This window comes from Triticum aestivum, chromosome 1A (genome assembly GCF_018294505.1).
Source record: "Triticum aestivum cultivar Chinese Spring chromosome 1A, IWGSC CS RefSeq v2.1, whole genome shotgun sequence".
NCBI lineage: Eukaryota > Viridiplantae > Streptophyta > Magnoliopsida > Poales > Poaceae > Triticum > Triticum aestivum.
Window position 1 is genome coordinate 377,246,949 of NC_057794.1, and position 72,089 is coordinate 377,319,037.

A 72,089-nucleotide genomic window follows, 5' to 3' on the forward strand; every position below is an offset into this window, starting at 1 on the left:
AGGGTCTTCAGAACAACAAGTAAGATCATGTAGTTCACATAAATTCCAAGCATAGCAATGCAAAATATTAATATGATGCCATAAGAGTTTCTCTTTTTGAGATAAGCGGTGTCGCACAAAATAAGCATGATCATCTAATGATTTTCCCTCAACTAAGCTAGTTGGGCTTTCAGCATGAGCACAAAGGGATCGAATATGATCCTAGTAGAAAGCTTCAATTGTATGATAGATTTTGGGTGGTTCTTCAACCATTGGTTTAGCAGGTACATCAAATTTTTTGGTATTTTTCGTTCCTACCCATAACTAAAGATAGAAAACAAGAGCACAAAATAAAAAATAATTAGTGATAAAGCAAACAAGCGCTCACGAGAATATTCACCCCATGGTATTGCTCCCGGGCAATGGCGCCAGAAAAAGGTCTTGATAACCCACAACTACAGGGAATCAATTGTAGCCTTTTCAATAAATAAGAGTGTTGAATCCAACGAGGAGCTAAAGGTAGGATCTATATTCCCATCAAGTTCTAGAGCACCGATACAACTCTATGCACACTTAACGTCCGCTTTACCTAGAATAAGTGTGAAATTATTTTGTAGTTGATAGGATAAGTTTGCAAGAATAAAACTATAGGTACTTAGCGAGAATAAAACTATGAGTAATTTGCAAGATAATAAAGTTAGGACTGTCTAATTCACATACGGCTGAAAACGATTTCGTTTTCAATCATATTTTCAGCCAACCGAAGGAGGACAACTGTCTTGGCCTATCCCCATGTACCCTGTCCACCAAGTCCCTTTACCCCAAATTCGCTTTTAAACAGGTTAACACCCAGTGCTTCAAAATGGATCCATGCCTGAAACTTTTGAAGCACTAACACAGAACTTCAAATGAGTCCACACCCGAAACTTCTAATGCACACACAGATATCATCTACAGTAAGCAATTACAAATGAATAATACACTAACAATACCACTAAGAAAATGCTCTGCAATGCCACAAAAATGCCACTAAGAAAATGCAGATTAAAATCCAGTAAATTTACACTGCAAATGCCACTAAGATTAACACTGCAGAAATCGCTAAAATGACAAAAATGCATTGAAAAAACTCGATTACAAATACAGTAAAATCCAGTAAGAATGTACTGAAATTACAGTGTAAACTACTGTGTCAATTACTATGTCAAATCGCTAAAATTTACTATGTAAAACCAATTAGCATACAGTGGAATTCCACTAGGCAGTACATAGCAAAATCAAGAAATAACTACACTGTAAACTATCATCAGTTGCGCAGGACGTCGTGGCAGAGGCCAAGGGAGACCAAGCGTACGTCGGTGTCCAGGGCATGCGATCCCGCGTTGGTGCTGACGACGAGATGGGTGATGTAGCCCGCCGTACAGCCCCACTCGGCGATGGTGTTCACCACAGCTGACGCGGCGAGCTCTGGGGCGGTAGCCATGACTTCCAGGGTGGCGTCGAGGGACAAGTCCGGGTGCGTGGCGTGTAGTTCGTCGATGTGCTGGAAGAAACGCATGCTGATGCCCGTCATCCCGCATAGCTTGGTGAAGGTTTGCTTGAGGTCAGTGAGTTGGTCACTGTTGGTGACGCAGAAGTAGTAATCGGGGTAGTTGCCCTGTGGCAGGCAGTGGGACGGGTTCTCCGTGCCGATGGCCAGCATTGCCGCTAGCCCGTCCGCACACTGGGCAACACGGATCTCGCCCAAGGTGATGGCTGGAATGCTGCTGCTGCTAGTAATGCTCGCCTTCATGCATGCAAATATTAAAGAGAGTCAGTTTCCTTGAAATCTTAGGTTCCAAAAACCCTTACCTTCTACTCCTATCATACTCGATAGCTGAACCCGAGAGCCTAAATTGGATAAAGTGGAGAACAACCTGCCAGAGTATCTAGTGAATGTATTTGCTATAGAAAAATCAGAAGACCTCTTGCGCTTCTACAACACAAGAAGAAACACAAACAAAAGAAGAATTGTGATAAATTACACTAAAGTAAACAAAAGAAAAGGACATCTAGCAACAAGAACTAGAACTAGATGGAACTAGGTTCTTGTACATCAATAACCATTCCACAAAAAATAGATATGAGGAAGATTACAAAAGGAGTTATCTACAACTTATTTCTATATCTATCATAGAGAGGTTGCATGCAAAAAAGGAAATACAAACAACAAATATTAAAATACCACATTGTGAGCTCCAACATTTGTAATCCTCTGTTTTAAGCTATTCACTTTCTGCAAAAACATAAAAGTGGGATTATCCATTTACTACAAACGCGCATTAACTGATAAAAAAATGAAACTAGTACATAAAGCATTAACTATAACATCACACTTACATGAGACATGTAGAACTCATACAAAGCTTTCTCTAAATCAGGATCATCCATTTGACCTTCCTGCAATTAACAGATGAAACAATGAATGAACTAAAAACGGAACAAATAAGCTACCAAACGACAATAAAACAAAAAAATCAAATAAAAAATCAAATTAGAAATACAACCTTTGAAGCTTGAAAAGGATCATCCTCAGCAAAATCATTGGGGACAAAGGGATCCCCATCTGAATCATCAGAATCTTCAACACAAGCAGCAGAAGTGTCCTTACCAAAAGCCTTCATGAGTTTACCCATATTTTAAACTATAACCTAAATATATACAAACACAAATAAAAGGCAAAAAGTCTGAGATGAAATGGATTTACACTATAACCTAAATATATACATAACAAAAATATAAAGAAGATATGCGTTGATAGCATTTACAGTCTACATCTCTTTTATTTTCAATACATAACCACTATAGAACCCACTACCCATCTAAGAAGATTTCAATGCTTACAATGCACATCCACTATTTATCCCAAATCTACTAAATGGGGGAGAATCTAACTAAAAGGATTTCCACTGAGAAACGAGGGAGAATCTACTGAATCTATACACTCAAGCATGCGAAAACTAGGATACAAAAAGGGAAAGCGCATGGGCTATAAATAGGAAAAACATTGCAAGAATCCAATTCAATTACACTAAAAAATCCACTTGCAAAAAACACTGTAAAGCAACTACCAATTATAGTGTAAATCCACTCGCAAATACACTGTAAATCCAAGGCAATTACACTGGAAATCCACTCACAAATACACTGTAAATCCAAAAAGAAATTACAATGTAAGTCCCAAAAAAGGAATTACACCGCAAAACCAAAAGGATTTACACTGCATCCAACTAAGAATTACAAAGATATTCCGGATTTTTCTTATTTGATATCTTCAAGGCAAATCAACCCAGTGAAAAACAACTACGGATTTCGCTGTATACCTATCCACTAGAAAATTACACTAAAGATACACTTAGTTACACTAAAAAAACCACTCGAACAACAGAGTAAATTGCTGAAATTCCAAGGCAATTACACTGTAAGTCCAAAAGGAATTACACTGTAAATACAAAAGGAATTACACTATAAATCAAAAAAGGAATTATACTGCAATCAACTGGGAATACAGCGAAAAGCAACCATGAAAAGCCACAAAATTAATACTAAAGGATACAACAACATAAGTTTCCATGAATTATGAATCAGGACAATCTATGTTACTATATCGCAAAAGGAAGAAATTGGTACTTACAGTGAAAATCTGAAAAAAAAATTACACAACTACATAACAGAAATTACATTGTAAAAAAGACTAGGAAATGATGTTCACTAGCACTGTTACTTGCTTGAAATTACTGCATTGAACAGTACAATTACTTTCTAGAATTGCACTGGAAATTAGAGTGGACTCACAATACTATGTAAATTATAGTAGATGTATAGTGTAATTTACAATAGAAATATAGTAAATTGACAGTATAATTTACAATAGATTTACAGTCAAAACAGAGTCGATTTACAGTGTAATTTAGAGTGTAAATTTCTGCAGTTATACTACAGCACAAAATTTATAGTTTTACAGTTTGAATTACACTGTCAACTTAGTGTAAAAAATACAATAGAACTACAGTGTAAATAGTGTAGTATACACTGTAATTTTAGCAGATTTATGTTGTAATCTATAGTAGATTTACAGTGTAACTTACAAAAGAATTACAGTGTAAAAGATACAGTAGAATTACAGTATAATTGCAGTAGATTGAGCATGTGATTTGTCGTGTAATTTCTAGTAGAATTATACAGTAGAAATGCGGTGAGTCTTACAGTGTAATATATAGTACAATTACACTGTAAATATGATATAATATACAGTATAACTAATCCAATTCCCAGTGACACTTCACATTAGATTTAGAGTGTAAGAATAGTAGTATTATAGTGCAAATGACAGATGAATTACAGTGAGTTCTACAGTATAATTGAAGTTGAATTACAGTGTAATACAATAGATTTAGAGTGAACCGACACGTAAAACTACTGGAATTCCTCCATGAATGTTAGTGAGAATTTCAAAAACTCCCTCTTCCTAACAACATAACATACACTAGTTGAACCACTAACTGAAACAACACAATACTAAAAAACATAGACAAGCTTGCAAAAATATAGAATGTAAAGGGATGGTTGTTGTCGGTTCAATATCCGACGTATCTCGTAGTAGGGGTCCTAAGCTAGGCGTCTTGGAGCGATGGTAACATGGACACGGGATTTTACCCAGGTTCGGGCCCTCTTGATGGAGGTAAAACCCTACGTCCTGCTTTTGATTGTATTCATATGGGGTGTAGTACAGAGTACATGTATCTACTATGAGATTGATCTAATGAATATAAGATTGTCTATTGACTAGCCTGGCATCGGTTTATATGTGCACCGTAGGCCTAGGGTTTTAGGAGAGTCCTTGTGTTGGGCGCCAAGTCTCGTGGAGTCTTCCTTGTATGCGGCAGGCAATGTCCGAACTGGCCCATGAATGAGCCGCCACGGGGATCCTCGGCCCGATCTAGCTGGTCGGGGGACGACATGGTGGGTACACACAAGTCCAAGACACCGTCAGTAGCCCCCTGAACCGGCCTTCAAGTTGGGGTGCTCCTCGATTCTTCCGAACTATTGTTCATCTTCGGTCGTTGGTCTTGAAAACTGGTTCAAGAAATCTTCTCATCTTTAATCTTGAGGATCGCCAAAGTGAATCTGAAGAGTTTACACGTCGGGTATCCGAGGAGCCCCTTTAAGTCTTCGGCCTTTAACAATGGCTTATCATTTTTACTCCACACCTCGGGTTTGAAGTTGTTTCCATGCGGCGGCGTCCTCTTGCGTCCGAGCTCCAACCTCGGACTGCATTCGAGGTGTCTTTTGCAGCCGAGCACCAACGCCAGACCGCTTCCGAGCTCCAATGTCGGAATGTATCCGAAGAGTATTGTTACAGCCGAGCTCCAACGCTGAACTGTATCCGAGCTCCAACGCTGGACTATGTGTAACGCCCCAAGACCAGAGCTTCAGATGCCTTCCAGGGTTTCTGGGTTTCGTCGTGTGATTTGTTTGGTTCTTTGCATTCATCATTGCATCATGTGCATTGCACCATGTGATCATGCCATCATGTCATTTCTTTTCTTAACTCAACTAAATAAATGGCATGGACCTTTGATCCATTTAAACCGAGGGAATTCACCTGGTGACTTATCTTTATAACATACCCTCCCGACAGTAGGGAGCTATATTAAATATTCCATTTGTTGGAATTCACTGGAACACACTTGCAAAATAAATCTCAATGCTTTTGTTATCACAACTCTTGGCCTCTAACTTTGCTATTTATTCTTTCATCATATTCCGAGGTTCCTCCAAAAATCCGAACATTTCTGGATACTCCTAAAACCTCGTCCTAGTTCAAATCTTTTGTATTAAATTTCAATGAGTTTGTTTTAAACTCTTCTTTTTCGCGTGAAACTTCTTTTCTTGGGCTAAGTATAATTCTTAGGCTCAGTAGGAGTAGTTTCAGCATTTTCTAAAACCCCTAGCCTTTTTTTCCTTCCTTTTTCCTCCTGTCTACTTCTCTGTAAATGGGAAATAGCAAAAGGTTGTTTTTTTTATCCAAAGCAGCAACTGGCCGGCCCATCTGCAGGTCCAGCCGACCCCCCTCCTAATCCCTCTCTAGGCCCATTTCCTTCCCCGCAGCCCACCTGGATCCAGCCGGCCTCTAAGCCCAAGGCCCAACCAAGGCCATCTCTAATCCTAACCCTAGCCCGCTCGATCCCTCGCTCTCCTCTAGATTTCCCTCTCCCTCGTCTCCCTCCGCCACACAGACGCAACGCCAGCGAGAGGAGTTTCTCTCGCTCGTCCTCCTCCAGACAACGTCGCCTCTCTCCTCACCCTTCCTCTCCCCCGCACCGCGAGCCCTCCTCCCGTGCTAGATCCCTCTCCCTTCCATCCTCCTCGCACGCCGTGCATAAGAGAGGGATCTCGATCTCATCTCCTCCCCACGCGCGCTGCTTTCCTGCCTGTTGTCTGGTCCGCCCCCGCACCGAACCTTCTCCTTGACGCCGGCCCGGCCGCCGAGCATCGCCTCTCTGCACGGCTCCTTCCCCGTGACCCCGAGCTCCATGGCACCGGCCTCCTTTGCAAGCCATCGTCAGCAGCCCCGCTGCTGCAGTTCAGAGGCAAGCCCCTCCGACCGCGCCAACTCCGGCGCCCCTGCAGCCTCTCCTCCGACGCCGGCGAGTAGAGGTCGCCGCCGCGCCATCTTGCTGCTGCTCTTATGGTTCTCGGTGACCTCCATGTCCTGCTGGACCACTCCTTGCCCCGTTGCCGCTTGGTACCATTGCCTGAGCGCATGTCACCTGGACCACCGCCTCGCTACCCTCGTGTGCCTCCGCCTCTGTTGCCTCCGATGGTGGCTGTTTCGTTTTGGGCTTCGTGGAAAAATCCTCTCCGACAAGTGTACGAGTACACAGTGTCGCGTCCAGTATCTCTACCGACGTCCCCTGAATCGACAAGTACTAGCTTCACCACCGAACCAGGACGCCAAGTTCCGCTCCGTACGTGTACGACTACACCCGGTGATGCGACAAGCCCAGACGTGTACATCTACTCCATCAAGACCGGACCGACAAGTACCCCAACGTCTTGTGTACAACACCGTCGCCGAAGACCCGGGTAGCAAAACGTCAAGTACCTATGACCGAAGAACGCCATGTACCTCTCTGAAGAAAACCGAACATGTACCACTACGTCCGGAGGCATCGGATCCGTCAAGTTCCACTACCGCCGTGAACAAATACCGTCCCCGAGATCGCGAGAACCTCTACTTCCTCCTCAAAACGTGAACGACTACCGTCGACCCCAAGTGACTCGGATTCGTCAAGTCCTTCTACGAAAATGTGTACCACTACCGTCGCGAGTACCTCTACCGTCGTCGTGTACCCCCTACTTTCACCACGTCCCGAGAACGTTTACTTCCTCTACTTGGCACCGAACGAGAACCGGCCCGTTTGCACGCTTTGAAGGTATAACGTCGAGACGACCACCATGGACGAATGTTGTGTGATACAAGATGAACCCCGTGTTAGCAGCATGCCCGTTTGTTCTATGCACGACCCTCGGTTTCCATGCCACCAACACATGGGACACCCGGTATCCGGGAGCTTCCCACCTTTCTTTTGCTCGCTCCCGTCACACTTTCTTTTGCACCGACGTCTCAATGAGTTGTCAGAACCAAAATGTTGCCGTGGCACCCCTTTTGTTTCCGCCACGATGACAAATGCTTCATAATATGCTCATGTCAACATTTTCTTAAAACTTGCATAAAACTAGCACATGTCATCCGCATCATGATAACAACATTAAAAATGCTTTAAATTGTTGTTTGCATTAATTTGCTAAATGCATATGGGGTTTACCGGATGCGTTGTTTGTTATATCCGGCCCCATTTAAATTGCTTAAATGGTATAGTTTTGTTATGCTTCACATCTTGCCATGTTAACCAATATTTAATATTGTTGAGTACCTAAATGAGAGAGAACCTTCCAAGGGCAGCCGGTACTGTGTGTACCACGACCTCCACACCCACAACACCAACGAATGTCAAGAGCTCCGAGCCGTGCGAGAAGGAAGGATCGGCCGTCGCCCTGACCGCAGTGACCGGGGCTACGGGCGAGGGGGAGGAAGGAACACAGGACGCTGAGAAGACCATGGCCCGCGCCAAGGGTGGCGCGACCAACCTCGCGAGGATCGCTGGCAAGACCCGCCTCGCAAGAGAGACTGGAGGGATCAGCCTCACGAGGATCGCCCGCAAGGCAATGCAGGCCTCCCCCCGCTGCCGCCGCAGCCAAGGAGAAACGAGGACCACCACCAAGACGAGGGGGCTGGGGGCTTCCAGGAGCCGCACGCAATCGCCTGCATCCTGGGCAGGGCTCAGGCCCCAGCCTCTCAACGCATCTTCAAGCAGTTCGCCCGCGAAGTGAATGCAGTCCTCCCCAGGCTTGAAGCCACGCGCCCTCTCAGGTGGTCGGCATGCGCCATCACGTTTAGCTCAGCAGATCAGCTCAAGTGTGCGGCTACAGCCGGAGTCCTGCCGATGCTTTGTTCCCCAATCATCAGCAACGTGATGGTCACCTGGACCCTCATCGATGGCGGGGCAGGGCTCAACGTCCTGCCCGTGGAAACATTCAACAATCTCCAAGTGCCCTACAGCCAGCTTCAGCCAACCAAGCCCTTCTCCGGAATCACTGACGGCTCCACGGTCCCGATTGGGCAGGTCCGCCTCCCTGTCACCTTCGGGGCACGTGACAACTACCGCACCGAGCTCATCGACTTCGACATCGCTCACATTCGCCTGCCGTACAACGCCATCCTTGGGTACCCAGCGCTGGCCAAGTTCATGGCCGTAACTCACCACGGCTACAACATCCTCAAGATGCCAGGAAGTGGCGGAGTCATCACGGTGCCCTGTGAAGAGAAGGACGCGGTGTGTTCCCTGGAACGAGCCTTTCAGGCCGCGTCACTGGAAGACCCGGATCGCGGAAGCAGGAGGCTTCCCGAGACTGCCCCCAAGAAGAAGAAGACGTTGTCCGGCCCGGCCCCTCAGGAGGCAGGCCGCTCTGGGCCCGTGCCTGCCCGGGGGAAACCTCCTTCCGTCGCATAGGAAAGCGCGCCCGGCGCCCTCCTCAGGCAGGGCTAGGGGGCTCTCCCTTGGAGGGCCACCGACCTGGCTAGGGTCACGAGGGAGGCGCTTGGGCACCACATGGAGGCGTGTTTCGAAGCACGTTTCCCTCAAGAAGGAGCAAGGCAAGGAGAGCCAGACCCTTAGGAGCTCATCAGCAAGGCCATTCGGGAGCTACAGGAGTCAAGAGTCATGAAAGGCGGCCGCTGTCTACCAGCAGTGGCTCCCCATCCAGGCGAGGATGGTGGGCTGCGCGTCTGCATCGACATACCAGGACTCAACCGAGTCGCCTCTCTGGAGTGCCTCTGGCCCTCGCGAGTGGGGCGCTGCGGAGGTCCACCCCACAGTTACGTTCGCATGCCTTACGGCTTGCTGAACGCGGCTGTCACGTACCAGCGCCTCATGAGGGGCATCATGGAGGCACAAGAGGCCAGGCGTTCCGCAGCCCTGGCGGAGATGGAGATGGTCCGCAGGGAGCTACCAGCGCCTCCGGAGCCTCCCGAGGCCCCTGGGCCTGGGGGCTCATGAGGATCGGCTTCGCAGCCCACCGAGTCTGCTACACCAACACCCCTTCGTCCTCAACGTCATCAGGTGACATCTTTCAAGTTTCACTTCCAGCTGGGAGCGCCCTCCCAGGGCTGCATTATTCCCAGGCCACGTGGGTCCGTCCCTGCGGCATGTATCCCTTTTATTTCATATTGTTAGCTTACCTTGTTGGGGGCGCCCCTCGGGCTGCATGATCCCCAAGTCGCTCGGGCCAGACCCAGTGATGTCCACCTTCCCAGCATCTATTTGAATGAATCCACTCCTTCGCGGCTAATGTGTTTGACCTAGCTGCCCGCTCAACTGACGCCAACTGACGGAACTGCTCTCAAACGGCACGACGCTTGCGCATGGGTCCATCCCTGCAACACCGACAAACCTGAATGGCTGAGCTCTGGCCGCGGCAGCCCCGCATGGCACCACCTCATCAAGCCTTCAGTGCCTCGTACCCCTCGGAAGCAACCAACGGTTGACTGTCAATTGTCACGGCAACCCCTCGTTTTTTCTATGATGGGTCTACAGGATCTCCTGAAGGAGCTGCGCCAGGCGAGGACCTTGCGGTGTCTCCTTCGCTCTCATCCGCGCGAACCGCTTGCACATTAAAGGGGGGGTGCCTGAGCATCGCGACTCAGGGCTCCTACTGGCTCTCCAGCCCTCACCCTCTAGCCTTGTCCACGGCATCGCGACCTGGCATACCAGCGACGGCTGAGACTCGCTCGAGGGCCGGGACCCGAGGACGTAGAGCAGAAAGGGGAGCAAAGGCGAGAGGGGAGGGACACGCGAGGACCTCGCCGAGCAACCTCGCGCCTGCCGATGCACGGACCGGCGACACACCTGAGAGAGACACCTGATTCTCGAGATAAGTCACCACCTGGAAGCACCAGCTACCGTGGCACCACCCCCGCACCTAATGCAATCCCGTGTTAACGACGCCGCTCTCCTTTCTCACCGAACGATGGCTGCTTGAGCACAAAAGGGGACCTCCTGAGCATCGCGACTCAGGGGCTCTTACTGGACTCCGGGTCGCTCACCTCCTGGCCTTGACCACGGCATCGCGACCTGGCATACCAGCGACGGCTGAAGCCGCCTTGGGACTGGGACCTGTCAGTGCAGAGCACCAAGCCCTCGTGAGGTTCAAAAGGGAGGACAGAGCTAAGACGGAATGAGCAACTCGCACAGTTCTACGACAAGGGTTGTATTAACAAAACAGGATCACAGGCACCTTACAAGCCCCCACGGGACGCGTCTTTGATTCCTCGCAGGGAACAGATCCTAAAGGGACACTAACTACGCGCGCCCCTGCAAAAGACGCCATCATCAACAGTGGGCCGTCAAGCACCGGCGCCAACCCCATCCAGATCAGAGTCGGCGGCGGCCTGACGAGCCCGCCCTGCTCCAGGAGCGGCGCCGGCTCGGGGGCTCGTAGCTGTCGTCGCTCGTCTCCGGAGTCGTGAAGAGCTCGCCGGAGTCGCTGGAACCTCCGACGCCTCCACCGCCTGAGGAGCTGCCAAGGGAGCGGTCGGCGGGCCCAGTCCTCGCCGCAGCAGGGTCCCGGCCACCTCTCCCGGGGTAGCACTCCAGCCGGCGCCCGTTCGCATCGAAGACCTTGAAGAACATCACCGAAGCACCGTCGTACTCCAAATGGATCGCGAAGGCGCCTCTTGTCCTGCAAACCCGAGCGATTTCGCTCCAGCCTCGAGTCATGAAGACCTCGCTCGGGGCAACGACCGCGACCTCTGCCTCGGTCGCGAGGGTGCTGCAGCCGGCGTGCTGCAGCCAAAGCTCCAGGGGCTCTCCCTGTGGGACGATGGAGGCGAAGAAGGAAGGAAGGCGAATCCAAGACCAAGGAGGCATGGCGACATGGAGCATGAGCTCTTGGGAGGAGCCCTCGGTGTGGACCCCAGGGGGGACGACCCACACTTTCGTGACCCGCCGGCGCCAACGGCGGCGCCGCCCGTGGCGATCAGCATCAGCTCCTTCAGGGCCCTCGATGTGGGCATACAAGGGAAGCGGGAACCCCGGTGGTGCCTGCACGCACCAAGGCCTCGGCACCACCTGATGGGCCCCCTCGTCCGGGCCACGGAGGACGAGCCGTTTCTTCGGCGGGAGCGGGTCAGGTTCCTCTCAGGGAGCCTTCCCCTTCTCTGCCGTCGAGAACTGACGGATCGGAGCCATCGCAGCAAGACGGAGCAAGGACTGGGAAGAAGGAGAAGCAAGGTGGGATGGACTGGAAGGGCGCACGCCGTTCCGTACTTATAGCCGGTGAAGGCCAACCGCCGACCTCCACGATCGCAGGTAATCACGACCCGCTTTGCATGCAGGGACTTGCCCAATCCGTGCAGTGGCCGAGGCTCCATGGGGAAGTGGAGACGCCCGCGTCCAATCAACCGCCACGCGGCGCCCGAGGCCGCAGGCTGTTAGGTCCCGCGGCACTTTGCTCTTGCCCTTCCGCCTCCCTGCACGGCCAAGTCCGGGCGCGCCTTGGGCCTGGGGGCTACTGTTGGTGTTCCGGGAACGGGGGACCCCAGACTTGCCTGCCTGCGGCCTGCGGCGTGGCTCAAAGGGGGGCCCAGCACGACCGATCTTCACCAACACAGACCCAAGACCCTCACGAGGGGCCAAGCCTCGCGGGGCGGACGATGCGGAGCTTCCTCAGGCACGGCCTCATCAGGCTGGCTCGCGAGGAGGCGGAGAGATCAAGGCGGGGTACCTCGCGAGGTGCCCATGACGCAAGCCATGACGACCAAAGGCGCCAGGCGGGTGCCAGCCCGCGCAGTGTCCTCCTTTCCTCTTTGGTGCAAAGGGAGCAAGCGCAGCTGCGGAGAACCGAGGCATCAGGCAAAGGTTGCCATTTCGGTGCAACAAGACCAAGACCAGGAGGACTGCAAGACGGAGGTCATTGTGGAGCCCAGGACGGCGTCACCACCAGAGCTTTGTGCAGGGGAAGACTACTTTTGTCAGGATAGCTAGTACTAGCTGTCCCCCTTCAAATTAGCCTGCCATTGTTGGCTCCCTTCCCGCTCGATATTTGGGAAGAGGACCAGGGCCACTATAAATAGGACCAGCCACCCACAGAACGAGAGAGGATCAAAATCAGAGAGAGAGAGAGAGAGAGAAGGATGACTGAACTCCTCCCAGTGGTTCATTGCCCCAGACAAGAGCAGACCCTCGCGAGGCTGTTCTTCCTTGTATTGTTCATCATCATCAGCCCAAGAGGCAATCCACCACACCACACACTGGAGTAGGGTATTACACCACAATGGTGGCCCGAACCAGTATAAACCCTGTGTCTCTCGTGTTGTTCTTTCCATAGCTTAGATCTTTGCGTGGCGGAGGGGTGCAGGTAGGTAGGAGGCAAAATCTCCGCGCGCACCCCAGTGTTCCAACCTCAAGGGTCTGCCGGAACCCGAAATCCGACAGTATTATGTCATTCTTGATAATTTGAGTTCATGTTTCATGATTCATAGTTTGTTAAGAGTGGGGTATTTTAAATCCATCAACCTCTTCGTTGGAGTTATCTTGGGTTATATTTCACCTAAAGCCTTCCCTAAGGTTTGTTGCAATTATGGTGCTTATAAATGATCCAAGTTCTTCATTTATCTTCCCAGTGAATAATCTTCTCGTCTCCTTGTTCATATCAATCCAATTTATCGTTTCCATCAGTGGCAGAATTTCACCTCATAGTTTTGAGATGTTCTTCATAAGCCCACTACAAGCTTACTCTTTTCGTTGTTGGTTTCCAACAACTCCGTTCGACCCTTCTCCTAAAGAGGCTTTTTCAAGCTCATTTGAGGTAGAAGATGTTGTTTTCTCCTCCGTTCTTTTGATTCCATTCCTACATTTGTTCTGGAGGCATTGTGATGTTGCTATCTTCGACCCATCATCTTGTTTTGTCAAGTTCAGATTATATGCCTTCCATTTCCAACCGGAGTGTTGTCATAATTGATCCTTATCGTTCTTTGTACATCTCGTTTCAACCGGAGTGCTCGTATGTACTTCTTGTCCATTGCAACCCTTTTTATGTCATTCAACCTACAAGGTTCTCGTAATGTTCCTTGTTACTCTTTCTAGTGGAGTGTTTTCTACGTCGATCATCTCCGTTATATTCTTTTCTCAAAATGGTTTAACCTCCCAAGGTTCTTTGGTTTCACTCGTTTGTCAAAGAAGCAACTTAGTTTTACCTCTTCTATTTCTCTCCCGTTTTCCCTCAGGTGCCATTCTAGATCTCAGGACGAGATCCTCTCGTAGTGGTGGAGTGTTGTAACGCCCCAAGACCGGAGCTTCAGATGCCTTCCAGGGTTTCTGGGTTTCGTTATGTGATTTGTTTGGTTCTTTGCATTCATCATTGCATCATGTGCATTGCACCATGTCATTATGCCATCATGTCATTTCTTTTCTTAACTCAACTAAATAAATGGCATGGACCTTTGATCCATTTAAACCGAGGGAGTTCACCTGGTGACTTCTCTTTATAACATACCCTCCCAATAGTAGGGAGCTATATTAAATATTCCATTTGTTGGAATTCACCGGAACACACTTGCAAAATAAATCTCAATGCTTTTGTTATCACAACTCTTGGCCTCTAACTTTGCTATTTATTCTTTCATCATATTCCGAGGTTCCTCCAAAAATCTGAACATTTCTGGATACTCCTAAAACCTCGTCCTAGTTCAAATCTTTTGTATTAAATTTCAATGAGTTTGTTTTAAACTCTTCTTTTTCGTGTGAAACTTCTTTTCTTGGGCTAAGTATAATTCCTAGGCTCAGTAGGAGTAGTTTCAGCATTTTCTAAAACCCCTAGCCTTTTCTTTCCTTCCTTTTTCCTCCTGTATACTTCTCTGTAAATGGGAAATAGCAAAAGTTTGGTTTTTTCTATCCGAAGCAGCAACTGGCCGGCCCATCTGCAGGTCCAGCCGACCCCCCTCCTAATCCCTCTCTAGGCCCATTTCCTTCCCCGCGGCCCACCTGGATCCAGCCGGCCTCTAAGCCTAAGGCCCAGCCAAGGCCATCTCTAATTCTAACCCTAGCCCGCTCGATCCCTCGCTCTCCTCTTGATTTCCCTCTCCCTCGTCTCCCTCGGCCACACAGACGCAACGCCAGCGAGAGGAGTTTCTCTCGCTCGTCCTCCTCCAGACAGCACCACCTCTCTCCTCGCCCTTACTGTCCCCCGTGCCGCGAGCCCTCCTCCCGTGCCAGATCCCCTCTCCCTTCCATCCTCCTCGTGCACCATGCACAGGAGAGGGATCTTGATCTCATCTCCTCCCCACGCGCGCTGCTCTCCTGCCCGTTATCCGGTCCGCCCCCGCACCGAACCTTCTCCTTGACGCCGGCCCGGCCGCCGAGCATCGCCTCTCTGCACGGCTCCTTCCCCGTGACCCTGAGCTCCATGGCGCCAGCCTCCTTTGCAAGCCATCGTCAGCAACCCCGCTGCTGCAGTTCAGAGGCAAGCCCCTCCGACCGCGCCAACTCCGGCACCCCTGCAGCCTCTCCTCTGACGCCGGCAAGTAGAGGCCGCCGCCGCGCCATCTTGCCGCTGCTCTTATGGTTCTCGGTGACCTCCATGTCCCGCTGGACCACTCCTTGCCCCGTTGCCGCTTGGTACCATTGCCCGAGCGCATGTCACCTCGACCACCGCCTCGCTACCCTCGTGCACCTCCACCTCTGTTGCCTCCGATGGTGGTATTTCGTTTTGGGCTTCGTGGAAAAATCCTCTCTGACAAGTGTATGAGTACACAGTGTCGCGTCCAGTATCTCTACCGACGTCCCCTGAATTGACAAGTACCAGCTTCACCACCAAACCAGGACGCCAAGTTCCGCTCCATATGTGTACGACTACACCCGATGATGCGACAAGCCCCGACGTGTACATCTACTCCATCATGACCGGACCGACAAGTACCCCAACGTCTTGTGTACAACACCGTCGCCGAAGACCCGGGTAGCAAAACGTCAAGTACCTATGACCGAAGAACGCCATGTACCTCTCCGAAGAAAACCGAACATGTACCACTACGTCCAGAGGCATCGGATCCATCAAGTTCCACTACCGCCGTGAACAAATACCGTCGCCGAGATCGCGAGAACCTCTACTTCCTCCTCGAAACGTGAATGACTCCCGTCGACCCCAAGTGACTCGGATTCGTCCTTCTACGAAAACGTGTATCACTACCATCGCGAGTACCTCTACCGTCATCGTGTACCCCCTACTTCCACCACGTCCCGAGAATGTTTACTTCCTCTACTTGGCACCGAACGAGAACCGGCCCGTTTGCACGCTTCGAAGGTATAACATCGAGATGACCACCGTGGACGAATGTTGTGTGATACAAGATGAACCCCGTGTTTGCAGCATGCCCGTTTGTTCCGTGCATGACCCTCGGTTGCCATGCCACCGACACATGGGACACCCGGTATCCGGGAGCGCCCCACCTTTCTTTTGCTCGCTCCCGTCACACTTTCTTTTGCATCAACGTCTCAATGAGTTGTCGGAACCGGAATGTTGCCGTGGCACCCCTTTCGTTTCCGCCACAATGACAAGTGCTTCATAATATGCTCATGTCAACATTTTCTTAAAACTTGCATAAAACTTGCACATGTCATCCGCATCATGATAACAACATTAAAAATGGTTTAAATTGTTGTTTGCATTAATTTGCTAAATGCATATGGGGTTTACCGGATGCGTTGTTTGTTATATCCGGCGCCATTTAAATTGCTTAAATGGTATAGTTTTGTTATGCTTGACATCTTGCCATGTTAACCAACATTTAATATTGTTGAGTACCTAAATGAGAGAGACTAAATAATTGATGTGGTGTTCCGTCAATATGCAACTCGTTGCATATTGAGCTCCACTTAACTTGTAGTTTTGTTTGTGCATTTTGCCATGCCATGCCTCATTAAACCGGACATGCATCATACTTGGGTGTGCATCATGCCATGTTTATATGGTGGTTGTTTACTATGTTGTTTGCTTCTTTCCGGTGTTGCTTCTTCGGGTTGGTTCCGATAACGTCGTGTTGTGAGGATTCGTTCGACTTCGTCCATTTATCTTCTTCATGGACTCGTTCTTCTTCCTTGCGGGATTTCAGGCAAGATGACCATACCCTCGAAATCACTTCTATCTTTGCTTGCTTAGTTGCTCGCTCTTTTGCTATGCCTATGCTACGATACCTACCACTTGCTTACCATGCCTCCCATATTGTTGAACCAAGCCTCTAACCCACCTTGTCCTAGCAAACCGTTGTTTGGCTATGTTACCGCTTTGCTCAGCCCCTCTTATAGCGTTGTTAGTTGCAGGTGAAGATTGAAGTTTGTTCGTTGTTGGAACATGGATATTTCGTTGGGATATCACAATATCTCTTATTTAATTAATGCATCTATATACTTGGTAAAGGGTGGAAGGCTCGGCCTTATGCCTGGTGTTTTGTTCCATTCTTGCCGCGCTAGTTTCCGTCATATCGGTGTTATGTTCCCGGATTTTGTGTTCCTTACGCGGTTGGGTTATAATGGGAACCCCTTGACAGTTCGCCTTGAATAAAACTCCTCCAGCAAGGCCCAACATTGGTTTTACCATTCGCCACCTAGCCTTTTTTCCCTTGGGTTCTGCAGACTCAAGGGTCATCTTTATTTAACCCCCCCGGGCCAGTGCTTCTCTAAGTGTTGGTCCAACTGAGCGATGTCCGGAGCTACCAGGGGCAACTCTGGGCTGGCCCACCCGACGTCTTGCTCATCCGGTGTGCCCTGAGAACGAGATATGTGCAGCTCCTATAGGGATTTGTCGGCACATCTGGGTGGCTTTGCTGGTCTTGTTTTACCATTGTCGAAATGTCTTGTAACCGGGATTCCGAGCCTGATCGGGTCTTCCCGCTAGAAGGAATATCCTTCGTTGACCGTGAGAGCTTGTGATGGGCTAAGTTGGGACACCCCTGCAGGGATTTGAACTTTCGAAAGTCGCGCTCTCGGTTATGGGCAGATGGGAATTTGTTATCCGGTTGTAGAAAACCTAAAGTTGACCTTAATTAAAATGCACCAACCGCGTGTGTAACCGTGATGGTCTCTTCTCGGCGGAGTCCGGGAAGTGAACACGGTGTTGGAGTTATGCTTGACGTAGGTTGTTCTAGGATCACTTCTTGATCATAGATTTCTCGAACATGCTTTTCCTTCTCTTCTCACTCTCTTTTGCGTATATGTTAGCCACCAAATATGCTAGTCGCTTGCTGCAGCTCCACCTCATACCTTTTACCCTTCCTATAAGCTTAAAAAGTCTTGATCGCGAGGGTGTGAGATTGCTGAGTCCCCGTGACTCACAGATACTTCCAAAACCATCTTGCAGGTGCCGTTGAACCGTGCGGATGACGCAACCAAGCTCAAGGAGGAGCTCAATGAAGATCTTGTCCTTTTGTGTTGTTTCGTTCTAGTTGATCAGTAGTGGAGCCCAATTGGGGTCGACCGGGGATCTATGTAGCATTTGGGGTAGTCTTCTTTTTATTTTGGTTCCGTAGTCGGACCTTTGATTGTATCTGGATGATGTAATGCTTTATTCATGTAATTGTGTGAAGTGGCGATTGTAAGCCAACTATGTATCTCTTTCCCTTATGTATTACATGGGATGTGTGAAGATTACGTCACTTGCGACATTGCTTTCAATGCGGTTATGCCTCTAAGTCGTGCTTCGACACGTGGGAGATATAGCCGCATCGAGGGCGCTACACTATGTCCAAGCTCCAACGCTGGACTATATCCGAGGTGTCATAAATCACCTTGGTTCAAAAAAGTTGAAGGAGTTTAGCCGAGCTTAATGCCGGAAATGCCCTCTATGGAGCCAGCCACTGGCGCCCGAGCTTTATGCTAGACTGCTTCTGAGGTGGTGCACCACCCCGACTGCGGGCCTATTTTTTGTCAATATTTTTTATTGGTGCAATTTATTCTTTGCCGAGATATATAGCCAGTAGCCCTCAAGGTGTGTATCGGTCTAAAACTCGAGATGCACCTGAAGGATGACATAAGATGCTGATCCCAGTAGCCCCTGAGACTCAAGTTGATACGCAAAATCGGCCTGAGGATCAACTCCTAGCTCGGCAGAATACTTCGAGACACAAAAAGCGGTGTGCAAAGTCCTCGAGACTCAGGTTGGGTGTGGCTGACCAACCTGAGGATCATAATCTCCTCGAAAACTATATTGTACTTAAATTTTCTGCATTGGATTGCCAATGTAGTAGCCCCCCGAGAATTGGGTTGGGTAACATGGCCGACCCTAGGATCGTACCTCCTCGGGAACTAGTTCAACTGTCATGTATCTTTTGACAATACCGAGGTGGGGTTCGGCAGAAAAGATGCCGAACTGTAGTTTTAGAAAAGAGTTTCATGCCGAACACCTCAACCAAGAGAATGTCCTTCTTCCTGGAAGGAAAACATAAAATAGGTGAAAAGATGTTATAAGCTCAAAGGCCAAAAACACACGTAAAAAACTTTGCGTCTAGATTGAATCAAGTTGTTTTGGTGCCAATAAGAAATGGGTCTTAAAATTGTACTTCTGTCGTGCTTTGACATGACAAATTCAATCTCTAGACTTCAAGTGGGTCAGCCTTCGGCTTCAACCTCCCTATCCCAAAGGCGGAGTGTTTCTCAAGCCAGTTTAGCGAACTAAAGGCGAGCAGCTTTAGAGAGAAACCAGGCTACCCGGCTATTGATCATACACCTGAGTCGATAAAGGAGTGGTAGAAAAATATTTTGCAACGACTAAGAAGAAAACATCTATTACAAAACTGCTCATATTAATTTAAGAGCCCCCAAGTGATTTGGGTAAAAGAATTTTATGTATAATTATTGCATGTACTGAAGTACTTATATAATATCTGTGTTCACCCGAACTTTAAATGCGTCTTAACTGACCGTCGGCTTCTCCCTCTTCGGTCAAGGGCCGAAAAGTGTTATGTACTCCACCTGTCGAGAGTATCGACGATGTTTCTGATAACCAGGCAATCAGGCCATAAGGCTATAACAGACAAAGCGCGCTCAGGGAACTTATGTTATATTACTGACGAAGTGTAAGAAGCATCTTCGAAGAAAATAGTACCTCCACCGATACCTTTCTTCGGTTGCTCATTATTACTATGAGACTTGTGCAATAGATTTTTTGTAGTCATGAGTTCCGTTGTGTGCCAACCATGATTGAAAACAATAAGAGCGCTAGCTTTCAGCTTCACCTAATCTGAGGTCCGAGCTCGGATGACCCGATCGTGACAATCGCAGAGGTGCTCCCTTTACTCCCTAGCCGAACAATCGGGAACGTAGGGGTAAGCACAGGAGCAAGGTAATCCAGCTTGCAGAACACTTAGGTCAACATGGTGCATATTGTGGCGTAATACACGAACAAGGAACGAATCCATACAAGTATAAGCATATGCAAGAGTAAAGACTTCATAAAGGAAGCCCCTAGTAAATGGGGTATTTGAATTTGTGTGTCACAAACAAAGTTTTGACAATGGTGTTTTCGCATACAACATTTTACCAAAAAGGTATAATTCTTGGTCGAACTGAACAAAATTTGAAACTGAAAGTTTTTGAGCATGAAAGCGACTTAGCTGGTTAATGTGCTCGGTGTTGATTATGAGGTCCGGACTTATGGCGGGATGTCGGTGGGAACGACACCTATGGGATCACAAGAATCCCTACTGTGGTTAGCGGGGCGTGGGGTCATGAGAAGAGCGGATCAAACAGATAGCACACGGTTCGTTTATCTAGGTTCGGGCCGCGAGGATGCGTAAAACCCTACTCCTGCTTTGGTGGATTGTATATCTGTGTTCTTGAGCTGGCTATGGGGCGTGAGGAGCTCCAAAAAGCCGAATCCTTCTCCTGGTCGCCTCAGGCCTCCTTTTATAGAAAAAGGGATTGCCACAGTGGCACACGGGAGGTGGAAAGGGTACAGTGATGCAAGGTTATCCCTTGCATTACATGACAAGGTGCATTTAATGCGTCTTGCCTAGGTGTCCTTGCTTTATCGGGGACGGGGGAGAGATCTGTCTCGTCCGTCGCCGCTCCTTCTTGTGTCGACATGCGCCCTGGCCAGCGACGCCTGCGATGCCATGTAGGTAGGCAAGCAACTGAGGTGGCGCAGTGGTGGGTCTTCACAAAGATCTGCATGCCGCCACGCAGGTGCCTGCCCAGCTGGTTGGGTCGGCAGCTACATGCATGCGGTGGTGGAGGTTTAGTCGGCATGGGCCTGATGGTGGCCCTGCGGGTGTCCTCGGTAAGGGCCTTGCTGGGGCCCCGGCAAGGGTCTTGTCAAGGCGCCCGCTGTCATCCCCGGCAAGGCGCTTGCCGGGGGACTTGTGGTCTTCCTCGGCCGGGATCCCGCCAAGCGTTGTCGTCTCCTTAGTGCGTATCTGATCTTGAATGTCTTCACAAAGATCTGCATGCCGCCACGGGGATGTCTCCCGAATCCTTGCCCTTTGGGGGCAGTGGACTCAAGGGTGATTTGCTCCGTTGGCGCGGGACGAGTCGCCACGGCAAGGGTCTTGCCGGGGCTGCTAGAACTGTCTCCCGGCAAGGATCTTGCCGGGGGAGGCCGCATCGTCCCTTTTTCTCTTCGTGGTCTTGGCCTTGGCGTCGTTCTACTTCTCTTGAGCTTCGGTCTTACCCTGGCTCACCTCCCTTGCCTTGCTTGGTGTGGTGGTATCCGCGGCTCAGAGTGCCCGTGCACAGTTATAGGGGTACAAAAAGTGTAGCCCTCTTTTTGTACACCGACAGGAGCCCCCGGCCTGGGCCACACATAAGCGCAACGCATTGTTGGGCTAGGCCCAAAAACGGTGCGCGGGCAGGCGGGGCGATTTTTACCATGGTAAGATTCTTCGCGCGCTGCGCTTCCCACGATTCCCGCACGTGGCGCGGCATGGGGAGGCGTGCGTGACGTGGGCGGCATGCGTGGGGTTGGTTCCCGCGGGCATGCGTCACATCACAGTAAAGGGGCAGTTCGCGCCTTCCTCATAAACAGAGGGAGGCGTGGAGGCGCAGCCCATTTACTGAATGGGGCTGAGGCGCGGTCTTCAAGGCGTCCACTCCCCACGATCACGGGGTGGGGAGTGGTCGTCTCACCCGTCCCCTCGGTTCTGCACGTCCACCATGTCTCTCCCATGCGCCTGGGGTGGCAAACGGTGGAGGCGGGAAACCGGGCCGTCGCTGGTTTGGGCGGCGGGTCAGTCCTGGCTCCCTGCGCCTTCCGTATCTTGATTGGCCGAGTGGGGCGGTCGAGCCCCAACCCCGATCCTTTATAAAGAGCGGGAGGGGGGATGGCGTCCCACATTCTTTCATCTTCTTCTTCCTTTAGCTTCTGCTTCTCCCTTCCATCCGCCATGGAGAGAGGGAATCCCGGTCCTTCAACAGTGGCGGCGAGGGTCGCCGCTCGACAACGCGTCCCTCCTTCTCCTGCGCCTGTGGTGGCAGAGCCAGCCGCGAGGGGAAGGGGGAGGGGGCGAGGCCGTGGGCGAGGTCGGGGCGCTCAGGGAAGAGGAGGACGGGGTGGCGCACCGGCCTCGCCTCCGCCAGCAGCTCCTCCTCCAATGGAGGGCCATGTTGGGGATGACCCTTGTGAGTTCTTCGTCAGGCTGCGCCGGCCGCCGTGACGTCGCCTTCGTCTCCCGACTCCATTTGCGCGGGAGATGGAGCTGGATCCGCCGAAGTCGTTGCGGCTGCACATGAGGGGCTGCGGGATCAGTGGCATGCGGGTCCGCGTCGACTTCCCCGCCCCTCACGTGATGTATTTTCGTCGGGGATGGAAGATGTTTGCTCATATCCACCGCTTGACGGAGGGGCTCACTCTCCATTTTAAGCTGATGGAGGGTGGCCTTCTCTCCGTCAAGGTCTTCGGGCTCTTTGGGAACCGTGCAAGGTGCTGCGTGGAGAGCTCTTCTGATGGTGAAGACTCCTCCTCGGGCGGGAGTGACGAGGAGGACATCGGTAGCGATGACAAGGGTAGTAGGCGGCAGGATGACGGGTCTGACTAGGTGTCGGGTGCCGCTCCGTGCGGCACCGGCGACCCCATCATCCGTGTCGCCGGCTCCCTGAACTTCTCGGGGTCGTCTCCTTGGGCGGCTGGCGTTGGGAGGCTGCGGAAGAGGAAGAGGGCGGGCGGCAAGGCCGTCAAGTCGGAGTACAGGGGCACCGATTCCTTCGACGCATGCTGACGTCCTACCGCCTCGTCTTCGAGCTCTGCTTCCGGCGCCGCCATCACCATCTAGCCTTTGGACGGCAACCAAGATGTTCTCTTGGTGTCTTCTGCCACCCGTAGCTCGCCTAGGCGCTCCTTTTGTCCTTTTCTCCTCCTTGACCTGCCTCCTGAGGAGAGGGACAAGAAAGGGATTACGGGCATCTTATCTCTTTTTAGTTTGTAAGCCTTCGGGCCTTTGTTGAATTTAAAACTTGTAATCCCATCATTCATGTTTTTCATTCCCTATGGACTGTACCTGAGTGGAATGTTTTTTTAATGAAAAAGGGATGCTTGCCAGGTCATTTGTTTGCGGGTGGAACCCACAACAAGGAGTAAATCCTTGATATCTTCAAGATAAACATTTCCTTGCCCGGCAATAGGCCTTGCCGTCTCCCCACTTCGCTCGACCTTCCTCACGCCTTTGGCGGAGGCAGGGATCAGGCGGGTTCAGGCTCCTTGTTTCATCCTTTCGCTGCCGCGACTATGACCAAACTTGGCCCCAAGAACGAGCCCTAGGGCCTAAAGTTATGGGAGCATGGTAGCTTAGGGGAAAACAAGGTTTCACATACCTCAGTCCATAATGGAATGCATGATAAGGGATGAAGAACTTATCTGAAGTTGCAGTCCCCGGCAACCCTGGTCCGCCGTGGGTGAATCTTTGCTCTTGCAGCCCCCGGCAATACTGGCTTGCCGGGGGCTAGATGCTGGTTTGTTCCTCTTTTTTTCCCAAGTGGCCCGGCACGGATATATGTGTGTCCTGTGAACCAAAGAAGACAAAAGAGAGACAAAGAGACACACACTCGACCTCTAAGCTAGGGGTTAGTCGCCGCTAAGCACTATCAACCCTAACCAAGGACAAGACTCGACCTAGCATGCATGCTATAACTTAGGACGCCAGCGCTTCATTTATTTATGCTCAGGGTCTGTGCCTAGCTTTGTACAAAGTGTTACATGCATCATCGGCAAGGCTCGTACAAAAGGTGGCTTGCCGGGGGGCCCGGCAAGCCGCGCCTCACAGGTAAAACTTGCGAAGATGCTCAATGTTCCAGGAGTTACTCACCGGAACGGCATCTTCGGTCTCCAGGCGGACTGCGCCAGGCCTGGTGACTCGTATTACCTGATAAGGGCCTTCCCACTTTGGCGTCAACTTGTTGGAATTCTTGGTCGATTGAATATGCCGAAGAACAAGGTCGCCTTCCTCAAAGCTTCGGGCATGAACCTTGCGGCTATGGTAGCGGCGCAAGGCTTGCTGGTAGAGCGCTGCTCTCACAGCCGCCCGAAGACGATCTTACTCAAGGAGTGTTGTGTCATCTTGTCGCAATTGCTCTTGCTCAAGCTCGTCATAAGCGAGTACTCGAGGTGACCCGTATATGAGTTCCATGGGGAGAACTGCTTCTGCCCCGTATACCAGGGCAAAGGGTGTCTGGCCAGTGTCTCGATTTGGTGTCATTCTGATTGACCAAAGAACCGCCGGCAATTCATCAATCCAGCACCTTCCACTCTTGTGTAGTCTGTTAAAGATCTTTGTCCTCAGGCCTCGCAGTACTTCAGCATTTGCCCTCTCAGCTTGACCATTGCTTCGTGGGTGAGCAACGGAAGCGAAACAGACCTTGCTGCTGAGGTCTTGAATATATTGCATGAAGGTGTGGCTTGTGAACTGCGTGCCGTTGTCGGTGATAACCCTATTGGATACACCAAAATGGCACACCAGTCCTTTGAAGAACTTGTCGGCTGACTGTGATGTGACCTTCCTCACTGCTTCCACTTCTGGCCACTTTGTGAACTTGTCGATTGCAACGTACAAGTACTCAAAGCCCCCGACAGCGTGGGGGAAAGGGCCCAGTATGTCGATCCCCCAGACCGAGAAAGGCCAGGAGAGAGGAATGGTTTGAAGGGCTTGAGCTGGCTGATGAAGCTTCTTTGAATGGAACTGACACGCTTCACACCTGGTGACTAGTGTCGTCGCATCCTGGAGGGTGGTGGGCCAGAAGAAGCCTTGCCGAAACGCTTTGCCGGCAAGGGCCCTTGACCCGATGTGGGATCCACATATGCCTCCATGTATCTCCGCCAACAGCCCCAGTCCTTCCTCTCGAGGGATGCACTTCAATTTCACGCCGTTCGGCCTCTTTCTGTACAGGACGTCATCGACGAACTGGTACATAGTAAAGCGACGAGCTACTTTTTCCGCTTCTTCCTGCTCCTCAGAAAGTTCCCCTGTTTGGAGGAATCAGACGGTATGTTGTGCCCATGCTGGAGCCTGGGGCTCGACTCCGGCAACATCCTTGCCGGCGGCTTCGGGGAGCTTGGCGGGAAAGTACTTGTCGGGCCTTGATTTTCTCCTCTTGTTCTGCTCAGTTGATGGATCAACGGATGGCTGAGTTAGCCGAAGCACAAAGGTACCTGGTTCCACAGGTAGCTTCAGGGCAGCGCGTTTTGACAGGTAATCAGTGATATCATTCTCCGCTCGGGGAACGTATTCTGCCTGTATACCATCAAAACGCTCTTCCAGCTTTCTCACTTCATCGACATAGGCCTTCATCAACCGGCTCTGGTAATCCTTGTTGACTTGCTTGACAACAAGTTGTGAGTCGCCTCTCACGATGAGTTTCTTGATTCCGAGGTCCGCCGCGATCCTAAGACCGGCAAGCAGCCCTTCGTACTCAGCCGTATTGTTTGTTGAAACCTCCCTGGGGAAGTGCATCTAGATCACGTACTTGAGGTGCTCTCCGGTGGGCGCGACAAGCAGTACGTCAGCCCCGGCGCCCTGTAAGGAGAAAGCTCCATCAAAGTACATGATCCAGTCACAACTTGCCTCCTTGCTGGGGAGAGCAGTCTCTTGGGTTTCTTCATCAGGCGTCGCGGTCCATTCTGCAATGAACTCCACCAGGACTCGGCTTTGAATCGTGGAGGTACTCTCAAACTTAAGGCCAAAGCTGGATAGTTCCAGTGCCCACTCTACGATCCTTCCCGTTGCGTCCGGATTGTGCAATATCCATTGCAGAGGGAGGCGAGTGACGACAGTGATTTCGTGCGCCTGGAAGTAGTGATGCAGCTTCCTCGAGGCCATAAGAAGGCCGAAGAGCAGTTTCTGCACACCGGAGTACCTCGATTTAGCCCCCTACAGGATGGAACTAACAAAGTAGACCGGGTGCTGCATCATTTTCTTCCTCGGTGGCACTTCAATTGGCTGCGTCGTCTCGGCATCGGTGGCATCGGGCTCCGTCGCTGCTATTACCTCATCATCAATTTCTCTCTGCGCCACTAGTGCGGGGCTGACCACTTGGTTCGTTGCCGCCAGGTACAGCAGCAACGGTTCTTGTGGCCTAGGCGCAACAAGTATTGGCGCGGAGGAGAGGTACCTCTTCAAATCTTGCAATGCTGCTTCGGCTTCTGGCGTCCACTCCATCGGGCCCGCCTTTTACAAAATTTTGAAAAAGGGAAGGGCGCGCTCGGCGGACTTGGAAATGAACCTGCTAATGGCGGCAACGCAACCAGCAAGCCGACGCACATCCTTGACTCGCTTGGGCGCTTCAATCTGCTCTATAGCTTTGATCTTGTCCGGATTGGCCTCTATCCCACGCTATGACACAAAGAACCAAAGAAGCTTGCCAGACGGGACGCCGAAGATGCACTTCTCAGGGTTCAGCTTGAGATTGATCTTGCCTAGGTTTGCAAATGTTTCTTGTAAATCTGATATGAGGGTTGCCCTGTTCTTGGTTTTTACCACTATATCATCCATATAAGCTTCCATATTTCTATGGAGCTGGGGTTCAAAACCAATCTGGACCGCCCTTGCAAACGTTGAACCAGCACTCTTCAACCCGAAAGGCATCCGTATAAAGCAATACGTACCACATGGGGTGATGAATGCCGTTTTCTCTTCATCTTCCCTTGTTGAAGATCTGGTGGTAGCCGGAGTAGGCATCGAGGAATGACAACAGATCACACCCAGCTGTGGAGTCAACAATCTGGTCGATGCATGGCAACGGGAAGGGGTCTTTGGGACAAGCCTTATTAATATCTGTGTAATCAATACACAGCCTCCACTTCCCATTTGCCTTGCGCACTACCACCGGATTGGCCAACCACGTTGGATGGAGCACTCCTCTTACCAAACCCGCTGCTTCCTGTTTCCGGATCTCCTTTGTGATGAACTCTTGTCATTCCAAAGCTTACTTTCTAACCTTCTGCTTGACGGGCCGCGCATGAGGACAGAAAGCAAGGTGGTGCTCAATCACCTCCCTGGGAACACCGGGGATGTCGGATGCTTGCCGTGCAAACACATCGACATTCGCCCGCAGGAAGGTGACGAGCACGTCTTCCTATTCGTCGTCAAGGGTGGAGCTTATGGTAAAAGCTCCTCCCGTGTCGTCCTCCTTGACAGAAACCTTCTTGGTTCTCGGCGGTGTGGCCTTGGACTTCTTGTTTCTGTCGGCGGAGCTCTCTGGCACGTCCTCGACGGGAGCGCTACACTCCGAAGAGGTGCGCTTGTCGAAGTGGGTGCCTGAGGTCTCACCGGTCTTCTTCTTTTGCCTTCCGGGGGCTCCAGCGGCAGGAGCAAGCGCCTTAGCAGTGGCGGCTGCTGCAACTGCTTGTTGGTAGAGTTGGTCAGTGCAAATTAGCGCATCCTTCTTGTTTGATGGGAGGGTGATGATCGTCACAGGCCCCGGCATCTTCAGGGTGTTGTAGGCGTAATGTGACGCTGCCATGAACTTGGCCAGCGCTGGGCGGCCAAGGATCCCGTTGTAAGGCAAGGGGATCTTGGCAACGTCGAACACAATCCTTTTTGTCCTGTAGTTCAGATCACTCCCAAAAGTCATGGGCAATGTGACCTTTCCCTTTGGTTGACTTCTACCCGGGTTGACCCCCTGAAACATGCTCGTCTCTTCGAGGTCTTCATCTGGAATTTGCAATTTCTCGATCACGGCAGGCGAGATTAAGTTTAGACTGGCCCCGCCATCGACTAGCATATTTGTCACCTTGAGGTTGCGTATTGTTGGTGAAAACAACAATGGCAAGCACCCGACTGCAGTAGTGCGATCAGGGTGATCCTCAGTGTCAAAAATGATAGGTGTGCCGGACCACTTCAGCGGCCTTTGGGCATCAAACGACGGTTCCGCCGCTATAATCTCACGCGCCCATTGTTTAAGCTGGCAGTGAGAGGTATGTAGCGAGGCGCCGCCATCGACGCACATGGCCTCTATAGCTTTCTGAAATTCTTGGTCACCAGACTCATCGTCCTCTTCGTGATCATCGTCTTCTGGCTTTTTGTCACGGCCCAGGGCGGGCCTCTCCTGCTGTTTATCTTTGCCGCGACGGCCCGCCTGGCCATCACGCTTCTTGCTGGACCCCTCAGCACCATCCTGGCCTTTCTCCTTGTCCCGCCTCTCATATTCAGCCCTCTGCTTCTCAGCAAGGAGCTCAACCTATCGGCAGTTCTGGAGATCATGGCCTTTGGTGCGATGGATCTTGCAGTATTGCTTGTCGGAGTTTCCTGGCTTCTCGGCAGCCGCCAAGGCCCGGCAGGCGACACATCCAGCAATTTCCTTGCCAGGATCATCTGCCTTGGTTTTCTTGACGGAGCCAGCGTCGTCAGATCCCTCGACGGCAAGCACAGCTTTACCTTTGCGCTTCCTGTTGCGGCGCCGGCCTTTCTTCGCCAGGGCGGCAGTATCCTCATCTGAGGAGTCGGTTTCCACGTTGGCATCTTCGCCGGGGTACTTCCTTCCCTCTTCAGCTCGAGCACATCTTTCAGCAAGAACATAGAGTTCTGCCACATCTTTCAGCTTGTCCATTGCCAGTTCTTCGCGCATCTTGCGGTTACGCACGTTTTGATGGAACGCGCTGATGATGGCGGCAGGGTGAACATCAGGGATATTTTACTGTACCCGTCTGAACCTCTGTATATACTTGCGCAGACTCTCGCCTCCCTTCTGGGGAATGACATGCAGGTCGCTTGCTTGGCCATGGGCTTGGTGACCTCCAGTAAAGGCGCCCACAAACTCATGGCACAAATCCGACCAGGAGGAAATAGAGTCTACCGGCAAGTGCATCAACCACGACATGGCGTTGGGTTTAAGAGCCAATGGAAAGTAATTCGCAAGCACCTTATCGTCGCGGGCTCCGGCGGCTTGCATCGCGATGGTGTAGATGCTGAGGAACTCAGACGGGTGAGTCTTGCCATTGTACTTTTCGCCAACGTCAGGTTTGAAGGTGCGGTGAGTGGGCCACTGGAACTACCGCAGCTCACGGGTAAAAGCCGGACAGCCTACCTCGTAAGGTAGGCCTCCAGGGCTCTCCGGGGTAGGGTGGTTCACAACAGGCCCTGCTCGCCTGTCTGACTGGTGGCGCGCTCCGCGCCGGCACTCGATAGTTGTTCAAGCATCTTCATGGGCACGTTCCTGAAGAACTTGGCGCTGGTCACAGTGGGTCCGCGGGTCAGACGATGCTATGGAGATGTCGTCGCCCGCGACGTCGCGACGAGCCGGCGTCCGCGGTACCGGATGGGGAAGAGGTGAATGCACCATGGTCGTGGCACTGCCGGCTTTTCCGCCACTGGTCCACGGGACTCCATCGGAGCATCGACCCGGGGGCCCCACCGGACTTGGTTGGTCTTTGTTGTCCACCGCAACAAGGCTTCGGATAGTGGCTCTCCATTCGTCGAGTTTCCCCGTAGTGGGAGGAAAGTCGAGGAGCAACTGCGCGCACGCCAGGGCCTCTGCTGGCGTCGGTGGCAGCGAAACCTGCACGGATCGCGACGCGCTTCGACTTCTGACCATGTCAGAAGGAGCTATATCACGACCCCGCGGTCGCATGCCGTTTTCACCAGCGCCTCGGCGAGTGGGCAGGTCTTCTACGTCCCGGGAGTGGCGCTCGGGGCTCTTCCCGCGGCGACGCCCACGATCTTCGGCGTGATTACGCCGTTCGTCGCGCGCTACCTGGGAGGAGCGTGCTGTTGGTGCCGGCGTGGGAGTCTTGGAGGCCCTTGTGTCGCCTTTGGGCGGGGCGGCGATGACCCTGGAAGGCCCCGCTCCACCCGCGAAGGGCTTGGCTCCGCCTTTGGATTTGGCGACGTGCGGCCCGTTACCAGGCGCACAAACATCACTGCCTCCCAAACTCCGGCTGCTGGGATGGTGTTGGTGTTCGCGAGCAGCGCCCCGGGTCCTTTCTACGACCGGTTCGCTGCTCGCCCGCGTCGGGACGGGCTATCCGGCTTCCGACTGGCCAACCGCCACCGTCGTCTTCTTCTTGGGCGCCATGATGATGAAGAAGCGCCGAACTAACTGCTAAAGCCGATTCTCACAACTGCGCCCCCTACCTGGCGGGCCAGAGATGTCGGTGGGAAAGACACCTATGGGATCACAAGAATCCCTACTGTGGTTAGCGGGGCACGGGGTCGTGAGAAGAGCGGACCAAACAGATAGCACACGGTTCATTTATCCAGGTTCGGGCCGCGAGGATGCGTAAAACCCTACTCCTGCTTTAGTGGATTGTATATCTGTGTTCTTGAGCTGGCTATGGGGCGTGAGGAGCTCCAAAAAGCCGAATCCTTCTCCTGGTTGCCTCGGGCCTCCTTTTATAGAAAAAGGGGTTGCCACAGTGGCACACAGGAGGTGGAAAGGGTACAGTGATGCGAGGTTATCCCTCGCATTACATGACAAGGTGCATTTAATGCGTCTTGCCTAGGTGTCCTTGCTTTATCTGGGACGGGGGAGAGATCTATCTCGTCCGTCGCCGCTCCTTCTTGTGTCGACACGCGCCCTGGCCAGCGACGCCTTTGATGCCATGTAGGTAGGCAGGCAGCTGAGGTGGCGCAGTGGTGGGTCTTCACGAAGATCTGCATGCCGCCACGCAGGTGCCTGCCCAGCTGGTTGGGTTGGCAGCTGCATGCATGCGGTGGTGGAGGTTTAGTCGGTGTGGGCCTGATGGTGGCCCTACGGGTGTCCTCGGTAAGGGCCTTGCCGGGGCCCCGGCAAGGGTCTTGCCGAGGCGCCTGCTGTCATCCCCGGCAAGGCGCTTGCCGGGGGCCTTGTGGTCTTCCTCGGCTGGGATCCCGCCAAGGGTTGTCGTCTCCTTAGTGCGTATCTGATCTTGAATGTCTTCACAAAGATCTGCGTGCCACCACGGGGATGTCTCCTGAATCCTTGCCCTTTGGGGGCAGTGGACTCAAGGGTGATTTGCTCTGTAGGCGCGAGACGAGTCGCCGCGGCAAGGGTCTTGCTGGGGCTGCTAGAACTGTCTCCCGGCAAGGATCTTGCCGGGGGAGTCCGCTTCGTCCCCTTTGCTCTTCGTGGTCTTGGCCTTGGCGTCATTCTAGTTCTCTTGAGCTTCGGTCTTACCCTGGCTTACCTCCCTTGCCTTGCTTGGTGTGGTGGTATCTGCGGCTCAGACTGCCCGTGCATAGTTATAGGGGTACAAAAAGTGTACCCCTCTTTTTGTACACCGACACGGGACGAAGACATAGTCCTCGTCTTAGCTGAGGTCCCAGCCTCCAAGCCGGTTCCGAAGTGTCCAAGAAAAGAGCTCGACTTGACGAAGTGGCGACATAGCGCGGTTGACGTGTTGAGGAGCAGCCCCCGGTCCAGCCGAGCTAACAAAGCTGGACGGCTGATGATGCCGGAGTCCCCGGAGTAGGTTTGATGAAGAGATGTCAAAGCCCCGGTCCAGCCGAGGTGACGTGGTAGGTCGGTAAGGCGATGACGGAGACCCCATGTCAGCACGTCGGTACGCTGGAGTGACAGCGCTGCCCGACCCGAATCATTTACCTGTGCATAGAAAATAGTGCAAGCCGGAGATAATAATAATAATAAATCGTTGCATAATTAATAATTTATTCAAAGTGAGTAATAAAAGAAATATGGCCCTTGTGCCGAACACTCGATGAGGTAGAGCTCTCTCAGCGATGCCAAAGTTCCAGAGGCAACCGAAAATGTGTGTATGGCAATTCAACCAACAAGGTGATCACGAGAGCCAATTTATGCCGATTGGGATGACGACGCCGGCTTGCCGAAGTGACCGCGTGACGTAGTCGAAGTCGATAACCTGATCCGGATGTAGCCATAGGAGTGAGAGAACTGCCCCAAAGTAACTGCTTAATTAAATAATATAAAGTGATAAAGGAAAAAGAAGGTTGAATCTCCATGTGGTTGCGCCGAGCCGAACTCTCTTCGGCCTCAATGAGGGTCATCGCGCCAGGTAATGCACGGCGTAAGTCAATTGCCTGTTCGCTGGTGGTGATGACCATAGTGGACCGTTGTAAACGGATAACAAACGGACGAACTGATGGTGCTGCAAAACTGATGATGGTGTACATGCCAGTTCGAGGGAGAATGTCCAATAGGGTTGCGACCACGAGGCTGTCTGCAGCAGTCGAGCTGCGAAGTATCCGGACTGGTTGCATGGAGTAGGTCAGCTTGCGACAAAGTAGACCACATGCACGATACTGATGATCCATCGGCTTCACATCCATAGACGCGTTAGTTTTATGCGAAGTAGTCATACGCTGATTGCCTATGCGTGTCAAACATAGCAGTCCGAGGAAGAAAAAAAACTGCAGTGCAAACGCTTGTAGCAACCCACATAAAGAATCCATGAAAATCAATCTAATCTAGATAGTCGTAGAAGCACTAATACCAACCAGACAACTTTAAAACTTTAATCAAAAAACTGTAGTAGCAAGTACTAGATGTACTAGTCTACGCTTGCCCTTTTGCAAATAATTAATAGGGAGTAGTACTTAGCTCATCTCCTCACATGGAGGGGGTTCACTTTTAGGTGAGTCATAGTACAGGTGGGCCACAAGACTTGCCCTGGGACTTCGAGCTAGTGACCATGGCGGTGGCTTATCTCCATGGAGTTCGGATGCAAATCTAAACTTTAGCGAAAATAAACTACTAGTGAACGACCGACAGCCGCCTAGTTGCTAAATTTAATAAGGAAAAAGGAAATAGAATAAGGGAAGAAATCTCCCTCGACGATCGTTGTTCGTAGTGGATTTTTCTTTGGCTCTACAATCAAGCACTATGTGCGAGGTCAGAGACCAGTTTGATAATCAATCAAACACCGCCATCTATCAACCAGGAGACTGCAGTAGAGCATCTGACGCCACGTAGGGGCGCATTGTTGGTCGCAGATTTTACAGACCTTGATCTCAACCTAATCTGCGGATGAAGCTTGCAAACCAACGATAATTCTCATAAAAACTAACTTGTACAAAACAGATATGATTAGAAAGATATCACCTGATCACCCCATCGACCCATGATGATCACCCAGCAGGCCCTCAATGAAAGCACCAATGTCAGTTCAATATCTGGCGTATCTCGTAGTAGGGGTCCTAAGCTAGGCGTCTTGGAGCGATGGTAACATGGACATGGAATTTTACCCAGGTTCGGGCCCTCTTGATGGAGGTAAAACCCTACGTCCTGCTTTTGATTGTATTCATATGGGGTGTAGTACAGAGTACATGTATCTACCATGAGATTGATCTAATGAATATAAGATTGTCTATTAACTAGCCTGGCCTTGGTTTATATATGCACAGTAGGCCTAGGGTTTTAGGAGAGTCCTTGTCTCGGGCATCAAGTCTTGTGGAGTCTTCCTTGTATGCGGCAGGGGCTGTCCGAACTGGCCCATGAATGAGCCGCCATGGGGTCCTCGGCCCGATCCAGCTGGTCGGGGGACAACGTGGTGGGTACCCCCTAGTCCAGGACACCGTCAGTTGTTACTTGGAAAGTAGTTGCCTGCCTTCTTATTTCAAATGGATATATGACAAGCATAAAGGACACACAAGTGCTTCTTAGTTCAAAATACTACATGCGAAACACTCGCATGAGGAGAGGATCACACTCACACTACAGCCACATAGATAATGGCTGCTGCTTAATTACTAGTACTAGTGTTTCAAAACCCATTACAAACACCCATCAATCCACACAAGCAAGCGGCCAGGTAGATGAAAGCCACACTTCACACACACATTAACAAGGGTTGGGCATGTAGACAAAAGCTTGTACTAGACAACTTATTTCAGAGGCACAAAGGCGAGCGAGAGCCACCAAAAAGCTCATGCCTAACACCCCTGAAGCTTTTCCCTCCATGTTTGAATTGAACAACTAGCCAACAACCCATAGGTGTCTAGCTATCCATGATAACACAGTAGCAACTGTGGTATTGCTCAGCAAATGAGTAGCTACTGTAAATAAAATGCATCAACTGTGAACATATTACATGGTAGTGGTACATAGAACATACTACAATGACCACAATTTACACTGCTAACCAATGAGGTACATAACATGGGGTGGCTATATAGCCACAAAATGAATTCTAAAGGATACAACAACATAAATTATCTATGAAAATGAACATGTAGCTAAAAAAGCATACTATAGGATACAACAAAACAAACTAGAGGATACACTGCCAACTAGCAGAATCTGGCAGAAAACACTGAAGATACACTAAGTTACACTGAAAATCCACTATGAACTACACAATAAAATCACTGAAAATCCGAAAAATAGGAAGTACACTGTTAATCACTGCAAATTCATGAATAGGAAGTACATTGAAAATGAATTGGGAGATTACATTATAAAACTGAAATAGTAGGAATTACAGTGAAAACACCCTCATAACCACTAAAAATTCGAAAACTCCAGTGCCAGAAAAATAGTCTAGGGGATTCTAACACTGCCGACCACGGGAAAAATTATATCCAGCAAGTTCGAATTGGCTCAATACAACATACTGCTACAACTAAACAAGCCAGGCTATGATTGACAACCAGCCAAATACGAACAACAAAGCAATTGCAGGTCAAATCAACGACACATAGCAGATCAAATGATGTGCATCCCAGCTACCCCAGCTAACGCGCATCCCATAAACGACGCAACCTCACATACCTACATGAAATATAGCTATGGGGGATCGATACAAGCAACATATTTGACTGACAGAACACATGAACAAAACAAAAATGATGGTAAATACCGGATCCGGTGAACAGAAGCGGCGACGGAAAATGGGGACGGATGTGTGCGGGGCCGAGAGATGCCGAAGACACCGGCAGAAGACACAGAAGGGAGGAGGAGGGAACGGGGCAACCCGATGCATGGACGAGTCACCACCAAACAATTGGATCGAGCGGCGAGGCAGAGCTCCAAATCGCCATGGCTATCTCTCTCTGAGGAGAAGGACGACCGACACGGGGGGCGAGTGGAAATTAATGGGTCAACTAAACGGGCCCGATAAGTGAAACCAGACGAAAAAAAGAGACGCATGAATCTCGATGCATAGATCGCACGGCACAGAAAACAGATGAAAGTGAATTGTTTTCATCCGTATGTAAATTAGCAAAACTATAAAGTTAATTGTTTAGTAGAAAGCTTTTTGTAACACAAGAGAAAGATTTGTCCTTAGGAAATCGATAACTAGACCGGTAACCATTATTGTAATTTTATATGAAGGAGAGGCATGAGCTAACATACTTTCCGTACTTAGATCGTATGCACTTATGATTGAAACTCTAGCAAGCATCCGCAACTACCAAAGATCCTTAAGATAAAACCCAACCATAGCATTAAGTATCAAGTCCTCTTTACTCCCATACGCAACAAACCCCTTACTCGGGTATGTGTTTTAGTCACTCACGCCACCCACAATAAGTGAATCATGAACGTATTGCAACAACCTACAGCGGGAATCCCACACTCTTGCACAACACAGAGGGCACCATAGGACAACACCAAAATAAAACATACAACTCAAATCAATCAAGATCATCAATCAACCCATAGGACAAAACGAATGTACTCAAACATCATAGAGTAGCCATACATCATTGGGAAATAATATATATCATTAATGTAGCGACCCAACCCGAAAATGGTCAAGTCTCTATGTATCTATACAGAAACTAATATGCACATGTCAAGAAAAACAAAATAAATAATTGAAGCCATTAAAATTAAAAGAAATAGCACATAGGCTATAAAATACCAAAATAGTATTGTTTTGGTGAAAATCTAATTCTAATAAATCCTAAAATTCACCAATTTTATTTCTTTTATTATGCAAAGTCATAAGAAACCAGTAGCAAAATGAATCACCGAAAAATATTATTCCTAGCTCATGTTATTGCCAATCTAGCGATTTGAACAAATTTCATGTAAATCCAGATCTCAAATCTAGTAAATCTTCATATCTACAGAAACTTCATAAAAATTCATATCTAATGCAAACATAATAAATTAAAATACTAAATATCCTAGGGGATATTAATTTTCTAAGATTGAAACTTTTTTGTTTTTAAAACAAAACGAAATAATAATAATAATAATAATAATAATAATAATAATAATAATAATAATAATAATAATAATAATAATAATAAAACAAATCGGCCTACGCTATGTGGCAAGATGTTATTGGGCCAAGGGGTGTGTGATCTGTAACTAAATGGCGCTCGTCCGATAACTAAATGGTGCACGTTCTAGTTAGTTATCCAGGGCGGTTGCTTCGGGGCGACCTAGGGGGTAAGATAATGTCAAAAGAGATCATGGCATTGAGAAGAGTCGTTTGCCGGAGTTTGAGAGGCTCGGGATGCTCACCTATGACGAGAGCGGCGTTGAATGGTGGCGACTAAGGTGATATTGGTTTGACGTGTGCGGGCGCCTGGGTGGGTTTTGGTGTGGCCTTTTAAAAGGGATCAAGAGAGGAGGGGTGCCGGTACTTATAGGACACAAAACTTGGGCTAGGGAAAGCTCTATCTAGGGTTTTGACGATGCGTGGGCACGACCAGCGTCGTTTGCGAGCAAGACACGGGCGCAAGGATTTCGGAGGTGGAAGAAAGGGTAGGGTCCGCGTAGTAGTGGGGGAGGGCGAGGGCGAGTGGGTTGGGCAGTCGTTGAGGAAGGGTTCCGGGCGCGGGCGTGGGTGGGACAGGCCGCGGCGGCTGGGCCGGCTGGCCTGGCTAGGAGTTTTTTTGAATTTCAGACAGAAAAGAAAATAAAGGAAAATAAAAATACTTTTATATAGATAATATATATATATATAAAAATTATCATAAAAACAAATCCTAATTAGTGGACCATATTTCAGAGGCAAAATCCAAACTTTATAAAAATCATTCTTTTGAAAATTCCTAATAAAATCAAATTTGAACTAAAAAACTTTTGGCATTATTTACTTCTGACTTTTTGGAGTGTCATGTCATTTCCTGTCATAATTTTTGAACAAAGTATTTGTCAGGGATTTTTGAAATGCATTTCAAATGCCAGTTTGAAGCGAATTCCAATTCAATAGAAAATATTCAAATGCCTCTGAAAATTTCAAATTCCACCACAATTCAATCAAGATGCAATAGATGCTTAGCTATAATTGTAAAACATTCCAAATTGAAAATTTGGGTTGTTACAAACCGACCCACCTTAAGATGAGTCTCGCCCTCGAGATTCAGGTTGGCTAGAGAATAGGTGCGGGTGGTCTCGACGGAGGTCTTCTTCTCATTCCCAGGTGGCTTCCTCCTCAGAGTGGTGACTCCACAGAACCTTGCGGAACTTGATGATCTTGTTGTGGGTAACTCTGTTCGTAGTCTCGAGAATCCAGATGGGCTTCTCCTCATGAGTCAGATCACTGTCAAGATGTATGGCCTCTAGGGGCACTGTGTCTCTCAAAGGAATATCAACCATCTCAGGATGGCATTTCTTCAGCTGGGAAACAAAAGACATCGTGATCTCCTAACAATCCTTCCGGAAATTCCAACTTGTATACACCTTCTCCTCTGTGTTCAAGAATTTTGTATGGGCCTATAAACCAAGGTGCTAACTTTCCTTTAACACCAAATCTCTTAATTCCTAGAAGTGGAGACACACAGAGATATGCTCGTTCTCCCACTTTGTACGTTACCTCCTTGTGTTTACTATCGACATAACTCTTGTGTCTCGACTGGGCTGTCTTGAGTCTGTCACGAATCAACTTGACCTTCTCTTCAGAGTCTCCGATAAGGTCGGGACCAAAAAAATTGGTCTCCAACACCATCCCACAACAATGGTGTCCTGCACCTCCTTTCGTATAGAGCCTCGAAAGGGGGCATCTTCAAACTAGTCTAATAGTTGTTGTTGTACGAGAACTCTACGCAGGGTAGATTATCATCCCAGCTAGATCCATAGTATAGCACACAAGCTCGCAACATGTCTTCCAGTATATGATTGACTCTCTCGGCCTGTCTATCTATCTGCGGATGAAAAGTTGTACTGAACTCCAGCCTTGTAGCCAAAGCTTCATGCAACTGATTCCAAAACTTTGGGATAAATTTTGTTCCTCTATCTGACACAATACTTCTCGGAACTCCATGCAGACATATGATCCTGGTCATGTATATCTTGGCTAACTTAGCACTGGTGTATGTGGTCCTCACGGGGATAAAATGAGCTACCTTGGTCAAGCGATCAACCACTACCTAGTTATAATCATAACCTGAACGAATCCTGGGTAATCCTATAATAAAATCCATCCCAAGTTTCTCCCATTTCCACTCGGGTATCGACAAAGGTTGGAGTAACCCTGCTGGCTTCTAATGTTCTGCCTTTGCTTGCAGACAAACATCGCATACTGCTATGTACTTGGCAATATCCTTCTTCATACCTGTCCACCAGAAACTTTCCTTCAAATCCAGATACATCTTGGCATTGCCTGGGTGTATTGAGTAAGTGAATCATGTGCTTCTTGCAGAATTAACTTCCTGGCCTCTGGGTCATTGGGCACATAGATACGATCCTCAAACCATAAAGTTTTGTGCTCATCCTCACAAAAAGCTTTAGCTTTTACTTTACTCATCTTTCCTTTATCTCTGCAATTTCCTTGCCAATTTCTGGGCTTCTGGGTTTCTTTCTGTCAAAGTAGACTGAATATCCAGGGTGGCGATAAATCCTCTCCGAACTATCTCCAAGCGGATGTCTCTAAGATCGTCGACTAACTCCTGGGATAATCCTCCTGCCATGAGGGTGTTCACATAGCTGTTACGGCTCTAGGCATCTGCTACAACATTAGCTTTCCCTGGGTGATAATGCAATCTCATGTCATAATCCTTGATCAACTCTAGCCATCTCCTCTATCTGAGGTTCAATTCCTTCTGGATGCAAATGTACTTCAAACTCTTATGATCCGTGTAAACATCACAACTATTTCTAATAAGGAAATGTGTCCAGGTATTGAGTGCATGCACTACTGTTGCTAACCTCCAAATCATGTGTAGCATAGTTCATCTCATGAGGCCACAATTGTCTGGAGGTATAAGCCACAACCTTTCCTTCCTGCATGAGTACTCCTCCGAGTCCTTGACGAGAAGCATAACAATATACCTGGTAATCCTTGCGTATGTCCAGAAAAATTAGCACTGGGGTTGTAACCAAATGTTTCTTTAGCTCTTGAAAACTGGCTTTACAACGCTCAGTCCGAATGTACTTAGTTTCCTTCTTCAAAAACTCCGTCATAGGCTTAGCAATCCTGGAGAAATTCTCAATAAACCTCCGATAATATCCTACAAATCCGAGAAAACTATGGATTTCCTTGATTGAGGTGGGCGACTTCCAATTGGTGACTGCTTCAACGTTTGCGGGGTCGACTGCTATCCCATCCCCTAAAATAACTTGTCTGAGGAATCCGACTTCCTTCGACCAATATTCAAATTTGCTGAACTTGGCGTATAACTGATGTTCTCGGAGTTTCTCCAGAACTAGACGCAAATGCTGCTTGTGTTCTTCCTCTCTCCTGGAGAAAACCAATATGTCATTGATGAACATGATGACCCACAAGTATAGGGGATCTATCGTAGTCCTTTCGATAAGTAAGAGTGTCGAACCCAACGAGGAGCAGAAGGAAATGATAAGCGGTTTCCAGCAAGGTATTCTCTGCAAGTACTGAAATAAGTGGTAACAGATAGTTTTGTGATAAGATAATTGTAACGAGCAACAAGTAACAAAAGTAAATAAGGTGCAGCAAGGTGGCCCAATCCTTTTTGCAGCAAAGTACAAGCTTGGAAAAACTCTTATATGATTTAAAGCACTCCCGAGGACACATGGGAATATCGTCAAGCTAGTTTTCATCACGTTCATATGATTCAAGTTCGGTACTTTGACAATTTGGTATGTGGGTGGACCAGTGCTTGGGTGCTGCCCTTACTTGGAAAAACATCCCACTTATGATTAACCTCTATTGCAAGCATCCGCAAATACAACAAAAGTATTAAGGTAAACCTAACCATAGCATGAAACGTATGGATCCAAATCAGTCCCTTCCCAAGCAACGCATAAACTAGGGTTTAAGCTTCTGTCACTCTAGCAACCCATCATCTACTTATTACTTCCCAATGCCTTCCTCTAGGCCCAAACAATGGTGAAGTGTCATGTAGTCGACATTCACATAACACCACTAGAGGAGAGACAACATACATCTCATCAAAATATCGAACGAATACCAAATTCACATGACTACTAATAGCAAAACTTCTCCCATGTCCTCGGGAACAAAAGTAACTACTCACAAAGCATAAACATGTTCATAATCAGAGGGGTATTAATATGCATATAGGACTTGAACATATGATCTTCCACCAACTAAACCAACTAGCATCAACTACAAGGAGTAATTAACACTACTAGCAACCTACTAGCACCAATCCCGGACTTGGAGACAAGAATTGGATACAAGAGAAGAACTAGGGTTTTGAGATGAGATGGTGCTGATGAAGATGTTGATGGAGATTGCCCTCTCCTGATGAGAGGAGCATTGGTGATGACGATGGCGATGATTTCCCCCTCTGGGAGGGAAGTTTCTCCGGCAGAACAGCCCCGCCAGAACCCTAGATTGGTTCCGCCAAGGTTCCGCCTCGTGGCGGGAGAGTTTCGTCCGAGAAGATGGCTTATGATTTTTTTCCCATAGAAAGAGTCCATATAGCAGAAGATGGTCACCGGAGGGCCACCAGGGGGCCCACGAGGTAGGGGGCGCGCCCAGGGGGGTAGGGCGCGCCCCCACCCTCGTGGGCAGGGTGTGGCCCCCTGGTGAAGTTCTTCTGCTCAATGTTTTTATATATTTGAAAAACATCATCCGTGAAGTTTCATGACTTTTGCTGCTGTGCAGAATAGGTCTCTAATATTTGCTCCTTTTCCAGCTAGAATCCCAGCTGCCGGCATTCTCCCTCTTTATGTAAACCTTGTAAAATAAGAGAGAACAGGCATAAGTATTGTGACATAATGTGTAATAACATACCATAATGCAATAAACATTGATATAAAAGCATTATGCAAAATGGACGTATCAACTCCCCCAAGCTTAGACCTCGCTTGTCCTCAAGCGAAAATCCGAAATCGAAAAATATATCCACATGTTTAGAGATGAAGGTGTCGATAAAAATAAAATACGGACATGAGGGCATCATGATCATTCTTAGAACAACAACTTATATAATTCTTGACATATGATTTCTTATGCTAGAGTAATAATTCAATCACAATATCAAGTATGAATCGTAAACTTCATTGAAAACTAACAAACTATAATCTCAGTCATTGAAGCAATTGCAATTTATCATAACATAGGAAAGAGTCAATGTATAAGAGCTTTTCAGCAAGTCCACATACTCAACTATCATATAATATTTCACAATTGCTGACGCTCATGCAATACTTATGGGTATGGAGTTTTAATCGGACACAGAGAAAGATAGGGGCTTATAGTTTTGCCTCCCAACATTTTACCTCAAGGGTAATGTCAACAGTAATAGTTCATGAAAACCCACATCCAATTAGCCATATATACCAAGATCTTTCCAACATATTGTGCTTGCAAAAGGATAAAATGTAAAAAGGAAGGGTGAAGATCACCATGACTCTTATGCAATGTAGGAGATAAAAATAAAAGATAGGCCCTTCACAGAGGGAAGCAGAGGTTGTCATGCACTTTTATGGTTGTATGCAAAAAATCCTAATGTGAAAGAATGTCACTTTATATTGCCACTTGTGATATGGAACTTTATTATGTAGTCTGTCGCTTTTATTACTTCCATATCACACGATTGTATAAAGCTTATTTCTACCACACCAATCAATCATACATATTTAGAGAGTAATTTTTATTGCTTGCACCGATGACAACTTACTTGATGGATCTTACTCAATCCATAGGTAGGTATGGTGGACTCTCATGGCAAAACTGGTTTAAGGGTGTTTGGAAACACAAGTAGTATCTGTACTTGGTGCAATGAATTTGGCTAGCATGAAGGGGAAAGGCAAGATCAACATGTTGGAGGATCCAAGAGAATATAATTTATCTCAGATGTAAGAAAACATAACCCATTACGTTGTCTTCCTTGTCCCATGTCAACTCTTTAGCATGTCATATTTTAATGAGTGCTCACAATCATAAAAGATGTCCAATATATTATATTTATATGTGAAGACCTCTCTTTCTTTATTACTTCCTATTAATTGTAGCGATGACCAAAACTAGGTTTGTCAACTCTCAATAACTTTTATTCATCATACTCTTTCTATGTGAGATCATTACTCTCCATAAGACTCACATGATCTCTTTGTTCCTTTTTATTTCTTTCTCTTTTCTTTTCTTTTATTTGGGATCATGGAAAAAATAAGCAAGCCCTTGAATCAACACTAATCTTTATTATATAGCTCACGGACTCGATTACATAGAAGGATAATAAAGCAAAACTCACAACTAGATCATACTAAGAACTTTTATTCTACTAGATCAAGATATTACCAAAAGGATCGAACTAAGAAAAATGATAAAGATAAAAGTGATGGTGATACGATACCGGGGCACTCCCCCAAGCTTGGCAGTTGCCAAGTGGAGTGCCCATACCAGATACTCAATTCTTCTTTGTTGGAGGAGATGGTGGTGATGTTGTTGATGGCGTAGGCTTGTCGTCCTTCTTCCAAGGCATAGGCTCACCATCATAGGAGGATGACTAAGTCTCCGGGATCCTCAAATCTGCAGCCAAACTCATCCTTTTGAATCTATATTCATACTCATAGTTTTGGTTTTGTAGGTCATAGATTTGAGCTTGGAGGTGCTCAATTTTCTCGTGAAGCTTGAAGACGGTCTCCCCGATGTTGTCAGCATCCAGCTTGTGTTTGTTAGTGAACTCTGCGATCATCATGTAGTTGGAGTTGAGTCCACGCTCCACCATCCCCTAACACTTGAAAACTTGTTGCTCCATTGCTTCGAGCCTCGTCTCCACGCTTCCGGTCCCCTTCGGTCCCTCAGCATTACGGATGTGCAGCAACCCATCATGCATCTCAATGGTTTGCGGGTGTCGCTGCACCTCCGCTAGGTAAGGGCTGATGACCTTATCGAAGAACTTGTCCTTGGGTGCACTTGGAGACGTCATAATAATCTAGTTCTGTCAGAAAAAACAACTCGAAACAAAGACAAGAGGATTTTGCATGATACGGGAGTCAAAACCCCCAGGAGGTTATATAATGAATTTTTACCGACCAAAATACGTGTCCTGTAAGAAAACGGAGTCCGGAGAGCACACGAGGTGCCCACGAGGTAGGGGCCGCACCTAGGGGGTAGGGCGCGCCCTCCACCCTCGTGGAGCCCTCGTGCCCTTTCCGGACTGCTGCTTATTTTTCTATTTTTCTAAATATTCCAAAACGGAGAAATATTGCCTTAAAAACTGTTTTGGAGTTGGTTTACTTACCGTACGACATACCTATTCCTTTTCGGAGTCTGAAACGTTCCGGAAAGTGTCCCTTATGTATTCCTCCGGGGTTATGGTTTCAATAACATTGGTTTCAACATTTATGGGATTACCTGAGATATAATATTTGATTCTTTGACCATTTACCACCTTCGGATTTGTGCCTTCGAAGTTGTTGATTTTTATGGCACCGGAACGGTAGACCTCCTCGATAACGTAAGGACCTTCCCATTTAGAGAGAAGTTTTCCTGCAAAAAATCTTAAACGAGAGTTGTATAGCAATACATAATCACCTACGTTAAATTCACACTTTTGTATTCTTTTATCATGCCACCTTTTGACTTTCTCTTTAAACAACTTGGCACTTTCGTAGGCTTGGGTTCTCCATTCATCAAGTGAGCTAATATCAAATAACCTCTTCTCACCGGCAAGTTTAAAATCATAGTTGAGTTCTTTAATAGCCCAATAAGCCTTGTGTTCTAGTTCGAGAGGTAAGTGACATGCTTTTCCATAGACCATTTTATAGGAGACATACCCATAGGATTTTTATATGCATCCAATAAGGTCTCTTGGATACTGGGCCTGTGTCGGGCAATAACTCAATCATAAATTCAATTTCTCTGTTTGCTGGCATTCCTAGTAATTCCTCCGGATATACGTCGGGAAAATCATGCACTACAGGCACTTCCTCCTAAGCAACTCCCATGAGGGAATTTACCCGAGTATTCTTCGGTGTGTGCCTTGATACATACTTGATCCTCTTCTGCTCTGGGGTGGTGAGCAAAATTTTCTTGTGGGCACAATCAATGTTTCCTTCATACTTCATCAACCAATCCATGCTTTAGATTATATCCAATCCCTGTGACTCCAATACAATGAGGTCTACAGGAAACTCATGATTTCTAATGCTGAGGTTCGAGTGACAACCTAAGCCTGCCATCATCTCACCTCCAGGGGAACTGACCTCAAGATGGTTCCTAAGGGTTCTAGTGGGCAACCCGCACTTTTCCACAACTACCCTTGATATGAATGAATGTGTTGCATAAGAATCACAAAGTACCAATACTGGACGTGAATTTAATAAAAACTTACCAACCAAAGTATTTGACTGATCATAAACCTCCTCCACATCAATGTGGTTCACCTGAGCACGGCGAAAAGGATTGGGCTTCTTCATTGCTGAGTTCCCGTTGTCGTTGTCGTTTCCATTTCCCTGCTTAGCCTTCGGACAATCGGTGGAATAATGTCCCGTCTTCTTGCACTTGAAACATGTGATATGACTCAGATCCTTCTGAGTGAGAGCGAGACGATTCTGATTGTCATTGCCAGAATTGCAGTTGTTGTTGTTGTTGTTGTTTTTGTTGTTGTTGTTGTTGTGGAGATTGTTCCCATTCCCTCCATGGTTATGTCCTCCATGAGTGTGGTGAGTGTGTCCTCCCAAGAGCTCCAAAGTTGTACTTCCCCTGGCCATACTTCCGCTTGCAGTTATAAATATGCCACCGCTTGCCTTCAGGGATGATGGGCTTGTCTACCAGCTCCTGGTAGTTGTTGAAGGTAGCCACCATCAGCTGCATTCCCAACTCATCATTGAGTTCTTCCAGGAATTTCTCCTGCTTTATGGCATTTGTGGCCACATTATCTGGGGTGACTGGATGAACTCATCCACATACTGCCCCACAGTACGATTCCCCCTGGCGTAAGTTGCGGAACTCACGCTTATTCAAACTCGTCGCACTAGCTGAGACATGAGCGGTGTGGAAGGCTTGCTGAAACTGATCCCATGTGACTCTGGCAATGGGAAAGGTGTTGGTGTAGTTCTCCCATCAAGAGGTTGCCGGTCCCCCAAGCTGATGTGCGGCAAAGCGCACCTTTTCTGCATCCATGCATCTAGTAGTTACAAGCTCCCTTCTGATCTTGTAGAGCCAATCATCAGCAAAAATTGGCTCGGTGCTACTAGAGAACACCGGCAGATTCAACCTTAAGAAACGGGTCAGGTTATCAATAGGTGGTGGTGGCGGTGGATTGTTGTTGTTGTTGCCTTGGTTCTTAATGAGCATCTGCATCAAGCCATTCTGCTGCTGGATCAGCTGTCTGAGCTCTGGTGGGAAGTTAATCCAGTGTCATGTCTTGGAGGCATATGAAGTTTTGGAGTGGATGAGAAATTAGAATACAACAAGAGTCTAAAGAGAAAATAGCACTACCCATATGCATGCAACAATCATTATCACACCAATCATTAATTTATTCAACTCAATCATAGTTTAAACTCGGGATACAAGCCTTACGACAAATTGAAAACATCAGCCTAGTCGATCAATAAGAAAATAAAAATAACATGGCGGTCATGACTAAGTGTCCTCCTCTGATATTCTTGCCTCCTCTAGCGGTGCGTCTTCCGTTGGTGCATCCTCCGGTGGTGCGTCTCCTCTTGGTGCGTCCTTCGGTGGAGCTCACCAAGGGTCCATCATCACTATTCTGATAAAGGTCTTCTTCCAGGTCCATATTCTCTTCCATCATGGCAATATAAGTCTTTAGGTTCTGGATCCTCTCCAGAAGGTCCTTGACTTGCTCTTCATTCTCATCCTGGTCGTTGCATGCCTTATCCTCCAATTCCAGTTCATGGGACAACAACTTCCTAAACATCTTCGAGCTTCTACGTGTCTGAACCTCTAGAGTCCTGATGTGAGTCTCCGTGTCTTGGACATATGAGAGAATGGAGTCGTCATCCACGGTGCGCATGATCTCTCCATTTGCAGTTCTACGGGAGATCATGGCAAGCTCTGATCTGTCGAGCTCGACCATGTACTCCTCATGAAGGTGTCCAAGTGCATGATCAATAGCCATGTCCCTCCCGAGGATCCAAGTAGGGGAGGTAAACTGGAAATCAGTGGGCTCTGGGAAACATCCATGTGAATCACTCAATCAACCCTGTCTACGAAGCATAGCAAATTAACTACTACGTCCCGGGCATTGGTAACATGCGGAATTTGGGTTCATCCTACCACATGATACTACTCAAGAACATAACTCAAATTCCTACTTGCATGCATGGTGGGAGGATAAAGGAAATATGCCCTAGAGGCAATAATAAAGTTGTTATTTATATTTCATTATATCATGATAAATGTTTATTATTCATGCTAGAATTGTATTAACTGGAAACTTGATACATGTGTGAATACATAGACAAAACACAGTGTCCCTAGTAAGCCTCTACTAGACTAGCTCACTAATAAATGATGGTTATGTTTCCTAACCATAGACATGAGTTGTCATTTGATGAATGGGATCACATCATTAGAAGAATGATGTGATGGACAAGACCCATCCGTTAGCTTAGCATAATGATCGTTAAGTTTTATTGCTAGTGCTTTCTCGATGACTTATACATATTCCTTTGACTATGAGATTATGCAACTCCCGAATACCGGAGCAATACCTTGTGTGCTATCAAACATCACAATGTAACTGGGTGATTATAAAGATGCTCTACAGGTATCTCCGAAGGTGTTTGTTGGGTTGGGATAGATCGAGATTAGGATTTGTCACTCTGAGTATCGGAGAGGTATCTCTGGGCCCTCTCGGTAATGCACATCATGATAAGCCTTGCAAGAAATGTGACTAATGAGTTAGTTGTGGGATGATGCATTACGGAACGAGTAAAGATTCTTGCTGGTAACAAGATTGGACTAGGTATGAAGATACCAATGATCAAATCTCGGGCAAGTAACATACCGATGACAAAGGGAATGACGTATGTTGTCATTATGGTTTGACCGATAAAGATCTTCATAGAATATGTAGGAACCAATATGAGCACCCAGGTTCCGCTATTGGTTATTGACCGGAGAGGTGTCTCGGTCATGTCTACATAGTTCTCGAACCCGTAGGGTCCGCACGCTTAACGTTCGATGACAATTTGTATTATCAGTTATGTGTTTTGGTGACCGAAGTTTGTTCGGAGTCCTGGATGAGATCATGGACATGACGAGGAGTCTCGAAATGGTCAAGAGGTAAATATTGATATATTGGATGATACTATTAGGACACCGGAAGTGTTTTGGAATTTATAGGGTACATATCAGAATACCTGGGGGGTTACCCTAACCCCAAGGGGGAAGATATGGGCCATATGGGCCATAGGAGGGAGGCACACCAGCCCACATAGGGGTGGCAGGTCCCCCATAAGGGAGGAGTCTGAATTGGACTAGGGGAGGGGGCGGCGCCCTCTCTCTCTCTCTCCACTACAAAAAAAGACACATCCGTGACATTTTGGGCCGAACAAAAAAAATTCTGTCATACATATGACACTTCTATGACGATAATTGTGACAAAGCCCGGTATCATAATAGATGTGGTGGGCTCCTACTTCTATGATAAAAAATCATGACAGAAAATGGGCTTTTCATCCTGGGCGGCCGGAGACACGGCTGCATGACATTCTTTGGGCCGTCCATGACGGAAAAAACCGTGCTAGAAGCGAGGGCGAGGAAAATTCCGGGGAGTTCCCGGTTACGGTGGGAGGTCGGGGGCCCAGCGATGTGCGTTTCTCTCGTACACGTACGCGCATGTGTGCGAGGCGTTGGCTCTAACTGAACCCGAGCGAGGCGTTGGGCTCTAACTGAACCTGAGCGATTGCACTGCAGGCTACGCGTTACTGAACCCGAGCGATCGATCGATGGCTGTTAACTGAACCCGATCGAGCGATTCCTTCGCTACTGCTGCTAACTGAAGCCGATCGATGCTGCCTCTGGATGAACAGTGAGCGTTGCGGGGGGGGGGGGATTGGATGAACAGTTCCCGATGGGGGGATGAACAAGACCCCGTGGGGTTGCTTCTGGATGAACAGGACCCTGATTGATCGAGCCGGTTGGGGCTGGATGAACAGGACCCCGTGGAGGGCTGGATGAACAGGACCACCCCATGGAGGGCAGGATGAATAGTAGAGGGTGGAGGGCAGGATGAACAGTAGCCTGTGGAGGGGTGGTTGAACAGGAGCCAATGGAGAGGGCTGGTTGAACAGTAGTCGGTGGAGTAGCGCGCGGTGGAGGCTGGATGAACAGGAGCCTGTGGATGAACAGTCGTAGGTGGAGGCTGGAGGAGGTCGACGGTGGATGAACAGTAGCTCGTGGAGGCTGGAGGGGGTCGACGGTGGAGATGAACAGTATCCCGTGGAGTCCCATTTTGCGGTACGCCACACCCCTCGTGATGAATAGGACCCCCGTTTCGACCGTAGCGCTCCAACACAAGTCCGTTTCGTCCGTTTTGCGGTATGCCACACCCCTCCCGATGAACATGACCCCCGTTCCGACCGTAGGAGGTCTGTTTCCTCCGTTTTGCAGTACGCCAGACCCCTCCCGATCAACAGGACCCCGTTCCGAACATTGGAGGTCCGTTTCCTCCGTTGTGTGGTACGCCAGGCCTCGTTTCCATCGCCTGTTCCGTCCAAGCCCTCCCGATGAACACGACCACGCATTCCGTTCCAACCCAGCCGGTTGGCTCCCACACTTTCCGTTGCCTCCCCATGAACACGACACATTCCGTTGCCTCCCCATGAACACGACGATGACACTGTTTCTCCATTCCGACCCAGCCATGTACACGAGCCCTGGCCGTACGTATGTGCGAGTAGGCGTTCGAGACCCCGCCCGTATGTACACATACGGGGCTGTATTTTCTTTCTTGCACCCTGGCCGTTGTATGTACGTGTACATGCTATGTGCGCACCTCTACTACGACACGTGCGCGCCTCTACTACGACACGTGCGTGCCTCTACTTCGACCAGTATGTACGTACACATTCGCGACCAGAATGACAACGCTACGTACGCTTCGACTATGTGGGTCCCGACTGTCAGGCACTTCCTTGCCTACGAAGATGTAGCTGGTGGGTCCCAGTAGTCAGGGGGCGAATCATTTTTTTTGCCCGGACGCACTTCCTTGCATGCGAAGATGTAGCTGGTGGGTCCCAGCTGTCAGGGGGAAACATTTTTTCACGAAATACAGTGGCCCGTCCGGTGGGTCCCACCTGTCAGGTGGAGGAATCATTATTTTCCGCGTAATAAGGAGGCACTTCCTTGCTGCGGCAGTGGACCCAGCTGTCAGCCTCTCCACGTACAGTCCACGTCCGATGGAAGTCGTTCCTTGACCACGTTGACCACGCCGCGCCGAGAGCACCAGGGCGGTGGACAACGGCGAGGCCTAGGAAGGGGATGACATGGAGGCAGGGAAGACTCGACAGTTGTTTCCCACGCGGAGGGGAGTACAACTGTACGAGGGTTTACTGGTTCGTCTGCCGTCGCCGGAGAATAACAGCAGGTGTGGGTGAGTAGAGGGATGGCTAGGCCAGTGATGGGAGTACGGTCGGGCGGTGAGGCCTGCGCGGCAGCACAACCGGCCGTGAGGAGGAGGGAGCAGGCAGTCCCGCCGGCGCTTGTTTGAGCGGCTGAAGCAGGAAGAGCAGAGATTGAAGAAGCACGACGGCCGTTGGATGGACATCCTACAGTCAGTGCTTGTGCATCAACCTTTTTTTAGGAAAGCCTCAAATCTGTGGAAAACAGCATACAGCCCATCTGCCATTATTTCTTATAATTTACAGCCCATTTGCTAATTCTTAAGGTTTTTTTGGAGCCCATATTCTTTTTGTTAGCATTACAACCCATATTGTGGCAACGGTTAAAAAATTATATGAAATTTTGCATATTTCGGTGCGGTCCGAACTGTTTTTAATCCCGAAATTTCGACTCACATTCAAACTGATTTAAAAATAAATGTATATCAATATAAAATCCAACAAATTCTCCATGCATAAAAATTAATGTAATTTAAAATCTTGAAATGAAAAAAAACATATTTGAAACTAATTGCCTGTTTGATGTGTTTTAAAAATGTACAACCCATTTCTCATTACTAATGGGCCATTTTCTCAGCCAGCCGAATGAAAGCTCTACTCGTCTTGAAAGATTTGCAGCCCAACAGGCCTGACAAAGCGACTTACTTGGCAAATCACAAAAAAACTGGGTTGTGGCCGTGGACCCAGCTGTTAGCCTCTCCACATACAGTACTCTTCCGATGGAAGTCGTTCTTTGACCACATTGACCATGCCGCATGGAGAGCACCACGGCGGTGGATGACGGCGAGGCCTAGGAAGGGGACGACGCGGCAGTGGAAGCCCGCGCAGAGAGGACTACAAGGGTTCACTGGTTCGGCTGCGGTGTGAGGCTGCTGTCGCCGCAGGGCCTAGCCAGCGGTGGGAATAGTAGGGGGCGGTGAGGCCTCTGCGGCAGCACAGCCGGCCACGGGAGGCAGGAGCATGCGGCACGACCGGCGCTGCTTTGGGTGGCTGGAGCAAGAAGACCAGAGGTTGAAGAAGCACTACGGCCGTTGGATGGACATCGTACGGTCACTGGAGCTAGAATCGTTCATATTGACTAAGTTGACAAAGCCCTTCGTCCCCGTCAACTTAGTAGGCCCACAAGTCAGCCTCCCAGCAAGGTGGGTCCTAGCTAGCCAGGGGAGTATTCATTTTTTTGTGCGTAATAAGGAGGCACTTCTGGTGGGTCCGAGCTGACAGCGGGGGGAACGTTTTTTTTGCGAAATACGGTGGCCCGTCCGCTGGGTCCCAGTAGTCAGGGGGAAACGATTTTTTTCGCAAAGTACTAGTGGCCCGTCCGGTGGGTCCCTGCTGTCAGGTGGAGGAATCATTATTTTTCGCGTAATAAGGAGGCACTTCCTTGCTGCCGCCGTGGACCCAGTTGGCAGCCTCTCCACGTATAGTCCACATTCGATGGAAGTCGTTCCTTCCATGTTGACCACGCCACGCTGAGAGCACCAGGGCGGTGGACGATGGCGAGGCCTAGGAAGGGGACGACGCGGAGCCGGTGAAGAAGCGGCAGTGGATGCCCACACGGAGAGGAGTATGAGGGTTCACTCGTTCGGCTATGGTGTGAGGCTGCCGTCGCCGCAGGGCCTGGCCAGCAGTGGGAATAGTAGAGGGCGGTGAGGCCTCCAGGGCAGCACAGCCGGCCATGGGAGGCAGGAGCAGGCGGCATGACCGGCACTCCTTTGGGCAGCTGGAGCAAGAAGACCATAGGTTGAAGAAGCACTATGGCCGTTGGATGGACATCGTACAGTCACTGCAGCTAGAATCGTTTATATTGACTAAGTTGACAAAGCCCTTGGTACGTCAACTTAGTAGGCCCACAGGTCAGCTTCCGAAATGGTGCGCCCCAGATGTCAGGGGGGAATCATTTTTTGGGCGGGTGAAGCTAGAATATCCGAGATTGAAGAAGAAGCACGGCATCCGTTGGATGGACATCCAACGGCCACTGCTACTAGAACCGTGTGTTGATTATAAGTTGACAAAGCCTTGCATACGCGTCAACTCTATTTTTTAGGGGACGCGTCAACTTAGTAAGGCCAGAAGTGTGTGGCAGAGAACTTATAGCCCATTTGAGATTTGTAAGAATGTGTAGCCCATTTTTGAATTCTAATGGAATTTACTATAGCCCATTTACAGTTTGTTAAAAGTAAAACCCATTTCAACCAACCGTTCAAAACAGAATTCAATAAAATTTCCCACATTTTGATGGGATCCGAAATATTTTTATCCCAAAATTTCTATTCAGATTAAATACAATTTCAATATAAATTTATATTACGTAAAAACCCAACAAAACATTGTGCTTGCAACAACTAATGAAATTAAAATTTTCAATATCCAAAAATAATATTTTATAAAGTAATACGTGTTTGGTGCATTTTTTATAGTTACTGCCCAGTTTTTATAATTACATCCCATTTATTATATCTTAAAGCCCATTTTCTTGTTAAGCCTAATGCATCCCTCCTAGGAAAGATTTGCAGCCCAGCGGGGTGGAGAATAACAACTTGACCTTGCCTGGGTATTCCTAAAAAAATTATAGCTGGGATAGCCATTTTCAGCTTGAAAAAATTTAATATCTGGGCTGGATATCTGGCCTGGGCTAGACAGGCCACAGCCCGCCCAGTTAATACCTACAGCGATGTTTTCATTGTTGTTCAAAGGAGAAAAATTAATATCTGGGCTAAACATCGAAAAACTCTGTAGTGCTCACACCTCAAAAACACAAATACTGTTCGAGCTGCTTTGTCCCAGCTGTTGGCCGCTTCTTGTGCAATTCTCTCGTTTATTCACTAGTACTACATAGGTTGACAATGGTGTGGGACCGTGATGTCAGGAAACCAAGGGGAAGCAAAATAAATAACTCCAGCGAGCGCATCCACCTCTGCCTCGTTGTCTCCCGTGGAAACCCCTTTCCTCCCTTTTTTTTGCTCGAGCAAGGACCAATGCATGCAGCAATTCCATGCGGTTATTAGGCAAGAAATAAAAGCGCTTTGCATGCTATGAAATACGATGGCCTGCATGGGTAGCTAATAAGGCATCCTCTTAACTGCTGTGATTAAATGTTGTGTTTAGAAGAGAGAAATATTCTTCTTTTCTGCTTGCACCTAGGTCGTGATGCACCTTCTAATACGACTTATTCACCTAGACGGAGGGAGTATAGTTTTATACATACATACATATATATATATATATATATATATATATATATATATATAAATAAGGAGGCACTTGCGTACGTGAGGCTATGGACCTGGTGGGTCCCCATTTTTATCCTCTCCAAGTAAAGTCATCTCCTCGCCCGCGCGCGCTTTCCGCCGAAACAGTCAGCGCTGCCTGCCCTGCTTCCCGGTGCAGGCGATTGCTCCGCCTTCAAACGACACAAGTGCCGTCCGTCCATCCATCTGTCGCCTGCATTAATGATATGCGGTTGCCGAGGCGGCTACTCCGGCGCCACGTCCGTCCCTCCGCCCGCCCACTATTGCTATATAAACTGCTGTGCCGGCCATAGCCGCAGTCATACGCATCCGTTCCCTTTGTCCCGTCCACACCACTACTGCCCACCATGGCTTCCTCATGCTCCAGCGCTCTTCGGGACAGACGGACGACGGACCACAAGGAGATGGCATCCATTGCTGCCGACCGGCTGGCCGGCAGGCAGCCGAAGGACGACGACGTCCCAATGGAGAACATGGTAGTCGACGTTCTGGCGCCCACCCCCTCCTCCGCGCCATCCTCGCCGGTGCATTGCACCATGACCATCGGCGAGGCCCGTGCCCAATATATGGACAGTGTGAGGCAGATGCGTCAGGAGCAGTTCCGGGATGCGCAGGCCGACGCCGCCTACAACCACCATCTCCTCCAGGAGCACCTGCAGGCGGAGGAGCAGATCGCCGCGGAGCGAGTGGAGCAGGAGGCGCTGCTCGACTCGTACCGCTCCGCCCGCAAGGGCCTCCTCGAGCGCTGGCGGGACCGCATGCGGGTGGCGGAGGCTGCGGCCGCCTACAAAGAGGCAAGCAAAGAGGGCGATGAAGCGGGCGAGGTGCTGTTTGGCGAGACCGAGGACGAGGCAGAGGACAATGCCGGCTCCGACGAGTCCCCACTCCGCTGGCGTCAACGAGGCCCTGCTCTGCCAAGGCCCCGCGGCGCCAACAACGAGGCAGAGGACACCGCCGGCTCCACCGAGGCCCCGCCCCGCCAACAACGAGGCAGAGGACATCGCCGGTCAGCCGAGGCCCCACCCTGCCGGCAACGCAGGGAGGATTTCCACCGCTCCGCTGAGGCGCCGCCCGCCGGCAACAAGACAGAGGACATCACCAGCTTCGCCAAGGCCCCGCCCCGCTGCCAACGAGGCCGCGCCACACAGAAAACGAGGAAGAGTAGAACACGGTAGGTCGCCGTCGCTCGGGTCCAAGTAAGGCCACCGCTGCTACCCTCCTGTTGAAGCCAAGCTAGGCGGGTTGACCATTGATGGCCGGTTAGCTTCTTGGCGGCGATGTGGAGTCGGGGAGTTCTGCTGGAGAATAACGCTGCTTCTACTTAATTGCTAGTGCAGTTGGCTGACTGACACGTGGGCCCAACAGGTCACATGTCAGTTACGCAACTGCACCTGCAGTTAAGTCACTAAAGCTTCTGTTCGGCTCAGCGGGAGACAGGTTGGTAGCTTCGGTTAATTAATTATACCCCCAGCGCACCCCTTTTTAGTTGAAGAATGTATGAAATGTAATGAAATCTGGCATGTTTATATGAAATCCGATAGTGCATGAATGAATTTATTTCGATTAGTTCGAATTCCTGTATCACGGGCATTGGATGAACATGCAAAACAATATGTACTAGCATTATTCCCAGGGTGATCACCTCATTTGCAGCAGTTTCACATGTACTCCCTTCGGTCCTTTCTAGTCTGCATACAAGTTTTGTCTGCAGTCAAAGTATCTCTACTTTGACCAATCTTATACAAAAAAGTATGCACTTTCACAATGTGCAAAGTAAAAAGGAACAGAAGGAGTACAAAGAGTTTGAGCAGGTTTTTAGCGTTTCTGTACATTGCAATCAAACACATAGGCCTGGCAATTCATAGAGAACATTCAAAACAATCGATGATTATGCATCTCAGCGACTCACATGTCAGAGGCAATATTTACTTCACAACTAAAGAATAAAAGAAAAAATTGATCGACGCTGCTGACAGCAAGGGCGTCCCATTCGAAAATATCAAACGCATGTCTTGCTAAAATCAATGAGCAAAATTTGACAAGGTTGTCCCATTCCAAAATATCAAATGCCTACGATTGTGGAATGGGCAGGGTTTTCCATGAGTTCGGACATTGACATGGAACCTCGTGCTAAATAAACCAGCTGTTCTTTTTGTGCAGTTCCACCAAAATCAACCAAATTCACGTGCAGCTTGTATGATTTCGCCCTTATATGTTGCAACGCCTTGAACTTATCAGCACCTCCTTTCTTGTGGTGGAAATGAATGATTTGATGTATTCATGAACATTTTGTGCAGTTCCTATTGAAATCAAGCTGAGCACCCCTGTTTGCACAAATACAAAAAAGTGATTAGTATAGAGCAAACTGTACTATGAATTGACAGTTTCAACAGGCACATACATGGTCCATGTAGAGCACACTTTTAGAAAAATGGAACTCACCAGAAAGAATCCTAGAACAACATTGTACTCACGCATCACAACAAAAAAATGGAGATTTTTTCAGTCCTTCTGAGCTGAAGTTAGTTTCATCTTGTGGGGAGTAATGTAACCATCCTTCAACTGCTCCTTCTAATGATAAGATAGACAGGGCTTCTTCATCCTGGCATAATCGGAACTAGTCACCTCACGTACTCCATATTCTTCTTCAGAGGAAGATGATCCTATTGTGCAAAGACAAGAGGACTACTAAATGCAAGGATCACTGTTTGCTCGAAAAAAGGAAAGGAAATATTTAAAACAACACAGATGAAGCACTTCTCAAGGACAATACCACTTTTTCATGACAGTATCTAAACAGTAGCACAACACCAATAGAGATGACAAATCTCAGTCATATGGATGAAATCAGTGGGCGAGTACCAACCTTTGTCAGGAGGCTTATTGTGTAGAGCATACAGATGAAGCAATTCTCCGGAACCATCTGTTGCAATCTACGGTGGTGGCCATGCTTACTATATACTCCTCGATTAGTTTAATGTTTCCAACATCTTCTTGTGCAGTTCCACTAAAATATATGGTATCTTCAAAGAAGATCCCTGTTTGCACAAGTAGAGATAATTACATCTTACATTAAGAGTGGCATCAAATCAGTGGCAAAACAATTGCTCGTTCCAGCCATAGCAATAAATTAAGATGCAAAACTATATCATTACTTGTGTCATCACAGTTCCAGTGCTTCATTACAGTACCGGGAGTTGATTTTTGTTTTTCTTCCCCTTGTTCTTCCCCTTCATCACTTGGTTCAATAACAAACAAGCTTCGCCTTCAATGTAAGATTTGGCATGTAATTAGGGAGCACAAGTATAGTACTAAACTTAATTTTCTTATGAAAGTGGCAAAATATAGTCCAGCAGTTGTGAAATATCCTTATCTTACCTCAATGGATATTACGGTGCACATAAAGATTGGAAGTCTTGTCTCCATTTGTGCAGTTCACTAAAATCAAGCAACATTATCGTACAAGTAGCACAACATATGAATGCACACTGCAGAATCATGTGAAAGAAGGCTAGTACTGACCTCTCAAGATGTGGAATTCAAACAACTCACAAGAAGAAGATCTGAACCAAATTCGCCTTAACGGATAGGAAGTAGATCTCCTCTTGTGCAGTTCCACTAAGATCAAGCAATCAAGCAACGTTGTCGGTGTGACATTTTGGTTGAACTGCACAAAACACTCTTAAAACAAAAGTGTTTTGTGCAGTGCAACCAAAGGTCACAATGGCAACGAGGTGAAGCAGATAACCCTGTTTACACAGAGGTGCAAAGGAAACAATTAGTGGTCAATAATGGTGGATGACACAGAAGCCAACAAAAAGAAGCATCTACCTTATCTAAATGGGAAAGAAAGCAAGACATTAGCATTTCTCAAACGGTGGCATTGATTAATATTAACATAGAGATTATATTAACAATAAAATTCGTTAAACATGTAATTTGCTTTTAACTATGGCATTGCATCAATTTTCCAGCGGCATTATTAGAGGGTGTTTGTTTACAGGGACATTTCGGTGTAGGGACTAAAAAAACTCCATGTCAGTCCCATCTAAACCAAAGAGGAGGGACTTTTAGGGACTAAAAGTGGGCATTTGGGACTAAAGAAAGAAGACCCCGAGGGAGTATTTTTGGGACTTTTTCCAACAGTTGCCCCTGCCACGCATCGCACCTTGTCTCTATTAGTTCATTACTAGGGGTAACATGGTCTTTTAGCATGTCATTTAATAACCTCTAGTCCATGTTTAGTCCCTGGAACCCAACAGGTAGGGACTAGGGAGTTTTTAACCAAACATGGCCTTAGATTAACAACAGCTAATGAGTTGCACGGGACAATGGACGCACTAGCACCATGTGCATCTACCGATGTACTGTGGTCATGCACAGTCTGTTACAACAAAGAACAAGCAACCAAGGAGCATATTTGTGTTGGTCCCAGTTTTGTTATCTTTAGACGCCTTTCCCTATGTAAGCGCAACAAATCTAGTCCTGCTCAAACTCTACAGCCTTGTCCCTTCCTTTCCTTTTTGAACTAGTACTTTCGCCCCTTCCTTTCCTCTTTGAACCACGTCCTATATTTATGCGATACAACTTTCCCCACTACTTTCCCCCATTCCTTTCCTCTTTGAACCACGTCCTAGATTAATGCTATACAACTTTCTCCCTTCATTTCCTCTTTGAACCACGTCCTAGATTCATGCTATATACAACTTTTCCCACTACTTCCCCCCACTCCTTTCCTCTTTGAACCACGTCCTAGATTCATGGTATACATGCAGCTAGAGCAATGCATGTGGAGTAAGTAAATTATACCTTAAGGTTCTTGGGGCGTGGTTCGGTGGGCGATGGGACGGCGGTGAAGAAGAAGGGGTCGGAGGCCCTCCCGTGCCGCAGCTGGGTGGAAAGTGAACAGTTGCGCCGGTAGTCCCTCGCCGATGTCGACAATGTTAAGCCTCCTTCCCTTCCCAGCGGACGGATCCTGCCGGCTCTTTGAGCAGCAGTGAGGGGAGAGAGAGGCCAATGAAGTCTTGTTTAGATCTGGAGAGGGCGAGAGAGTGTGAAGAGAGAAACTACAAGCGCCGAGGCTCCAGCGGGAGAGGGCGAGAGAGTGAGCGAACAGGCTAACCAGCTACACAACCCTCCCATTATGTTCAACGAGAGGGAAATAACCTTTTATACATTCCTGCATTTGTGTGACAAGCATGCCGTGTTTTTGTGTGTGTCTGTGGGAGTCATTGGGATTTCAATCATAATCGTGTCATGTGGCTTTGGTGGTAAGACTATCCACAGTGGTGCAGAAATAATGCAGCCTTAGTCACCTTACCTCTCTCCACGTAGTACGTTGGGTCCCACCAGTCAGAGGGTGAAACAAACAAATTAATAAGAAAATTAAAAGCGCTAGCGGTGTATCTTACCTCACACATCTCACTACTTCTCGGGAACACTATCCAATTGATCCCTCTGTTCGCTCACATGCTATTTTAAGTGAATCCTTATTATAACATGCACACAAATTTTGGGCACTTGTTTTCGACTTAAGTCAGTGTGCCACTGTATCTTGTATACTTACTACTCCCTCCATCTAGGTGTAATAAGTCACGTTAGAAGGTGCAATGGGACCAAGGTGCGCGCGCGCGTGTGTGTGTGTGTTTAACACCATGTGTGTGTTAGAGAGAGTGACAGATCGACCTACTCCTACAGAGAGATGTTGTGTAGTGTACGATTTTAGCCGCGAGAGTCGGTGCATCCTCTCGTTTCCGGGCATGTTCGGTAGGGACATGCGGAGAGCTGCCACGCCCGCTCCTGACCAGCCTGGCCCACCCAAAGCCCCTCCATCGCCCGCGCGCGCTTCCTGCCCGAAACGGTCAGCGCCGCTCCAAAGAATCGGTGCCGCATTCATGCCCAGGCAGAGCGGACGCGACCTCTCACTGGCGTAAGAGTGATGGTTGCTTCGTCCATCCAACTTACTGCTGGGTCTATGTGATTTGACGGCTCATTGGTCTTTATTACTGAGGTGGTAGGACTTCTGGATGTCCCACGCTTTCGGTGAAAGGAGGTATACTACTACTACTAGATTACAATTTTCTCCATTCTTACAGCGGAGGCGTGCAAGAGCAGTGAAAACACGCAGGCTCAGTGATTACATGGCCCACCTCACACTATCACCGTGCGACACCTAACTCTTTACATAGTACTCCCTCCGTTCCTAAATATTACTAGATGAGTCCCCGCGCGTTGGCGTGGAACAGCGGTATATCTCTCTGCGCAAAATTATCGATTTCATAGAACAAAAAAACTCTATAACTGCATGACAAATGTGGTAGCCAAACTAAATAAACTCCCATCATCATTTAGATCATCCCACGTAAGGAAAAAAGATCAGCCAACTCCTACTTCATAATGGTATTATATTTTTCTTTTTGACATGTTAATGGGACTTAAAAGCTCACTTACATGCATGCTACCGGTGCACGCTTGCATGCAGACATGTTGATGTGATTTAAAACCCACTCACACACATGTGGCACGGTATTTCTGCATGCTTGCATGTGGCTTAGTGTGGAGCCTCTCAATGTCAAGATCAGACGGCTATTATGGACTGATTTACTTCATCTAATGGCTATATCAATTTTGATGACGTGGCTCAAGGGGAGGATAGAGAATTCCTAGTAGTGGGGGCTAGCTATTACTAGTCGATATAAGTCTTTGTAGAGATTCCACTGCATTCGGAACAAAATGAATGAATCTACACTTAAAATGCATCTATATACATCCGCATGTGGTTCATGGTGAAATCTCTACAAAGACTTATATTTAGGAACGGAGGAAGTACTAGTATAGTACGTACTGTAATTTATCAGCGAGATAAATTTGTACAATGCTATGAAGCTTCCAGCTTCTGTTACATGTATCTTGCGTCCAAGGTTGTCCGTTGCAACATTTCATCAAATACAAAGGAGACTAACATGCATGCTATTGCATCTCAATGATTGACAGATCATAGCAAATATGTACTCCCTCCGTTCCAAAATAAGTTTCTCAACTTTGTGCAAACTTTAGTACAAAGTTGTACTACTACTAAAGTTGACACTTATTTTGGAACAGAGGCAGCTAAAGAAAAAATGATCCATGCAGTCCCTAGCCCTTGAACCGTGAACCCTGACCAGGCTTCAATTTGCTGGAAACGTTCGAGCTTCCTAATAAATGAAGTTTGCAACCTTTTGACCATCGGATCATTTTGTATAGTTTCACCAAAATCGAGATGAGCATCCCTGTGGCAAAGAAATTGAACAAGCGTGATTAGAATAAGATTACTGGGACTAGTTGACGAGACATAAACTCATCACAAATACAGTACGTAGAAGCCAGTAGAGGTATGTGTGGGGCAAAGAAGTAGATAAATATCCACAGGGAGTGATGTGGGCAGCTGGAGCAGTGGTGCAAGCCGGCTGTAAAGGGAGTTGTACCTGAGGGACGTAGCTCAACCTTGAGGAGGGCGGCGGGAGGCGGCAACTACCCACGTCGCGGCAGTGAGCAAGGGATGAAGGCAACCCCACCAGCTTTGTGAGAGAGAACAGTGGGGACCCCTGATCGAGACGTGCCGGCAATGGGTTTTCGCCGTCGGCGACGGCCACCGCATATACACTAAGCATCCACCCCTTCCCCAAGCGGATGTGATCTGCCGGGATGTTAGAGATGTGGCCACAGTCGTTTTGTGCGAGAGAGAGTGTGAAGAGAGCAACCCCAGCAAGCAACCGTGTAGGCTGGCCCGTCCTTACTATGTATATAGTGGAGCGGTTTCCTTGTCTCTCCATATGAACCTATCATATTGCGTACGTGCCACTGAAGAAAAAAAACTTTATTTATAAATGACGCGGCACCTACTACTCGTTCTCCTATAACCTTGCGCTTGGCATCTCCAAAATATTGACCTTGCGATTGGCTCTTCGCCTCTTCGGGAAGTTGAGCAATAATGGTAGTGCAATATATATCGTTCTGGCTATATGAGAGCGAATGAATTGCTGCACATCCACCACGTGGGCGATGGTCGAGGGGCAAGGGAGAGTGCTACATACGGAGCAAAATGAGTGAATCTACACTCTAAAATACGTCTATATACATTAGTGTTTGGAGTATGTATTAGTAGTTCATATTGAAATCTGCTAAAGGACATATATATTCCAAACAATATGATATAATCTCTATAACCAAGGTAGTAGGGACGAGGAGTAAACGGAGGGAGTAGTAAATTTTTCTCCTCGTCATGCGAGCCACCGCGCGCATGGGCGAGGGAGCGGGCATAAGGCATAGTAAGCAAGCTTCACCTCATCCTGCGAGCCACCGCGCCCGTGGGCGGGGGAGATGGCATACTAAGTAAGCTTCTCCTCTTTCTGCGAGTTAACGGGACACATCAAAAGTACTCCAGTGTATAGAGCCTTGCCTCTAAGGTAGGCCCCACATGGTTTGCCCCTTTTTTTAACATAACACGTCAAGTCGCAATTTGTTTGTTCACCCGTGGTAGACGATCCTCCCTCCACCAAGTGTACAACCAATACACGTGCCAAATTATCACGTGGGCTGCCTTTTTCGTATAGAAATGAGCTCCACTGTGTACCCGCGCGGGTGTGGTCGGGAAAGAGACGGGAGTACGTGCGTCGTGCATGCACCTCTTCTCTTCATGCACGCCCCCCACCTACGTGGGTGTGTGTGAGAGATACAAACCGCGTTCATGAGTGTTTTTTGTTTTGGGGTGGGGGTGGGGTGGGGGTTGAATTCGTGAATTATTTGTGGGAATATGTGTCAATGACATCTCAAACAAATTTTTGCATGCAATGTGTGTGAAATGGAGGCCTATCCATATCATACATAGAGGGTCGGGCAATCCACGAGAAGAGAGGGAGGGGTCATAGCTATCGATAGAGTCGAAGAGAGGATCAAGTGGGTGGGTGCGAGATCGATGAAGAGAGCCATCGAAATTGTGTGTGTGTGTGTGTACAATTCAAAGATATAGGGCGACTGGCCCGGTACGTTAGAGGGCACACGTCAAGTTTGTGTGTGGCAGGGAGACATGACTAGAGCGCTCGATGTATCGGTGTGTGTGGGGGGAGGGGGTGGTGGGAGGGGTAGGCAGAGGCCTAACTATAGAGGTAGAACGACTCGTATATGTGTTGAGAAGGAGAGACCCAGCTATGTCTTGAGGGAGATCGGTCGACATCCATACATAACTGAAGGACGGGAAATATGATGGGAGAGAGAGAGGAGAGAGAGAGGGAGGGAGAGGGAGGGAGAGGGGTAGAGTGTTGGATGGGTGATGGACTTGCTTCTCGAAGATGGTGGGAGAGGCCTACTAGACAAACTGAGGGTGGAACTGCAATGTTATCAATAAGAGTGGGGATGTGTTTCTGTGTGTGCTTTGATACGTCTCTGTCGTATCGACTTTTCCAAACACTTTTGCCCTTGTTTTGGACTCTAACTTGTATGATTTGAATGGAACTAACCCGGACTGATGCTGTTTTCGGTATTTGTGAGGATGTGCCTGTTGTGGTTGCAAACGTTACTACTTTAACGGACTTTGTTATACTTGATATTCCCGAGGATGATAGTATGTCTATTATTCTTGGAAGACCTTTTCTTAATACTGCAGGGGCTGTTATTGATTGCAACAAAGGCAATGTCACTTTTCATGTTAATGGTAATGAGCATACGGTACACTTTCCGAGGAAACAACCTCAAGTTCATAGTATCAACTCTATTGGAAAAATTCCATCGATTATATTTGGAGCTTTTGAATTTCCTCTTCCTACTGTCAAGAAGAAATATGATATACTTATTATTGGGGATGTGCATATCCCCGTTGAGGTAACCTAGCGTTATTCGAAATTTCTCCGGTTTCATGTTAATCGGAATGAGTTTGTTAACAAGACCCTGATCAACCTTGTTACTGGATTCTTTTTGATGAGCATGAGATGGATGAAACTAGAAGCACAAACTTCTGTACCCTCTCTATACTTTCTGTTAATTAGTAGAAATAAAGTAAAAATAGTACTTTTCTGTCTGTTTCCTGACTTATCCGTGCAATATAAAAATATCCTAAAAATAAAAGTCCTCAGAATGCCATGCCAATTTAATATGATTTTTTCGGGAATATTTGAGGATTTACTATGCAAAAATCACCGCGGGAGGAGCTGCCACCTGGCCACGAGGGTGGTGGGCGCCCCCCCAATAGGGCGCGGGGGCGCACCCCCTGCCTCGTGGGCCCACGGTGGCCCTCCTCCACTTATCCCAGCACCCGTCTTCTTCCTCTGTCTCACACAAACCCGAAAAACCAACTCAAGCACAAGTTCCAGCCACTTTTGCTGTGATTTTTGATCTCCTTGCTCAAAGCACCTCTCGCAAAACTGCTTGGGGAGATTGTTCCTTGGTATGTGACTCCTCCATTGGTCCAATTAGTTTCTGTTCTAGTGCTTTATTCATTGCAAATTTTTGCTGCTTAGGTGACCATGTTCTTGAACCTGCATGTCAAATTTATATGGTTCCAAGTAGTTCTAATGCTTGATATATGCTCTAGGCACTTGTAGGAGTAGTTGCTATCAGTTTTATTGAGTTTGGTTACTTTTATTTTGGAGTTACTAAGAATTTCATATTATTTCAGAAAAATAATGAGGAGATTTTTGAGGGGCTCATCGAGCCAAAGCTCGAAGGAAAAGGCACCGAAGCCTAAGTATAATTTTCCACGCACCACGGAGATTCGGGCGTGTGAATGGCCTTCTGAAGATTTCTTGAGAGCAGCCGGTATCTATGAAGATTTTCATGAATTGGCTCACAATGCAGGCCTCACCGCTTTCCTCCACGACCAATGCGATCAGTATCTCTTACTCACAAATACTTTTGTGCAAAACTTTCATTTTCATTCTAGGAACTCACCACCTATGGTGGAGTTTCATTTATATGATGAGCATAAGGAGATGTCAATTTATGATTTCTGTTGGATTTGTTTAGTCCCTTTTGAGGGCAAGACAGAAGAACCACATCATGATGATGTGGCTGGGTTTATTGATACTATCACTATAGGACAAACTAGGAAGGTTTCCGATGCATGAATTACTAGCATAAATTTTCCTGTTTTACGTTACTTTGCATTATTTGCTAGTCGTTGTTTAATTGGACGCGGAAACTGTGGAAACCTTAGCATCCCTGATATAATTATTCTTCACCACGGTTTATACAGTGATAACACTTTTAGTATGGGCGGTATTATTGCTTTTAGTATGGGCGGTATTATTGCTAGACAGTTAAGTATGAACCATACTAAGGGTCCCATCTTTGGAGGCATCTATTCCACACGCCTAGCTGCACATTTTAACATACCTATTAGGCATGTTGAGAAAGAAGAAAAGGACCCTACCTCGTTACGTGGGCTGTCGTCCAAGCTTACAAGAATCCTGCACCAGCCCTAGAACAAGAACCACAAGATGAGCCTCCACGACAATATGTTTATTCTTGGGATCCAGAGATGACTGTCAGCCAGTGGCAGTCAAAGTCATCTTCTTCATCACAGTATGATCCCAACTATTCCTCCTCGTCACAGTATGACGCCAACAACTATTATTATGGATATCCGCCAGGCCAGCCATGGCCATAGACCAACTTAGGCCAAAAGCCTAAGCTTGGGGGAGTACGTATTTCTCACCAACATCACATTCGTGTTCACACACACTCATTGCTAGATGTCGGTGCTCATACTTTTTCACTGTAATATCCATGCTAGTTTATTTTCTTTTTCTTGCTTTCTTCTTGTGTGCTTGTTAAACCTTAAGAAAAACCCAAAAAATAGTAGTAGTTTATTTTTCTGCTGTAGTAGTAATAATTAAAAAGAAAACCCAAAAATATTTCCCATTCTTCTTTTGCTTGTTGGGAGCTTTCCCGTGTAAATAGTTTATTTTCTTTTCTTTCTTTGGGGGTCAGTAGGAGAAGACCATAATTAAATTGTTGAAGTGGCTCTTTTATGCATTATTGTTGATTTAACCCAGAGCCCATATTGCTTTGTCTTCTCCTGTTTATTTGAATACTCGCAGATTCTAGCTTAGTCCAATGCACGTACACTCTTATTATTATTCACACCGTTCGGTCGTGCAACTGAGAGGCAATTATGATGATATATGATGGACTGACTGAGATGAGAAAAGCTGGTATGAACTCAACCTCTTTTGTTTTTGTAAATATGATGAGTCCCTCATTCTTGATTCAGCTTATTATGAATAAACATGTTTGCAATGACAATTAGAGATCATAGTTGCTTGTGCCATGCTTGATTAGCTATGAGTTATAATGGTTTACCTTGTGTACCAACATGCTATTGAGATGGTTATGATGTGGTATGATGGGGTGGTATCCTTCTTTGAATGATTTAAGTGACTTGACTTGGCACATGTTCATGCATGTAGTTGAAACAAAATCAACATAGCCTTCACGATATTTATGTTCATGGTGGATTATATCCTACTCATGCTTGCATCCAATGTTTATTAATTTTAATGCATGGACATGGTTGTTGTCGCTCTCTAGTTGGTTGCTTCCCAGTCTTTTGCTAGCCTTCACCTGTACTAAGCGGGAATACTGCTTGTGGATCCAATCCCTTAAACCCCAAAGTTATTCCAGATGAGTCCACTATACCTTCCTATATGCGGTATCTACCTGCCGTTCCAAGTAAATTTGTATGTGCCAAACTCTAAACCTTCAAATAAACATTCTATTTTGTATGCTTGAATAGCTCATGTATCAACCAAGGCTGTCCTTATCTTCCGTGTTAGGCGGGTTATTCTCAAGAGGAGTGGACTCCGCTCCTCACTCACGAGAAAATGGCTGGTCACTGGGATGCCCAGTCCCATGCGTTATGAAAACCAAATCAAAATTAATTGCAAACAAAACTCCCCCTGGGACCTGATGTATGTTGGAGGCACTCGTTGTTTCGAGCAAGCCATGGATTGATGTTTGTTGGTGGAGGGGGAGTATAAACTTTACCATTCTTGGGAACCGCCTATAATGTGTTTAGCATGGAAGATATCGCCATCTCTTAGTTGTTACGTTGATAATGAAAGTATATCGCTCAAAATACAATTTATCTCAATTTCAAAACCGAGCTCTGGCACCTCTACAAATCCCTGCTTCCCTCTGCGAAGGGCCTATCTATTTACTTTTATGTTGAGTCATCACCCTCTTATTAAAAAGCCTAGCTGGAGAGCATAGCTGTCATTTGCATTCGTCACTATTAATCTATGTTGGGTGTGACTATGATTGGATATCTTTTACCATGAATTACAATGTCTAGTCAGTCCTTGATCTTTAAAGGTGCTCTGCATTTATGTTTTGCGGTCTCAGAAAGGGCTAGCGAGATACCATCTTGTTATATCATATTATGATTGTTTTTGAGAAAGTGTTGTCATCCGAGATTTATTATTATGACTTGCTAGTTGATTATGCTATTGATTTGAGTAATTATGAGACCTAAGAATTATTGCAAATGTGGTTAGTTATGATCTATGCTGAAAACTTGAATGTTGGCTTGACATAGTGACAACAACAAGAGCAAATAGAGTTTGTAAAAGTTTTTCTTTCTTTCTTTCAGTTTGTCAACTGAATTGCTTGAGGACAAGCAAGGGTTTAATCTTGGGAGAGTTCATACGTCTCCGTCGTATCTACTTTTCCAAACACTTTTGCCCTTGTTTTAGACTCTAACTTGTATGATCTAAATGGAACTAACCCGGACTAACGTTGTTTTCAGCAGAATTATCATGGTGTTGTTTTATGTGCAGAAAACAAATATTCTCGGAATGACCTGAAACTCCATGGAACATCTTAGACAAAACAATAAAAAATCCTCGCCAAATATGAAGACCAGGGGGCCACATGCTTCTCACGAGGGTGGCCCCCCCCTAGGGCGCGCCCCCTACCTCGTGGGCCCCCTGGAAACCCTCCAACTCCAACTCCAACTCTATATATTTGCTTTCGGAGAGAAAAAAATGAGAGAGAAGAAATCATCGCGTTTTACGATACGGAGCCGCCGCCAAGCCCTAAAACCTCTCGGGAGGGCTGATCTGGAGTCCGTTCGGGGCTCCGGAGAGGGGGATTCGTCGCCGTCGTCATCATCAACCATCCTCCATCACCAATTTCATGATGCTCACCGCCGTGCGTGAGTAATTCCATCGTAGGCTTGCTGGACGGTGATGGGTTGGATGAGATTTATCATGTAATCGAGTTAGTTTTATTAGGGTTTGATCCCTAGTATCCATTATGTTCTGAGATTGATGTTGCTATGACTTTGCTATGCTTAATGCTTGTCACTAGGGCCCGAGTGCCATGATTTCAGATCTGAACCTATTATGTTTTCATGAATATATGTGAGTTCTTGATCCTATCTTGCAAGTCTATAGTCACCTACTATGTGTTATGATCCGGCAACCCCGAAGTGACAATAATCGGGACCACTCCTGGTGATGACCATAGTTTGAGGAGTTCATGTATTCACTATGTGCTAATGCTTTGTTCTGGTTCTCTATTAAAAGGAGGCCTTAATATCCCTAAGTTTCCAATAGGACCCCGCTGCCACGGGAGGGTAGGACAAAAGATGTCATGCAAGTTCTTTTCCATAAGCACGTATAACTATATACGGAATACATGCCTACATTACATTGATGAATTGGAGCTAGTTCTGTGTCACCCTATGTTATGATTGTTACATGATGAACCGCATCCGGCATAATTCTCCATCGCTGATCCATTGCCTATGAGCTTTCCATATATTGGTTTACGCTTATTTACTTTTCCGCTGCTACTGTTACAATCACTATAAAATACCAAAAACATTACTTATGTTGTCTTTACTTTTGTTGCTGCTACTACCACTATCATATTACTTTGCTACTAAACACTTTGCTGCAGATACTAAGTTTTCAGGTGTGGTTGAATTGACAACTCAACTGCTAATACTTCATAATATTCTTTGGCTCCCCTTGTGTCGAATCAATAAATTTGGTTGAATACTCTACCCTCGAAAGCTGTTGCGATCCCCAATACTTGTGGGTTATCATGCCTGTGCGTGATAGATCTACCGGGACGCATCCATGGATGATGAAGGGGAATCATGTGTTTGGTAAGCAAACCTAACTAGATCGGTAGATCAATTGTTGTTTGTCGGAGGAAGGGAGAGACACAACTAATGAGGTAGATCGATTGACGTGCGGGTAAAAACGAGTTATAAGGACCTAGCTAGCTATATGTATAGCGAGAGATCGGTCGGTGTACGTCCATTTGTTAGAGGCAAATAAGGCCCAGCAAGACGGATAGATAGAGAGAATGGAGCTAGGAGGTGGTGCGAGAGGCCCAACTACTAGCTAGATAGGGGGACGAGTGTGCGGTTGTGAGAGCGATGAAAAGAGGGGCGAGAGTTTACACGTGTGTCTGACCGTATGAGAGACACAAGGCAAGGACACATAAAGGAGGAGATTGAGGGTGTGTTTGTATGTTGTAGGCATGCATCGCTGGGAAGGTTTATCAATCGGTGTGTGTCGGAAAGGAGTTGTGGAGACTCTGGGAGAACGACCTAAAGAAAAAAATGAATGTGCCCGGTGGATAGAATGCCGAGGGAGGGGGAGGGCGAGGAGGGCGTGTGCATGCACGAGAGAAAGTTAGTGGTAGCTACAAAGGTTAGAGGATTGTGTGGGTGTAAGAGACTAACAAAGATCATAATTTGATATGAAAGCGGATTCATATATTTGAATAGGAGATCATAGTGTTTTAAACATTGCATGCATGAATATAGCGGTGATACACATGATGTGCACATGTTATACCATAATGTGATAATGCATGGTGTTTGCAACTCACAGCTAAATGCCGAACAATCTAAACCATACTATACATCAAACAATCTCACATTTTATTTGAATTTGTGATAATGTGTGGCGTTTGCAGCTTACAACTAAATATCAAACAATCTAAACAATGCTATATATCGAACATTCTCACATTTTATTTGAATTTGTGGTAATGTGTGGTGTTTGCAACTCACATCTAAATACTTGTAGGCGTAGGGGCGGGGCACCATACATAATGTGATAAACACATTATACATATGAGACATGGTTTAGATTATGAAGATCTAGTTAGATCTAGAAATGTAATGTGATTTGAAATCAAAATAAAGTGGATTCAAAAAATCTAGTTCGAGTTCATATAGTACACATAGTTCATATGTAACTCGAGACTAATCATGTGGTGTGATGTGAAGATAATACACAAACGATGGTTTAACTTGACAATAATGATGATTGTAGATCTTATTAAAACAGAGAAACGAATTCAAATGCTTTGACTTCACAACAATCATTACTGTAGATCTTATTCAAATGGAGAAACGAATTCAAATTTAGTTCATATTGAAGCGGTAGTATATACGTTTGGAATGCACTAAAACGTTCATTTGAGTAGTAGGTTGCATGCATTATACACGTAGCGAAATATTTTAATTGAACATAACATGAATTCAAAGTTTTGAATGACATTTGTAGGGCGCATTGATTTGGTACAGTACACATTAGGCTTGTCTGAAAATTTCAACCCGCGCCTTGTTAGCCCAAAATATTTATGATATATCTTTGTCTCGTTGTGCTCCGACAACTCCCTCCATCTCAACCGGCGCCTTGCTATTCCGAAATTACAACGCGCTAAAACTCCCACCTCCTGTGAAATCCCGACACGCGAAATGCCCGTGGTACCCCTGAATCGAAAGAACCGCCTCAAATTGGTGGGGGTACTTTCGTAACTTACCCCACATTTCGGACAAGCGCGTCTCTAGGCCATGGTTTTCCCACTACCATCCCATCCACCCACCCATTCGTATACCGAGGCCGCGAAAACCCACGACGAAACCCCACACCCTGCTTCGTCCGCCACCCAGCCGGAGCCTCTTCCCCGACGACGTCGTCCACGGCAACACCTCGACGTCCCTCATCCACCATACCGGATGAGGATCCATCGTCGATCTCATCGTCCTGCCGGTTCAGCCACCCCGTCCTCCACCTCCAAGGAGCTGCCCTAACATTCCCCTCGTCTTTTGTGCCACCTCCATTCCCACACCACCGTCTTCACCTGCACCACCGGAAGAGCATCATCATCACCGTTTCCTCGGATGAAGCTGCGGCCTCATTGGCACCACCAAAGAGGTTGTACACTAATCGCCACATTTTCTTCTTGATTCGATCTCACTGTGCTCCCGACGCTCGGTCTCGAGCCGACACAGTGCGGCTTCATCCACGGCGGCGTCGCCGGACACTTCCTCCACGGCATCGCTCCCTCGGCGACGACGTCCACATCAGTAGGACCTGCTGCTGCTTTAGCTCTCGCTCGCACTGCTGCTCTGCTCTTGCTCTCGGTCCCCTGCCTGCTCTGCTCTTGCTCTCGCTCTTGCTCGCGCTGCTGCTCTCGCTCTTGCTCTTGCTTGCAATGCTGCTCCGATTTAGCTACACTTCACTCCGATGCCGCTGGGGTGAAGGAAGAACCAGCCGCAGTGGGGAGGGGGGCTTGCCGGAGAGGTACCCCACTATCTATCTTAATGTTCAGGATAGGGCGGTGGTCGCCGGCGGTGGCGGGGCATTGGCGGGGCGGTGGCGTGGGGATCGCCGGAGAAAAATCTCGGCACGGGGGGGGGGGGGGGGCTAGAGGGATGGCCGGGGTGCCGGCGGACCGGCGGTGGGGAGTGTTTTCGGAGCGGGCGGGGCGGCGCACCGCTAGCCGCGAGCGGCGGGGGGCTGCTGTTTGGCCGGCTCAGGGGGGTGGAGGTTGAAGATGAACCACATGCCCTTGATTTCATATCCAACGGCTACAAAATCGACTGACCAGAGATGAAAAAGTCAGTTGACCGACGTGTAGCCTCACCTTGCTAGTGCGTTCAGTTTCAACAGCAAAATTCAGTTTCAACAGCAAAATTCAGTTTCGACAATTAAGTTCAGTTTTGACAGTTAAATTCAGTTTCGAAAGTTAAGTTCAGAGATGAGCGGCTGATGTATTTTACATCTAGCACTTTGTGGTTATGTATTTTACGTCATGTATTGGAGATGTTATTAGAATTCCACTCAGGTTAACATTGTTCATTGTCTCTCTTGTCCTGCTTCAGCCTCGGCGTCGTACAACTCACCGGAGCTGCTCCAATGATGAAACCCTCCATCACAGCGGAGCAGTACCTCGGGCTCCATCTCCAGACGCCTAAGATCTTCTTCCCCTCCTCCGACAGCCAAGTCAGCCGGAGCATCCTCACCGGCCAACCCAATCACACTGAGATCGACATGGCTTCGCCAAAGAGGTTGTACACTTGTTGCATCTCTTTTTTACTCTACATGTTATATATATTGTCCACTGAGCACACGGATTTGTTCCTTTAGTGTCTCCTTGAAAGAAAAAACGTAGGAATTTTAATTTTCACTTGTCCTCCTTTTCAAATTCCTATTCATGAAGCACAAGACTAAGAGATAGTAGCATAATAGCATTATAACCGTACATTTTCTTGTGGTTTGACTTAATCTCACCATGCTTCTTTGCATCCTGTGATCTTCCAATTGTTGTGAATCAAACACCCAGATTGGCAGAAATCCTGTGTTTTCAAATTCTCTGTTTTGCACGTGCATTCCTATCCTATTCCTGTCTATTTCCTATCCCTGCATTTTTGGAATCCTCCAATTCAAACGAGCCCTTATAGAATTACTTCTCTTACAGATAGTTGTCAAAGAAAACCTTGTGTGGTTTGTCCCGCTCCTGCTGCGCCGTCGTCCACCCCAGCTCAGCTGCTCCAACAACAGAAGGGTCCAGCACAGCAGGGATCCGGCCTCCAGACTGTCTTTCGCCGCCT

General features: G+C 47.8%; 1 pseudogene; it reads right to left on the reverse strand.

Annotated features, from left to right (window-relative positions):
* Positions 1-1,023: 1,023 nt before the first annotated feature.
* On the reverse strand, positions 1,024-33,965 carry LOC123185670 (uncharacterized; annotated as a pseudogene).
* Positions 33,966-72,089: the final 38,124 nt, after the last annotated feature.